Source organism: Pristiophorus japonicus, chromosome 9, assembly GCF_044704955.1.
Source record: "Pristiophorus japonicus isolate sPriJap1 chromosome 9, sPriJap1.hap1, whole genome shotgun sequence".
Lineage (NCBI taxonomy): Eukaryota > Metazoa > Chordata > Chondrichthyes > Pristiophoridae > Pristiophorus > Pristiophorus japonicus.
The window spans coordinates 17,624,305-17,696,393 of record NC_091985.1 but is presented as its reverse complement, the minus strand read 5'-3'; the positions used below and the strand labels follow the sequence as shown (position 1 = coordinate 17,696,393).

General features: G+C 47.6%; 1 protein-coding gene across 1 annotated transcript; it reads right to left on the bottom strand.

Moving 5' to 3' along the window:
• Positions 1-15,350: 15,350 nt before the first annotated feature.
• cited2 (Cbp/p300-interacting transactivator, with Glu/Asp-rich carboxy-terminal domain, 2) lies at positions 15,351-63,315 on the bottom strand. The gene is made up of 4 exons (XM_070889094.1): positions 63,025-63,315; positions 60,711-62,863; positions 55,659-55,746; positions 15,351-15,411 (listed from the first exon to the last, which is right to left on the bottom strand). Exon 2 carries the CDS (start codon positions 62,840-62,842, stop codon positions 62,093-62,095), a length of 750 nt encoding a protein of 249 aa, XP_070745195.1. The 5' UTR covers positions 62,843-62,863; positions 63,025-63,315; the 3' UTR covers positions 15,351-15,411; positions 55,659-55,746; positions 60,711-62,092.
• Positions 63,316-72,089: the final 8,774 nt, after the last annotated feature.

Below are 72,089 nucleotides of genomic sequence, written 5' to 3'. Positions count from 1 at the left end.
AGCGAAGGTTCACCAGACTGATTCCCGGGATGGCGGGACTGACCTATCAAGAAAGACTGGATCAACTGGGCTTGTATTCACTGGAGTTCAGAAGAATGAGAGGGGACCTCATAGAAACATTTAAAATTCTGACGGGGTTAGACAGGTTAGATGCAGGAAGAATGTTCCCAATGTTGGGGAAGTCCAGAACCAGGGGACACAGTCTAAGGATAAGGGTTAAGCCATTTAGGACCGAGATGAGGAGGAATTTCTTCACCCAGGGAGTGGTGAACCTGTGGAATTCTCTACCACAGAAAGTTGTTGAGGCCAATTCACTAAATATATTCAAAAAGGAGTTAGATGGAGTCCTTACTACTAGGGGAATCAAGGGGTATGGTGAGAAAGCAGGAATGGGGTACTGAAGTTGCATGTCCAGCCATGAACTCATTGAATGGCGGTGCAGGCTGGAAGGGCTGAATGGCCTACTCCTGCACCTATTTTCTATGTTTCTATGTTTCTATGTCTTCACTAATCTTTTTCTCTTCACATATTTTCAGAAGCTTTTGCAGTCAGCTTTTATGTTCCCAGCAAGCTTCCTCTCGTACTCTATTTTCCCCCTCCTAATTAAACTCTTTGTCCTCCTCTGCTGAATTCTAAATTTCTCCCAGTCCTCAGGTTTGCTGCTTTTTCTGGCCAATTTATATGCCTCTTCCTTGGATCTAACACTATCCTTAATTTCCCTTGTTAGCCATGGTTGAGCTATCTTCCCTGTTTTATTTTTACTCCAGACAGGGATGTACAATTGCTGAAGTTCATCCAAGTGATCTTTAAATGTTTGCCATTGCCTATCCACCGTAAAAACAGATTATCTGGCCATTATCACATTGCTGTTTGTGGGAGCTTGCTGTGCCAGATTGGCTGCTGCGTTTTCCTACATTGCAATGCTTCAAAAGTACTTCAATGGCTGTAAAGCACTTTGGGACATTGAGGTCGTGAAAGGCGTTATATAAATGCAAGTCTTTCTTTAATAAACTGCAGATAAAGTATGGAGGTGCCTGACACCTCCCCTGCAATCTCCCTCCATGCATTATGTACATGATGTCCCCCAGGTCTCCCCACGTCAGGAAACAGTATTCTTCTTCTGTCCTTCACACCGTCCATCAGTGTCTCCAGCTCCATATCAGTGAACCTGTTGGCTCTCCTTACAACCCTTACACCAGCCATCCTTCCAAACTCCTTCCCCCCTCAGGGCCTTGTTGCCTTTAAAAAGGCCAGGGAGCAAGTGGCTCATTAGAAACCCTTACCTGCAAGCTGAATTTCTCAGTGGTGATAACACTCAAACTAAGATAGCCACACCGCTGAAAAATCCAATTTGGAAGGGTTCATTAGCGCTGGAACCCATTTGTTCACTTTTGGAGTTGAATATGGGGAGGCCCAGCCATGAAAAAATTTTGGTGCTAATGGCCCCAAAAGGTGTGGGGAGCACCAGCTTTCCAGAGATACTGAATTTCGGGCCCATTATCTTGTGCAGTAACCTTTTATGTGGCACCTTATCGAATGCTTTCTGGAAATCCAAATACACCACATCCACTGGTTCCCCTTTATCCACCCTGCTCGTTACATTCTCAAAGAACTCCAGCAAATTTGTCAGACATGATTTCCCTTTCATAAAACCATGCTGGCTCTGCTTGACTGTATTATGATTTTCTAAATGTCCTGCTATTACTTCCTTAATAATGGACTCCAGCATTTTCCCAATGACAGATGTTAGGCTAACTGGTCTATAGTTTCCTGCTTTCTGTCTCCCTCCTTTCTTAAATAGAGGGGTTACATTTGCAGTTTTCCAATCCGCTGGGACCTCTCCAGAATTCAGGGAATTTTGGCAGATGACAACCAATGCATCTACTATCTCTGCAGCCTCTATTTTTAAGACCCGAGAATGCAGGCCATCAAGTCCAGGGAACTTGTCCACCTTTAGTCCCATTAGTTTGCCTAGTACTTTATCTCTCGTGATAGTGATTGTTTTCAGCTCCCCCCCCACCCCCACAATAGCTCCTTGATTATCAATTATTGGGATGTTTTTAGTGTCTTCTACCGTGAAGACTGATACAAAATATTTGTTCAAAGTCTCTGGCATTTCTTTGTTTCCCATTATTAATTCTTCAGTCCCATCCTCTAAGGAACCAACGTTTACTTTAGCTACTAATTTCCTTTTTATATACCTGTAGAAGCTCCTACTGTCTGTTTTTATATTTCTTGCTAGTTTACTCTCATATGCTATCTTCTCTGACTTTATAATTTATTTAGTCATCCTTTTCTGGTTTCTAAAAATTTCCCAATCCTCTAGCCTTCCACTGTCCTTCGCAACATTGTATGCCTTTGTTTTCAATTTGATACCACCCTTTACTTCCTTAGTTAGCCACGAATGGTTCATCCTTCTCTTCGCATCTTTATTTCTCACTGGAATAAATCTTTGCTGAGAGTTATGAAATATCTCTTTAAATGTTTGCCACTGCTTTACTACAGTCTTACCCTGTAATATATTTTCCCAGTCCACTTTAACCAACTCTGCCTTCATACCTTTGTAATTACCTTTATTTAAGTTCAGGACACTAGTTTGAGACCTAGCTTTCCCACCCCTATTTGAAATTCTACCATGTTATGATCACTCTTTCCAAGAGGATCCTTCACTACAAGATCATTAATTAATCCAGACTCGTTATATATTACCAGATCTAAAATAGTCTGCTCTCTGGTTGGTCCCACAAAGTATTGTTCCAAGAAACCATCCCGCATACACTCTATGAACTCTTCCTCAAGGTTACCATTGCCAATTTGATTTGTCCAATCAATATGAAGATTAAAATCGCCCATATTTTTTGCTGTACCTTTCTTACAAGCCTCCATTATTTCTTGATTTATACTCTGTGCCAGAGTTGCTACTGTTTGGGGGCCTGTAGACTACTCCCACCAGTGACTTATTTCCCTTATTATTTCTTATCTCCACCCAAACTGATTCTACATCTTGATCTTCTGAGCCAATATCATTTCTTACTACTGCACTAATCTCATCCTTTATTAACAGAGCTACCCCACCTCCTTTTCCTTTCTGCCAATCCTTCCGAAATGGCAAATACCCCTGAATATTTAGTTCCCAGCCTTGGTCACCTTGCAACCATGTCTCCGTAATGCCAATCAGATCATACCTATTTATTTCTATTTGTGCCGTCAACTCATCTATCTTGTTACGAATGCTTCATGCGTTCAGATAAAGAGCATTTAATTTTGTCTTTTGTTTATACGCTCTGTCCCTTCCTGTCACACTCTGGGTTATCATTACCCCTATCGCTACCCTGCACTATTGCCTTCTCCTTTCTCTTTGACCTTTTTAAATTTCCGCTCACTGGATCTCTCACCCCCATGATTTAGTTTAAAGACCTAGTTATTCGATTCACCGGGACACTGGTCCCAGCACGGTTTAAGTGAAGTCTGTCCCGACGGAACAGATTCCTTGACTGGTGCCAGTGCCCCATGAATCGGAATCCATTTCTCCCACACCAATCTTTGAGCCATGCGTTCATCTCTCTGATCTTATTTACCCTATACCAAGTTGCTCGTGGCTCAGGTAGTAATCCAGAGATTATTACCTTTGTGGTTCGGCTTTTTAATTTAGTCCCTAGCTGCCCATACTCCCTCAGCAGGACCTCTTTCTTTGTTCTACCTATGTCATTAGTACCTACGAGGACCATGACAACTGGATATTACCCCTCCCATTCCAAGTTCCTCTTCAGCCCAGAGGAGATGTCCTTAACCCTGGTACCGGGCAGGCAACATAGCCTTTGGGACTCACGCTCTCGGCTGCAGTGAACAGTATCTATTGACTAGTGGGGCGCTGCAGGGCTCAGTGCTGGGGCCCCAGCTATTTACAATATTCATCAATGATTTAGATGAAGGAATTGAGTGCAGATGACACTAAGCTGGGTGGCGGTGTGAGCTGTGAGGAGGATGCTAAGAGGCTGCAGGGAGACTTGGACAGGTTAGGTGAGTGGGTAAATGCATGGCAGATGCAGTATAATGGGATAAATGTGAGGTTATCCACTTTGGTGGCAAAAACACGAAGGCAGAATATTATCTGAATGGCAGCAGATTAGGAAAAGGGGAGGTGCAACGAGACTTGGGTGTCATGGTACATCAGTCATTGAAAGTTGGCATGCAGGTACAGCAGGCGGTGAAGAAGGCAAATGGTATGTTGGCCTTCATAGCTAGGGGATTTGAGTATTGGAGCAGGGAGGTCTTACTGCAATTGTACAGGGCTTTGGTGAGGCCTCACCTGGAATATTGTATCCAGTTTTGGTTTCCTAATCTGAGGAAGGACATTCTTGCTATTGATGGAGTGCAGCGAAGGTTCACCAGACTGATTCCCGGGATGGCAGGATTGGCATATGAGGAGAGTCTGGATCGACTGGGCCTGTATTCACTGGAGTTTAGAAGGATGAGAGGGGATCTCATAGAAACATATAAAATTCTGACGGGACTGGACAGGTTAGACGCAGAAAGAATGTTCCCGATGTTGGGGAAGTCCAGAACCAGGGGTCACAGTCTAAAGATAAGGGGTAAGCCATTTAGGACTGAGATGAGGAGAAACTTCTTCAATCAGAAAGTGGTGAACCTGTGGAATTCTCTACTGCAGAGATTTGTTGATGCCAGTTCATTGGATATATTCAAGAGGGAGTTAGATATGGCCCTTACGGCTAAAGGGATCAAGGGGTATGGAGAGAAAGCAGGAAAGGGGTACTGAGGTGAATGATCAGCCATGATCTTATTGAATGGTGGTGCAGGCTCGAAGGGCCGAATGGCCTATTCCTGCAGCTATTTTCTATGTTTCTAATGATACTGTCCCCGAACACTACAACATTACGTTTTACTCCCCCCACTTTGAATGGTCCCCTGTACCACAGTGCTGTGGCCGGTTTGCTCATCCTCCCTGCAATCCCTGCTCTCGTCCACACAGGGAGTAAGAACCTCAAACCTGTTGGACAACAGCAAGGGCCGAGGCTCCTCTATCACTACCTCCTGGGTCCCCATACCTGCCTCACTCGTAGTCACACCGTCCTGTCCCTGACCATGGGCCAAATTTGAATTAATTAACCTAAGGGGTGTGACTGCCTCCTGGAACGCAGCGTCCAGGTAACTCTCACCCTCCCTGATGTGCCGCAGTGTTTGAAGCTCGGACTCCAGCTCATCAAAACGGAACCGAAGTTCCTCGAGCTACAGATGTGGTCGCCGTGGACCTCAATGGTGTCCACCAGCTCCCACAGGCAACAAGCAGTAACACATCGCCTCATTCTACAAAATAGTGCCATGGGATCTTTTACATCCACCTGATAGAGCAGGCGGGGCCTCGGTTTAACGTCTCATCCGAAAGATGGGACCTACCAACAGTGCAGCACTCCCTCAGCCTATTTTCTTGTGCTCAAGTCCCTGGAGTGGGACATGAACCCACAACCTTCTGACTCAGAAACGAGTGTGCTGCCCACTAAGCCACGGCTTATGGCTAAATAGCTACGATTTGCATTTAAGGATAGTTTGAAATCCAAACTCTCTCCCCCACAAGATAGTGGAAGCTGGGGATCAATTGGCACTTTGAAGACTGATAGATAGATTGTTGTTGGGTAAGGGTATCAAGGGATGTATAGAAAAGGGGGGTAAATGGAGTTGAGATACAGATCAGCCATGATCTAATTGAATGGCGGAATAGTCTCGAGGGGCTGGAGGTCCTCCTCCTGTTCCTGTGATATTGGTAACAAGGCCAGTTGCAGCCTATCACCTTCAGGATAAGCTCAGACTGGGGCAACCTGAAGGAGCAGCCAGGTCGAGGGATGGAGTGTGGAGAGCAGACATGGGCTTTTTAAAGGGATGGCACTGGTTTTCCCAATTGGAGGAAATTCCATGCCAGTCAGCCAGGGCTCAGTTGGTAGCACACTCCAGGGACTTGAGCGCAAATTCTAGGCTGATACTGCCAGTGCATAGGAACAGGAGGAGGCCATTGAGCCTCTTGAGCCTGCTCCGCCATTCAATGAGATCGTGGCTGATCTGCAACATAACTCCATCTACCCGCCTTTGGCCCCATAATCCCTTAATACCATTGGTTAACATAAATCTATCGATCTCTGATTTAAAATTAACAATTGACCTAGCATCATTCGCCATTTGCGAAAGAGAGTTACAAACATCTACCATCCTTTGTGTCTAGAAGTGTTTCCTAATTTCACTCCTGAAAGGTCTGGCTCTAATTTTTAGACTATGCCCCCGAGTCCTAGACTCCCCAACCAACGGGAATAGTTTCTCTCTATCTACCCTATCTGTTCCCCTTAATATCTTGAAAATTTCAATCAAATCACCCTTTAACCTTCTAAATTCTAGGGAATACAACCCTAGTTTGTGTAATCTCTCCTCGCAACTTAACCCTTGGAGTCCGGGTAACATTCTGGTAAACCTCCACTGCACTCCCTCCAAGGCCAATATAACCTTCCCAAGGTGTGGTGCCTAGAACTGCTCACAGTGCTCCAGGTGTGGTCTAACCAGGGCTTTGTACAGCTGCAGCATAACTTCTACCCCCTGTATTCTAGTCCTCTAGATATAAAGGCCAGCATTCCATTACCTTTTTTGATTATTTTCTGTACCTGTTCAGGACATTTTAATGATCTATGTACCTGGACTCCCAGGTCTCATTGGGCCTCCATTGTTTCATTTAGAAGATACCCTGCTCTATTCTTTTTAGGTCCAAAGTGGATGACCTGACATTTGCCCACATTGAAATCCATTTGCCACAGTTTTGCCCATTCATTTAATCTATCAATATCCCTTTGTAATTTTAAGCTTTCATCTCCACTGCCTACAATACCAACTATCTTTGTGTCATTGGCAAATTTGGATATATGACTTTCTATCCCACCATCAAGTCGTTAATAAATACTGTGAATAGTCGAGGCCCCAACACAGATCCCTGTGGGACACCACAAGTTACATCCTGCCAATTAGAGTACCTGCCCATTATCCCTACTCTCTGTCTCCTGCCACTCAGCCAATTTCCTAACCAGGTCAATAATTTGACTTCAAATCCATTAGCTTCAACCTTAGTAACAGTCTCTTATGTGGGACATTATCAAATGCCATCTAGAAGTTCATATAAATAACATCCATAAACATTCCCCCGTTCACACTTTAGTCACCTTCTCAAAAAGTTCAATCAGGTTTGTCAGGCATGACCTACCTTACAAATCCATGCTGGCTCTCTCTGATCAACTGAACATTTTCGAGGTTTTCAGTCACCCTATCCTTAATTACAGACTCCAGCAACTTCTCGACAACAGATGTTCGACTAACTGGTCTATAATTCCCTGGTTTCCTTCTCTCACTATTCTTAAATAATGAGTGACATGCTTAATTTTTCAATCTAAAGGGATGGTTCCTGAATCGAGGGAACTTTGGAAGATTATAGTTAGAGCATCTGCAATGTCCTCACCTACTTCCTTTAAAACCCTGTTCTTTCAGATGAGACATTAAACTGCGAACCTTTCTGGCTCTCAGGTAGATGTAAAAGATCCCGCGGCACTATTTGAAGAAGAGCAGGGGAGTTATCCCCGGTGTACTAGCCAATATCTATCCCTCAACCAACATCACTAAAACAGATTATCTGGTCAGTTATTTCATTGCTGTTTATGGGAGCTTGCTGTGTGCAAATTGGCTGCCCGCGTTTCCTACATTACAACAGTGACTACACTCCAAAAGTACTTCATTGGCTGTAAAGTGCCTTGGGAAGCCCTGAAGTCGTGTTTGGCCGTGAAGAGGAAAGCTGTAGACCGCAGGAAGATATCGATGAACTGGTCAGGTGGGCAGAACAGTGCCAAATGGAATTCAATCCGGAAAAGTGTGAGGTAATGCATTTGGGGAGGGGCAACAAGGCAATGGAATACACAATAAATGGGAGGATACAGAGAGGTGTGGAGGAACAAAGGGACCTTGGAGTATATGTCCACAGATCCTTAAAGGTAATAGGACAGGTCGATAAGGTAGTTAAAAAGACATATGAAATGCTTTCCTTTATTAGCTGAGGCATAGAATACAAGAACAGGGAGGTTATGCTTGAATTGTATAAAACACTAGTTAGGCCACAGATTGAGTACTGTGGCAGTTGTAGACACCACATTACAGGAAAGATGTGATTGCACTGGAGAGGATGCAGAGGAGATTTACAAGGATGTTGACAGTGTGGTGTATGTAGCACACAAATCACTGACTCCACACGGTCTGGTGTTGATATAACTGCTGTGACCTTAATCCTTTATTGTGTAACTCCAGAGTGCCTCTCAGGTGTGGTGGGCATCCTTTTATACTCTGTCTTGCAGGTACTTTCAGGTCTCCCACCACAGCGCCCTCTGTGGCGCATCATTGTACTTATACGTTTAATGTACCTGGACAATACATAACATCTCACTCTCTCCCAGTTCCAGAAGCCATTGCCGGTGACCTCGGCCTTGTTCGTCCTGGTTGATCTGTGAGTGTGAGTCCATGACCATCCACTTCTCTCTTCTCCCCCATGTGGAGGACCCGGTGCACACATGTGGTATTTACATGGTGGATAAAGCATACGAGCATAACTGCCAACAGAAAGCAGGTATACATAGACGGTACACTTGTATGGTACATATAATATGTGGAACAGATGTTATGTCAAAAGGTTGCAGGTACACTGGACAGTTATTTAATCCCAGCTCCTCTGGGTGAGGTATGGTGGTGGTATACCTCACCATTTGCTCGAGGTAATGGGCTGCGCTGAGACAGGGTATCGCAACTGGTGCGTTGCCTCTGTTCTCATGAAGTCGTCGCCTTAGCAGCTGCTGTACCATTGCATGAATCACCTAAATCGAAAATCGCATTAGCCCATTGGTCATGTTAGTCACAGATCCATATCCCTTTTACTTGAACCTTGTGGTATTAACTCTTTTCGTAATTCATATCCATAATTTTAAACACAGTAACCATTCAGCATTAAAATATTAACTCTTATCATAAATCGTAATTTATATCCATTATTTTAAACACAGTAACCTTTCAGTATTGAAATATTAATTCTTATCATAAATCCGTCATCCTACATTCACATAGCTCATTTAGACTCGCTCTTGCCTTACTAAAGTCTTTTTGTGGGGACCGTCAACGGTGTAAGGCCCTTTTAAGACTCCTGGGTGCATTTCCCTTTTAAGACGCCATCTTGTGGTTCCCACGAGGCTTCCCTTGGGCGCCGCCATTTTAGGTGCTCTGCTGGCCTTTGTCTTCAGAGCTCCGTTGCCACGTTCTGCAGTTTTGTCCGTGGTGGGCGCTATCCTGTGGACAGTGCCTGCCGGGTTCGAGACTGTGTGGATCATTTGCTTGGTGCTGCAAGTCAAGGTCATGTATGCCCGGCTGATGGTGATGGCTTTTGTCAGGGTGACTGTGGGTTCCGTGGCTAGCAGCTTGTGAAGGAGGCCCTCGTGGCCAATCCCCATAACAAAAACGTCCCGCAACGCCTCGTCGAGGTGTGCCCCAAAATCACACGGCGCCGCGAGTCTCCTGAGGCCGGCAGCATATTTGGTGACATCCTGGCCCTCAGGTCTGCAGTGATGGTAGAATTTGTATCTGGCCATGAGGATGCTCTCCTTCGGTTTCAACTGGTCACGAATGAGTTCAATCAGCTCCTCGTATGACTTGTCCCTGGCGCTCCCGGGTGCCAGCAAATCCCTGACGAGACAGTAAACCTCATCGCCACAACTGGAGAGCAATATCGCCTTACGCTTCTCTCTCAGTGCGTCCGTGTCCTCCGTCAGTTCGTTTGCTGTGAAGTAGTACTTGAGCCTTTCCGTAAAGGTCTCCCAATCATTGCCCACGGTAAAATCCTTTAGCGAGCCCAGAGTAGCCATGGTTGCGTGGAGTTCGTCCGCTTCCTTGTCGCCAATGTGATGTATGTAGCACACAAATCACTGACTCCACACGGTCTGATGTAAGTCTAACTGCTGTGACCTTCGTCCTTTATTGTGTAACTCCAGAGTGCCTCCCAGGTGTGGTGGGCAGCCTTTTATACTCTGTCTTGCAGGTACTTTCAGGTCTCCCACCACAGCGCCCTCTGTGGCGCACCATTGTACTTATACATTTAATGTACCTGGACAATACATAACAGACAGGACTGGAAAACTTTAGTGATGAAGAAAGGTTGAATAGGCAGGGTTTGTTTTCCTTGGAACAGAGGAGGCCGAGGGGAGACCTTATTGAGGTGCATAAAATTATGAGGGGCCTGGATAGAGTGGATAGGAAGGACCTGTTTCCCTTGGCAGAGGAGTCAATAACCAGGGGGCATAGATTTAAAGTAATTGGTGGAAGGATTAGAGGGGAGATGAGGAACCATTTCTTCACACAGAGGGTGGTGGGGGTCTGGAACTCACTGCCAGAAACCCTCACCACATTTAAAAGGTACTTGGATGTGCACTTAAAGAGCCGTAACCTACAGGGCTATGGACCTATTGCTGGAAGGTGAGATTAGGCTGGATAGCTCTTTTTCGACCCACACGGACACGATGGGCCGAATGGCCTCCTTCTGGTCTTGTAATTTTCTATGATTCTATGAAAGCCACTGTATAAATGCAAGTTCTTTGTTAACATCAGACTATATTGAGGAGCTGACTGTACTGGTGGATTGATGGGTATCTTCAAAATATAAATGCCTCTTTATTCCAGCTGCACGTGTGGAAATCATGCGCATGCAGTGTAAGGCAATATGACCAGAAAACAGTCTCAATATTAATCGGGGCATATACCATAGATTCTGTGTTGCTCCCGTATTGGTTGCAGTACCACATCTCTTCACTAGATGGCACAAACGCCACACAATAGGAAACCTGTCCACCAATTACAGTGGAGAAGTTCTTAATCTTTCCTGACAGGGCCTTGTCTCCCAGAGAAGTTACCAGGAAGAACCTGTCAGTGAAATCAGGGCCAAGAAGAAACATACTTAAAGGTGAACTAAACCTCATTATAGAAAAAGATGAGTAGATAGAGAAAAAAAACGACTCCCTCTGGCAAGTGAGTCAATAACCAGAGGTCAGAGATTCAAAATCATCGGCCAAAGATCTAGAGTGGAGAGGAGGAGAAATGTTTTCACTCAGAGAGTTGTGGGGGTCTGGAATGCTCCACCTGAAAAGCTGATTCCAATAATTCATTTTAAAAGGTTGTTGGACGGGTACCCGAGGATGAGGAACTTGCAGGGTTACGGACAAAAATTGGGGATGTGGGATTGAGCACGGCTGCTCTTTCAAAGGGCCAGCACAGGCATGCTGGGCCGAATGGCCTCCTCCTGAGGCGCAAGTTTCTGTGATTCTCAGCAGTTTCTGAAATCGCTAGGTTTTTTTCTAGCCACGGGGATATGGAGCCAAGGCAGGTGGATGGAGTTAGGGTACAGATCAGTCACGATCTCATGGAATGGTGGATGAGGCTCCCTGGGAATCGGTCCCGCACCTAGTCAACTGATTGGTTGCTGCGGCCCTTTATCGCCTTAACAGGGCTCCGGGGTTGGTGAACTCTGATTGGATATCTCAGATCGGCGCATCATAATCAATTAGCCAGTTTGATTGGTTGACTTCCGGCTGATTGGGGAGCTCTGTGGTACCAGGTTAAGTTGGTTAATTTTCTCCAATTGAATATTGGGAAGATCAAAGCCGTTTTCGGTCCCCACCACAACTGTGTTCCCTTGCCACCGACTCCGTCCCTCTTCCTACCATCTGTCTGAGGCTGAACCAGACTGTTTGCAACCTAGGTGTAATACTTGACCCTGAAATAAGCTTTCAACCACATATCCGCAGCATAATTAAGCCCGCCTCTGCCCCTGCCTCAGTTCATCCACTACTGAAGCCCTCATCCATACCCTTGTTACCTCTAGACTTGACTATTCCAGTGCATTCCTGGCTGGCCTCCCGCTTTCTACCCTACGTAAACTAGAGGTGATCAAAAACTCGGCAGCCCGTGTCCTAACTCGCACCAAGACCCGCTCACCCATCACCCCTGTGCTCGCTGACCTACATTGGCTCCCGGTTAAGCAATGCCTCGATTTCAAAATTCTCATCCTTGTTTTCAAATCCCTCCATGACCTCTCCCCTCCCTATCTCTGTAATCTCCTTCAGCCCTGCAACCCCTCGAGATATCTGTGCTCCTCAAATTCTGCCCTCTTGAGCATCCCTGATTATAATCGCTCAACTATTGGTGGCCGTGCCTTCTGTTGCCTCGGCCCTGAGCTCTGGAATGCCCTGCCTAAACCTCTCTGCCTCTCTTTCCTCCCTTAAGACGTGCCTTAAAACCTACCTCTTTGACCAAGCTTTTGGTCACCTCCACTAATTTCTACTTCTGTGGCTCGGTCAAATTTTTGACTTATAACACTCCTGTTAAACACCTGCAGACATTTTACTACGTTAAAGGCGCTACATAAATACAAGTTGTTGTTGTTGAAGTTGTTACAAGGTATTAAGCTGCCTCGCTTGTGATTAACTCCAGTCACTGGCATGTGGAGTTCGGAGTGGAGCTAATGTCTGGTAAAATAATCCCCTCAGTGTTCCCTGTTGGGCCATTTGCTAAATGCACTGAGCGTCATGCATTCTATTACGGACTGAAAACATTGCAGAAAGCAGGAGACTTTGCAGAGAGAGGCTTTAACATTTAGCCACCTTTACTGATTTTCCTGCTCTTACGGCAGACAATGTCTGAATGTCTGTCTAACCAGGAACCAGACTGCACTGGCTATGTAAGCAGCCTAAAGGAAGCCGTGTCACACTCAGGCAACAACACTTGATGTCTGCCAATCTTGGGGACTTTGAGGGCTAACTTATGAGGTTGCATAAATCTGGCTTGTACTCCTTTAAAAAGACTTGGATTTATATAGCGCCTTTCACGACCACCGGACGTCTCAAAGCCCTTTACAGCCAAGGAAGAACTTTTGGAGTGTAGTCACAGTTGTAAATTGGAAAAATGCAGCAGTCTTTTGTGCACAGCAAGCTCCCACAAACAGCAGTGTGATAATGACCAGATCATCTGTTTTGTTATGTAGATTGAGGGATAAATATTGGCCAGGCCACTGGGGATAACTCCCCTCGCTCTTCTTCGAAATAGTGCCGTGGGATCTTTTACGTCTAGCTGAGAGAGCAGACGGGGCCTCAGCATAATGTCTCATCCGAAAGACGGCACCTCCGACAGTGCAGCACTCCTTGAGCACTGCACTGGGAGTGTCAGTCTAGATTTTTGTGCTCTAGTCCCTGGAGTGGGACTTGAACCCACAACCTTCTGACTCAAAGGTGAGTGTGTGCTACAACAAAACCGGGTTGCATAAATCTGGCTTGTACTCCCTTGAGTTTAGAAAGTTGAGGGCTGATCTGACCGAGGTGCTTAAAATATCATAAGGATTCGACAGGGTAGATAGGGAGAAACCATTTCCTCTGCTTGGTGGGGGGGGGGGGGGGGGGTGAGTGGGGAATGACGTACACGAGAGGACATAATCTTAAAATTAGAGCCAGGCCTTTCAGCAATGAAATCAGGAGGCCCGTTTTCCAACAGAGACTAATAGAAATCTGGAACGTTTCCCCCCAAAAGCCTGCGGATGCTGGGAGTCAATTGGAGCTTTCAAAACTGCTAGATAGTTGATGGGTGAGTGTATCAAGGGATACGGAACAAAGGCAGGCTATTGGAGTTCAGGTGCAGGACAGCCGTGGTCTAACTGAATGGTGGAACAGGCTTGAGGGGCCGAATGGCCCACTCCTGCTCTAGACGTTCCGCTCCGTTAAAATTAAAGACTGGCGCTGAAGCCACAAGTAAAGCAGACCCAAGTTATGCAACATCTGAAAGGACCTTGAATCCCCCTGGTGCTGTAAGCAAATGGCAAAGTGTGTCTGTAATTACGGGAAATAGTTTAAATATTAAATTCAACCCTCTGCTGGCTCGAGGGGTTGGAAACGGCTCAGGTTAATACCAGTTCAGAAATGCTTAATGTGTTTGTGTGACATTCACCTGCCGTCCGTCTGTTCAATGACAGCACTAACCTGTTTACATTGGCCCCTCTGTGAGAGCAGTGGGCAGAAGACTATCAACTATGTTAGTTGAACGTAAAATCAAGCACCTCCTTTAGGCACCAGAAGCGACAAATTTCAAATGAAACTTTTACGGTAACTTATATCAAATTAAAATTTGGTTGCCGGGGGTAATAATGCACTCCAGTCCCTCTGGTGCCCACCTCTCGTGGAAGGCCGCGAGCGTACCGGTGGACACCGCGTGCTCCATCTCCAGGGACACCCTGGCTCGGATGTAACCGCGGAAGAGAGGCAGGCAGTCGTGCTGAACGACCCCCTCGACCGCCTGCTGCCTGGACCGGCTGATGGCACCCTTGGCCGTGTCCAGGAGCAGTCCTACGAGGAGGCCCTCGGACCTACCCGCTCCCCTCCGCACAGGGTGCCCAAAGATCAGGAGTGTGGGACTGAAGTGCAACCAGAAATTGAGAAGCAGCACCTTCAAGTATTGGAACAGGGGCTGCAACCTCAAACATTCAGCATAACATGGAACACGGACTCCTCCGGAACGCAGAAATTGCAGGCGGCCTGGGAGCCCGTGAACCGACTTAAAAACCGATTGCACGGGACTGCTCCGTGCAACACCCAACAGGCCAAGTCCCCAATAAATAGAGGGAGGACTCCCGCGTAGAGAGGGCAGAAGGCTATCATCCAGAATCCTGAAGTGTTCCTCTACTATTCTTGCATTATAACGCTAGCATAGTGGTTATGTTACTAAACTTGTAACCCTCAGGCCTGGACTAATGATTGTAGACATGAGTTCAAATCCCACCACGGCAGCTGGGGAATGTTAATTCAGTTTATTAAATAAATCTGGAATACAAAGTTAATGTCTGTAATGGTGACCATGAAACTACTGGATTGTCATTAAAAATCCATCTGGTTCACTAATGTTCTTTAGGAAAGGAAATCTGCCGTCCTTACCTGGTCTGGCCTACATGTGACTCCAGACCCACAACAATGTGGTTGACTCTGAAATGGCCTAGAGAACCACTCAAAGGTGGCTCATTGCAAGGCCAATTAAGGATGGACAATAAATGCTGGCCTTGCCAGCAACGTCCACATCCTGTGAGCAATTTTGTTTTTAAAGTCATTTCTGAGCTAATCATTTCTCTTATTTCTCATCCTGTCCCGAAGACTGAGACTTTCGGTTCCACACTCCATGGTATCTTGCTGAATTACGGTACGCTTTGACTCAAGTGGATCGCTTGGATCTAACAGGATTTGATTCATGATCTCGCCGGTTATATGGAGTTTGTACGGTGCTAGTTTCCACGTTCACATTGCAGGATTGGTCCTGAATATCCGAAAAAGAAAGAAGGAACTTGCATTTATATAGCACATTTCACGACTTCAGGAAGTTCCAAAGCACTTACAGCCAATGAAGCACTTTTGAGATGAAGTGTTGTAATGTAGGGGCCTTTGTTCTAGCTCCCATGTTCCAGGTCCCATGTTCCATGTCCCATGTTCCAGGTCCCATGATCTAGCTCCCATGTTCCAGGTCCCATGTTCTAGCTCCCATGTTCCAGGTCCCATGTTCATGTCCCATGTTCCAGGTCCCATGATCTAGCTCCCATGTTCCAGGTCCCATGTTCTAGCTCCCATGTTCCAGGTCCCATGTTCCATGTCCCATGTTCTAGATCCCGTGTTCTTGGTCTCATGTTCCAGATCCCATGTTCTAGATCCCATGTTCAAGATCCCATGGTTTGGATCCCATGTTCTTGATCTCCTGTTCTAGATCCCATGTTCTAGGACCCCTGTTCTGAGAACCTAGTCCTCCGTTCTCTATTCCTGGCTGTCTGCTGTTCAAACTACTCGTCAGTGTGAAAGAGGAGACTAATTCTTGTAATACCAGATTTACTGATCACACAAATTAAAAGGCACGTCAAGAGATTTTCAAATAAATTTTGAGATAACAGGAGGTGCGAAGGGTTTAGAATTTCTCTCGGATACAGACACGGGCTCCTAGTGGAACACACGGTGCGATTCTCTCTCTCTCTCTGGACAAGGTGTCGATCCTGGACTCAGTGGTCCAGTGAAGAACAGAGACATTTTCCACACAATATATAAAGGTGACAATCCATTATAAATCTGATCTCTTTCGGGAGCCGCTTGCGAATAGATGTAAACTACTTCAGCAGAGTAATGTCAGGGCAGTCAGCTGAGCAGGTTTTATTGTGCAGAATCCACAACTGACAATCCATCAACACTGAGAACAGCCACAACCAAACACTGCACTGTCCCATTTATGTCGCTCACAGTCCGCTGTGTGATTTACCAAACCCAGCTCCCAACGTACATTCATCTAGACCTATCTCTCCCTGACAGATGATGCTATTCCAACGCTCTCCAGGCTGGCCTCCGACCTTCCACCCACCGTAAACTTCAGCTCCTCCGGAACTCTGCTACCCGCATCCTAACTCGCACCAAGTCCTGCTCGCCCATCACCCCTGTGCTCGCTGACCTACATTGGCTCCCGGTCTGGCAACACCTTGAACTTAAAATTCCCATCCTCATGCTTAAACCCGCCCATGGCTTCGCCCCTCCCTATCTGTGTAGCCTGCTCCAACCCTACAACTTCCCGAGATCTCTGCGCTCCTCCAATTCTGGCCTCTTGCACATCCCCTATTTCCTTCGCTCTACCATCGGTGGCCGTGCCTTCATCCATCACAGCCCTAAGATCTGGAACTCCCTCCCTAAACCTCTCTGCCTCTCTCTCCTCCTTTAAGACGCTCCTTAAAACCTACCTCTTTGACCAAGCTTTTGATCAGCTATCCTAATATCTCCTATATGGCTCGGTGTCAACATTTGTGTGATATCACTCCTGTGGAGCGCCTTGGGACGTTTTATTACTTTAAAGGCACTATATCAATGCAAGTTGTTGTTGTTGGTCTATAACGAGGTTGATCCATCTGAAAAATACAAGGACCAGCGTTGGCTGTAAGGTGCCCGGGCCGCGCACTGCTCCAGCGATCCCACGTAAAAACCGAGCCGTATTTTGCATGGCCAGCGCAGGCACTTTAAGGGGCCTTGCAGAGCCCCAAAAAATTACAGGGAAAATAGCTGAGGACTGAGAAGGCGAACTCGGCCAGGGGATCAACAGAGTGAGCTTCGCAGAGGTACAGCCACAGCTGGTTTGGGGCTTCTGAGAATCATAGAATCATAGAAATTTACAGCACGGAAGGAGGCCATTTCAGCCCATCATGTCCACGTCGGCCGACCAACAACTACCCAGCCTAATCCCACTTTCCAGCTCTTGGTCCATAGCCCTGTAGGTCACGGCACTTCAGGTGCACATCCAAGTACTTTTTAAATGCTATGAGTGTTTCGGCCTCTATCACCCTTTCAGGCAGTGAGTTCCAGACCCCTACAACCCTCTGTGTGAAGAAGTTTCCCCTCAAATCCCCTCTAAACCTCCTACCAATTACTTTAAATTTATGCCTCCTAGTTATTGACCTTTCTGCTAAGGAAATAGGTCCTTCCTAGCCACTATATCTAGGTCCCTCATCATTCTGTACACCTCGATTTAGTCTCCCCTCAGCCTCCTCTGTTCCAAAGAAAACAAACCCAACCTATCCAATCTTTCCTCATAGCTAAAATTCTCCAGTCCTGGCAACATCCTTGTAAATCTCCTTTGTACCCTCTCCCAGTGCAATCACATCTTTCCTGTAATGTGGTGACCAGAACTGCACACAGTACTGCAGCTGTGGCCTAACTAGTGTTTTATACAGTTCAAGCATAACCTCCCTGCAATCTGCTAATAAAGCCAAGTATTCCATATGCCTTCTTAACCACCTTATTTACCTGTCCTGCTACCTTCAGGGATCTGTGGTCCTGCACTCCAAGGTTCCTCTGTTCTTCTACATTTCTCAGTATCCTACCATTTAATGTGTATTCCCTTACCTCATTAGACCTCCCCAAATGCATTACTTCACACTTCTCCAGATTGATTTCCATTTTCTGCCCACCTGACCAGTCCATTGATACCTTCCTGCAGCCTGCAGCTTTCTTCCTCACTGTCAATCACACGGCCAATTTTTGTATCATCTGCAAACTGCTTAATCATGCACTCTACATTGAAATCTAAATCATTGATATACTTCCCCTCAAAGGACACAAAAAATCTGCAAAGGGATATAGACAGGCTAAGTGAGTGGCAGATGGAGTATAATGTGAGAAAATATGACATTATTCACTTTGGCAGGAATAATAGAAAAGCAAATTATAATTTAAATGGAGAAAAATTGCAAAGTGCTGCAGTACAGAGGGACCTGGGGGTCCTTGTACATGAAAAACACAAAGTTAGTATGCAGATACATCAAGTAATCAGGAAGACAAATGGAATGTTGGCCTTTATTGCAAGGGGGATGGAGTATAAAAGCAGAGAAGTCCTGCTACAACTGTACACACCTAGTGTACTGCGAACAGTTTTGGTCTCCATATTTTAGGAAGGATTTACTTGCATTGGAGGCTGTTCAGAGAAGGTTCACTAGGTTGATTCTGGAGATGAAGGGATTGACTTATGAGGATAGGTTGAGTCGGTTGGGCCTATACACATTGGAGTTCAGAAGAATGAGAGGTGATCTTATTGAAACTTATAAGATAATAAGGGGGCTCGACAAGGTGGATGAAGAGAGGATATTTCCACTCATAGGGGAAACTAGAACAAGGGGACATAGTCTTAGAATAAGGGACCGCCCATTTAAAATTGAGTGATGAGGAGAAATTTCTTCTCTCAGAGGATTGTAAATCTATAGAATTCTCTGCCCCAGAGAGCTGTGGAAACTGGGTCATTGAATATGAACAGATTCATATTGGAGATGAACAGATTTTTGAGCGATAAAGGAATAAAGGGTTATGGGGAGCGGGCAGGGAAGTGGAGCTGAGTCCATGATCAGATCAGCCTTGATCTTATTAAATGGTGGAGCAGGCTCGAGGGGCCAAATGGCCTACTCCTGCTCCTATTTCTTATGTTCTTATGTACCACAAAAAGCAGGGGACCGAGTATTGTGCCCTGTGGAACCCCACTGGAAAAATCCTTCCAGTCACAAAAACACCCATCAACCATTACCCTTTGCTTCCTGCCTCTGAGCCAATTTGGATTCCATGGGCTTCTACTTTTTTGACCAACCTGCTATGTAGGACTTTATCAAAAGCTTTGCTAAAATCCATATACACTACATCAAACACATTACCCTTAGCGACTCTCCTTGTTACCTCGTCAAAAAATTCAATTAAGTTAGTCAGACATGACCTTCCCTTAATGAATCCATGCTGACTGTTCTTGATTAATCCATGCATTTCCAAATGAAGATTTATCCTGTCCCTCAGAATTTCTACCAATAATTTTCCCAGCACCGAGGTTAGACTGACTGGCCTGTAATTACTCGGTCTATCCCTTTCTCCCTTTTTAAACAAAGGTACAACGTTAGCAGTCCTCCAGTCCTCTGGCACTCCACCTGTAGCCAGAGAGGATTAGAAAATTATGGTCAGAGCCTCTGCTATTTCCTCCCATGCCTAAAGCCTGATTCAGGTGTGGGTAAAGGACATAATAACATTAAGAGCAGGAGTAGGCCATTCGGCCCCTCGAACCTGCTCCACCATTCAATGAGAGCATGGCTGATCTTCTACCTCAACTCCACTTTCATAGAAACATAGAAACATAGAAAATAGGTGCAGGAGCAGGCCATTCAGCCCTTCTAGCCTGCACCGCCATTCAATGAGTTCATGGCTGAACATGAAACTTCAGTACCCCCTTCCTGCTTTCTCGCCATACCCCTTGATCCCCCGAGTAATAAGGACTTCATCTAACTCCCTTTTGAATATATTTAGTGAATTGGCCTCAACTACTTTCTGTGGTAGAGAATTCCACAGGTTCACCACTCTCTGGGTGAAGAAGTTTCTCCTCATCTCGGTCCTAAATGGCTTACCCCTTATCCTTAGACTGTGACCCCTGGTTCTGGACTTCCCCAACATTGGGAACATTCTTCCTGCATCTAACCTGTCTAAACCCATCAGAATTTTAAATGTTTATATGAGGTCCCCTCTCATTCTTCTGAACTCCAGTGAATACAAGCCCAGTTGATCCAGTCTTTCTTGATAGGTCAGTCCCACCATCCCGGGAATCAGTCTGGTGAATCTTCGCTGCACTCCTTCAATAGCAAGAATGTCCTTCCTCAGGTTAGGAAACCAAAACTGTACACAATACTCCAGGTGTGGCCTCACCAAGGCCCTGTACATCTGTAGCAACACCTCCCTGCCCCTGTACTCAAATCCCCTCGCTATGAAGGCCAACATGCCATTTGCTTTCTTAACCGCCTGCTGCACCTGCATGCCAACCTTCAATGACTGATGTACCATGACACCCAGGTCTCGTTGCACCTTCCCTTTTCCTAATCTGCCACCATTCAGATAATAGTCTGTCTCTCTGTTTTTACCACCAAAGTGGATAACGTCACATTTATCCACATTATACTTCATCTGCCATGCATTTGCCCACTCACCTAACCTATCCAAGTCACTCTGCAGCCTAATAGCATCCTCCTCGCAGCTCACACTGCCACCCGCAAATTTGGAGATACTACATTTAATCCCCTCGTCTAAATCATTAATGTACAATGTAAACAGCTGGGGCCCCAGCACAGAACCTTGCGGTACCCCACTAGTCACTGCCTGCCATTCTGAAAAGTACCCATTTACTCCTACTCTTTGCTTCCTGTCTGACAACCAGTTCTCAATCCACGTCAGCACACTTCCCCCAATCCCATGTGCTTTAACTTTGCACATTAATCTCTTGTGTGGGACCTTGTCGAAAGCCTTCTGCAAGTCCAAATATACCACATCAACTGGTTCTCCTTTGTCCACTTTACTGGAAACATCCTCAAAAAATTCCTGCACCTTCCCCATATCCCTTGATTCCTTTAATATCCAAAAATCTATCGATCTCTGTCTTGAATATGTTCAACGACTGAGCATCCACAGCTCTCCGGGATAGAGAATTCCAAAGGTTCACCACCCTCTGAGGGAAGAAATTTCTCCTCATCTCAGTCCTAAATGGCCGACCCCTTATTCTGAGATTGTGACCCCTGGTTCTAGACTCTCCGGCCAGGGGAAACATCCTCCCTGCATCTACCCCGTCAAGCCCTGTCAGAATGTATCCTTATCCAATATGGCGAGCATTGCACATCCGGCCGTAAAGTGTGTGCGCTCCCTGCCCGCCATTTTGGGCACTTAGGAGGCCCGCGCAGCGTCTGAAAAATGAACGCTGCCCCACCCAATTTCTAGGGAAAGATTTCATTCGAGGGAGCGCCACCAGTAATGGAAAGTGAGAGCGTGTTGCAGCAACCGCAGCAGATGAACAGACGAACAATAGGGTCAATGTACTGCGCACTGTGGGAGCTGCCTCAGCACAGAACGGATGCTTCTATCACTAACATGGAGGAGAGTGTTACAGAGAGGGTACTTTATACTGAGAGGGCGCCGCAAGTCTTTTGCCTTCTCCCTCATAAGCTGCGGCAACCAGACAGAGTGTTCCAGTATGCAGCGGGTCCGCCCCATGAGGGACGCTTCTACTCCTCTCCCCACCCCCCCGTGCCTTCAACTCTTGCTGGAGTTTGGGGTCCATGGTCAATGCAAGTCCTCCGCTGCCTCCCCCCAAGTCATGTGTCTGGTCGTGTGAGTGCCAGAAGGCTGGTAGTCGGTCGGGGCCAATAACATAGAAACATAGAAACATAGAAAATAGGTGCAGGACTAGGCCATTCGGCCCTTCTAGCCTGCACCGCCATTCAATGAGTTCATGGCTGAACATTCAACTTCAGTACCCCATTCCTGCTTTCTCCCATACCCCTTGATCCCCCGAGCAGTAAGGACCTCATCTAACTCCTTTTTGAATATATTTAGTGAATTGGCCTCAACAACTTTCTGTGGTAGAGAATTCCACAGGTTCACCACTCTCTGGGTGAAGAAGTTCCTCCGCATCTCGGTCCTAAATGGCTTACCCCTTATCCTTAGACTGTGACCCCTGGTTCTGGACTTCCCCAACATTGGGAACATTCTTCCTGCATCTAACCTGTCTAACCCCGTCAGAATTTTATATGTTTCTATGAGGTCCCCTCTCATTCTTCTGAACTCCAGTGAATACAAGCCCAGTTGATCCAGTCTTTCTTGATAGGTCAGTCCCGCCATGCCGGGAATCAGTCTGGTGAACCTTCGCTGCACTCCCTCAATAGCAAGAATGTCCTTCCTCAGGTTAGGAGACCAAAACTGTACACAATACTCCAGGTGTGGCCTCACCAATGCCCTGTACAACTGTAGCAACACCTCCCTGCCCCTGTACTCAAATCCCCTTGCTATGAAGGCCAACATGCCATTTGCTTTCTTAACCGCCTGCTGCACCTGCATGCCAACCTTCAATGACTGATGTACCATGACACCCAGGTCTCTTTGCACCTCCCCTTTTCCTAATCTGTCACCATTCAGATAATAGTCTGTCTCTCTGTTTTTACCACCAAAGTGGATAACCTCACATTTATCCACATTATACTTCAATAACAAACCAACTGGAGCATGTACTCACCTGAAAAGGTGTGGGAGGGCAAACAGTGATAAAAGAGAGAAAGGCTTGCATTTATATAGCGCCTTTCACGACCACCAGACGGCCCAAAGCGCTTCACAGCCAATGAAATACTTTTGGAGTGACGTCGCTGTTGTAATGTGGGAAACGCGGCAACCAACTTGCGCACAGCAAGCTCCCACAAACAGCACCGCGATGATGACCAGATAATCTGTTTTTTTTAGTGATGTTGATTGGGGGATAAATATTGGCCAGGACACTGGGGGATAACTCCCCTGCTCTTCTTTGAAATTAGTGATTACACTACAGAAAAGACTTCATTAGCTGTAAAGAGACGTCCTGAGGTCGTGAAAGGCGCTATATAAATGCAAATCTTTCTTTGGTGTAGTGTTGATTGTGTTTCTTACACCGGAGGATGATATTCTGTTAAAGGCGCTGCATAAATGCAAGTTGTTGTTGTTGTTGAGCGTAGGATCATGGCACAAGGCGACACTTATTCAACAGCAGTACCACAACTGACATAATTGCTGATTCCCCCAATCTGTGCGCTCAGTGGGGGCAGGAAGCAGAAATATGCAGATTTCGGATCGAATGGGCTGCTTTCAGCACTATAATTACAGCAACTGCAGTCCATCGAGAAAGAACAAAGAACTTGCATTTATATAGCGCCTTTCGGGACCTCAGGACATCCCAGAGTGCTTCCCAGCCAATGAAGTCCTTTCGAAGTGTAGTCACTGTTGTAATGTAGGAAACGTGGCAGCCAATTTGCGCACAGCAAGCTCCCACAAACAGCAATGTGTCAATGACCAGATAATCTGTTTGAGGGATGTTGGATGAGGGAAAAATATTGGTCACCTTTGAAATAGTGGCCACGGGATCTTTTACGGCCACCCGAGAGGGAGGACGGGGTCTCGGTTTAACGTTTCACCTGAAAGACGGCACCTCCAACAGTGCGGCACTCCCTCAGCACTGCACTGGAGTGTCCAGCCTGGACTTTTGTGCTCAAAGTCTCCGGGGCGGGACTCGAACCCACCGCCTTGCAGACTCAGCACCGAGAGTGCTGCCCACTGAGTCGAGGGCCACCCCTCGATTTGTCGGACAAGCAAAGGGCAGGAGAGGGAACTCCCGAAGGCCGTGACGTGGACACGGACGGCAGGGAGGGCACGTTGGCACGGTGGGCGGGCGGGCCGAGGCGATGGCCCGCTCAAACCCCTCCCTCCCCCTCCGCCCTGCTCGTGGTCTCCCGCATCCAGAGCCGAAAGACAAAACAAAGGAGAATTCATGAGCGGCGGACGCCTGTGCTTTGTGTCCTTGATCCACTCAGTTTAGCACAGAGTGGGTCTCCTCTGGGATTTATTACATATTCCTGGATCCGTTTGCCGGAGAATTTATGCATGGCATCGTGTCAAGAAGTCCATCAAAATGGAGACAGTTGCACAAAAGTGGGAAGCCAAATACGCTCGGCAGCTTTTGTTATTAAAGAGACAGTGTCGCCGGGAGAACGTTATGTTTCTGAGGTGACCACATTGGGACGGTGCCATGTGGGGAGTTCAGCGGGGGTGGTGGGGGGCGGCGGTTGCAGTCTGGTATGGATCGAAGGAGGGGGGAGGAGGCAGAGTGATGCCATCTGTCAAGCATCTTGTTCCTTCCTCGCCCCTGCCCAGAATCTTGGATACCAGTACAATAAACAATGTTGGTTTACGAGCCAGTCTGCATTGAATCTTCTACCGAATACTGGAACCAAATAACCAGCCTTGGCTCCAGCGGGGGTTTGTTTTGGCGCCAGGACTTTGAGAGCGAGAGAGAGCTGATGAATTGGCCCCAAGTCCGCGGGCTCCTCCTGACCCTTGCTGAGGCCACTCTGCAAGTCTGACTTCAGTTCGTTCAATGATAACAACAACAACTTATATTTAGACAGCACCCTTAACGTCGTAAAACATCCCAAGGCGCTTCACAGGAGCGTTATCAAAACAAAATTTGACACCCAGCCACATCAGGACAGGTTTGGTCCAAGAGGCAGGTTTCAAGGAGTATCTTAAAGGAGGAGAGAGAGGTAGAGAGGTGGAGAGGTTCAGGGAGGGATTTCCAGAGCTTATGGCCCAGGCAGCTGAAGGCACGGCCACCGATGGTAGGGTGATAAAAAATCGGAGATGCTCAGGAGGCCAGAATTGGAGGAGCGCAGAGATCTCATTTAACATGCTGAATCTTCTCTGCCTCGCTCTCTCTCTCTCGCTCTCTCTTGCTGTCTCTCCATTGGGTTGTCTCTTCCTGTGTGCCTCTCCACCTACCCTTTTCAGACAGACCCATTAATGTAATTGATTGACTCCTTGCACAGACAACCTCACTCAAATTCTGTCATCACAGCAACGTGGGTTATCGTTCTGACTTTTCCCCTCTTCCTAGATGAACAAGCTATGCGGATGTAAATGGCTCAGACTTGCTTGCGGCAGTAGCCAAGGGAGACTGTGTGGAGATGCTAGGCCCAAATATTTACACCCAATAGGCCTGGGGAAGTTGTGTGGAGGTGCTAGGCCCAAATATTTATACCCTACAGGCCATGGGGGCTGTGTGGAGATGCTAGGCGCAAATATTTGCACCCAACAGGCCTGGGGAAGTTGTGTGGAGGTGCTAGGCCCAAATATTTACACCTTACAGGCCAGGGGGGCTGTGTGAAGGTGCTTGGCCCCAATATTTACATCCTCATCATCATAGATGGTCCCTCGAACGAGGATGACTTGCTTCCACATGAGTTCACAGATGTTTCAATGAAGGACCCGATGTTCTAATCCTGAACTCCAATTGAAGGGTGGAAGATGCCTGTGCGTGGATTTTTTTAACGTGTGGTGACCGTTGCACACCAGCCACCACACGGGCTCGACAGAGCTCGGCCTTTATCTCCTGGCAAGGGTTGAACTAGGACGACTGGAAACCTGCTTTGCTGTACGGACCTAGTGCGCACACATATCGCAGTCTGGGCTGGCCCGTGCTGCCCCCTGGGCCCTCGGCTCTCTTGGCCCCGCACTCTTCTTTGAAATAGTGCCACGGGATATTTTACATCCACCTGAGAGGGAAGATGGGGTTGTGGTTTATCATCTCACCTGAGGGACAGCACGGCCTAATTTCTGTGCTCAATGCTCTGGAGTGAGTCTTGAACCAACAGCCATCTAACTCAGAGGCGAGAGTGCTGCCCAGTGAGTCTCGGCTGGCATGTGATTGCCTCAGATTACCGCACTTAGAAGCTGTGGCAGCAGTCAAGGAGCGTGCGAGTGATGGAGAGAAACTGCTTCCTCTGCTCGGGGAGTCCAGAACAAAGGGGGCGTAACCTTCAAAATCGACCCAAGCCATTCAGGAGTGAAATCAAGCAGCACTTTTTCACATGAAGGGTAGTGGGCACCCGGAACTCTCCCCCCCAAAAGGCCGTAGAGCTTTCGAGACTGGGATGGATAGATTCTTGTTGGGCAAGGGGATCGAGGGATATGGAGCAAAGGCAGCTAAATGGAATTGAGGGCCTGATCAGCCCTGGTCGAGGGGCTGAATGGCCTCCTCTTGTTCCTAAGCCGGGTTCTCCAAGGTGAAAAGAAAAAAAGGAAAGACCTGCATTTATATAGCGCCTTTCACCACCTCAGGACGTCTCAAAGTGCTTTACAGCCAATGAAGTACCAATGAAGTATAGGGACCGTTATAGTGTAGGAAACGCAGCAGCCAATTTGCGCACAGCAAGCTCCCACAAACAGTAATGTGATAACAATCAATGCCAACTAACAGAATAAACACAGTTGATTAGGATGTGAATAACAGCAGCAACAACAGAAGAATCCAAACCCTGCAGTCACTTGTGAACTCGCTGGTGTCTCAGTAGGTTGGATGGCCGAGTGAATCTCTCCCCACACACTGAGCAGGTGAACGACCTCTCCCCGGTGTGAACTCGCTGGTGTACCAGCAGTTTGGATGACTGAGTGAATCCCTTCTCACACACGGGGCAGGTGAACGACCTCTCCCCGGTGTGAACTCGCTCGTGTCTCAGCAGGTTGGATGGCCGAGTGAATCTCTCCCCACACACTGAGCAGGTGAACGACCTCTCCCCAGTGTGAACTCGCTGGTGTACCAGCAGTTGGGATGACTGAGTGAATCTCTCCCCACACACTGAGCAGGTGAACGACCTCTCCCCAGTGTGAACTCGCTGGTGTACCAGCAGTTGGGATGACTGAGTGAATCTCTCCCCACACACGGGGCAGGTGAACGACCTCTCCCCAGTGTGAACTCGCTGGTGTACCAGCAGTTGGGATGACTGAGTGAATCTCTCCCCACACACGGGGCAGGTGAACGGCCTCTCCCCGGTGTGACTGTGTCGATGAGTTTCCAGTTCAGCTGGGTAATAACCGTTCAACTAGGCTGGAGTTTAATATTTTGATATTTCAAATAACAGTGTTGATATTTGATGTTTCCAAGATAAGAGGAGACTAAGTGAAGTCCTGTTTCTGACTGATCCATTTTTGATCGGGGCGGAGGAGCAGTGCGAAATCGGGGCCCAGGAGCGTTGTGATTGGGGCTTAGGAGAGACGAGGGCCCAGGGCGAGCACAGGCCAGCCCACACTGCGATCTATGGATAGGATGTGTGCGCACTAGGTCCGTGCGGCAGAGCTTGGTCTCCAGTTGTCTTGGTTAACCCTTGCCACTGGATCAAGACCTAGCTCTGTCAAGCCCGCGTGATGGCTGGTGTGCAACGGCCACCTCACGTTAAAAGAATCCACGCACAGGTATCTTCCACCCTTCAACATGTAGTTCGGGACCGAGATTGTCAGGACCTTCATTGAAACACCTGTGAACTCATCCCTTTTTGGTGTGGAAGCGAGTCACCCTCGATACGAGGGACCGCCTAATACTAGATAACAAGCAGATCATCTGTTTCAGTGACGTTGGTTGAGGGATTAACTATTAGCTAGGACTCTTGCTATTAACTCCTTCTTCGAAATAGTGCCATGGGATCTTTTACATCCAGAGCAGACAGGGCCTCGGTTTAATCTGAAAGACGGCACCTCCGACAGTGCAGCACTCCCTCAGTACTGCACTGGGAGTGTCAGCCTAGATTTATGTGCTCAAGTCTCTGGAGTAGGACTTGAACCCACAACCTTCTGACTCAGAATCGAGTGTGCTACTCACTGAGCCATGGCTGACATAAAAATTGGTGCATTCACCAAATGAGCCATTGGGACAGCCTAATTTATAACTTAATTGTGAAAGAAAGATTTGGGGAACTACTTGCCCTCCTGATGCCTTCAGTTGGGACTGGATTGAAGCTCAGATACCACAGGTGCGAGGAGAATGTCCGGACCCAGCACACTGCAAGGCTGCCTGATTTTATATTCCTATATGCAAGCTTAGTGTGTTCATAATAACCCTACACTTCTTATTTCTAGATACGCTTATCTTGCTGTGCGACATGTGTTTTTTTGTTTTGTTATTCACAAGGGTCTCCGTGCTGTTTTATCTAATCCGAGTTACTTCAGAGTATAACCTGTTTATCTACATTACGTTTCCCACATTACTAGAGTAACTACACTCCAAAAAGTACTTCATTGGCTGTAAAGTGCTTTGAGGCGTCCGATGGTCGTGAAAGGCAAGTCTTTTGATCTATTTCCCAATTTCTTCTCCTGTGTTTGCTGACACCAGCTGGAGCCTGGTTCCCTGGGTGCCCCTCAGCCAAATGGCCCAGCCTATTATCGTGTGCGAGCTGAGGCACTGAAGCCTAGAAATTGGTTCACTTTGGCCTGTGATCCCTGCCACTGGAGTGGGTAGGCCTGAGGCCCAGCCGACACTGGGCTTCGGAATCTGTCTGAATCAAGGCTGCACATTTCTTTTTCTGCTTCTAAATGAAGACTAAATGGGCGGGGGGAGGGGAACGCGGGGAGGGGAGGTGGGGTGGGGTGCGGGGGGGGGGGGGGGGGGGAACGGGAGCAGGTGGTGAGCTCCAGCCATGCTAACTCCAAGGACACCGACAGAGAAAGTACCAAAAATACCATCGGTGTGGTAAGTGATGTTGCTAGTGCGGAGTGCGTGTGTCCAATTGACACCCACTCCTCCTCTCCACTGTTACACGTGGGCGCACAGAAGGGAAGATTAGTCGACTGACTGGTCAGACGCACTGGTGGTTTAAAAATAAGTTAATGAGACAATCGCACTGTGATAGGAAGTGTAGGGTGAGATAATGAGTGCCAATTGGACCAGCTAGGAATATCTTGACAACATGGGGTTTTCATAGAAACATAGAAACATAGAAAATAGGTGCAGGAGAAGGCCATTTGGCCCTTCGAGCCTGCACCGCCATTCAATAAGATCTTGGCTGATCATTCCCTCAGTACCCTTTTCCTGCTTTCTCTCCATACCCCTTGATCCCTTTAGCCGTAAGGGCCATATCTAAGTCCTTCTTAAATATATCCAACGAACTGGCCTCAACAATGCTCTGCGGCAGGGAATTCCACAGGTTCACAATTCTCTGAGTGAAGAAGTTTCTTCTCATCTCAGTCCTAAATGGCCTACCCCTTATCCTAAGACTGTGTACCCTGGTTCTGGACTTCCCGAACATCTTGCGTTGTTCTATCAACAACAACAACTTGTATTTATATAGCGCCTTTAACGTAGTGAAACGTCCCAAGGTGCTTCACAGGAGTGTTATGAAACAAGAAATTTGACACCGAGCCGCATAAGGAGAAATTAGGGCAGGTGACCAAAAGCTTGGTCAAAGAGGTAGGTTTTAAGGAGCGTCTTGAAAAAGGAAAGAGTGGTGGAGAGGCAGAGAGGTTTAGGCAGGGAGTTCCAGAGCTTGGGGCCTAGGCAACAGAAGGCATGGCCACCAATGGTTGAGCGATTTATAATCAGGGATGCTCAGGTGGGCAGAATTAGAGGAGCGCAGACATCTCGAGGGAGGTGTATGGGGCTGGAGGAGATTATAGTGATAGGGAGGGGCGAGGCCATGGAGGGTTTTGAAAACAAGGATGAGAATTTTGAAACTGAGGCGTTGCTTAACCGGGAGCCAATGTAGGTCAGCGAGCACAGGGGTAGTGGGTGAATGAGACTTGGTGTGAGTTAGGACATGGGCAGGCGAGATTTGGATCACCTGTAGTTTATGTAGCGTAGAATGTGGTTATCTATTGCTGTTAGGGTTCCTAACGGGATGAGAACAGTAACTCGATTGATGGAGGATTTGGCCAACTTTACATGCTGCAGCTCACTGCTAACCTGCAAACTCCCTCTTGCAGGCTGACGTACCTCATTCTGGCTCTAACCGGTTGCTTATTTGCAAAATCAATACAGCACTTATTGGTGTTAAACCCTGTAATTTCTTGTTTTCAAACTGGATCTGTCTTTCTGATTGAAAGCTTTTTTCCTTTACGTCAAAACACATATTAATGAGAAGGGAAAGATAACTTGATTTATAAAGGATTTGGCCAACTTCACAAATCGCGCCTCACTGCTCACCGACGGACCCCACCTTGCAGACTTTTATTTACTCGTTCTATGGATGTGGGCGTGGCTGGCAAAGCCGGCATTTATTGCCCATCCCTAATTGCCCTTGAGAAGATGGTGGTGACCTGCCTTCTTGAACCGCTGTTCTTTGCAGCAGTTTGGTACAACTGAGTGGCTTGCTGGGCCATTTCAGAGGGCAGTGAAGAGTCAAGCACATTGCTCATAGAATTAACAACAACAATAACAATAATAACTTGTATTTATATAGCACCTTTTATGTAGTGAAATGTCCCAAGGCGCTTCACAGGTGTATTATGAGGCAACAAATTTGACACCGAGCGGTATAAGTATAAATTAGCGCAGGTGACCAAAAGCTTAGTCAAAGATATAGGTTTTAAGGAGCATCTATCATAGAATCATAGAAATTTACAGCAGGGAGTGAGGCCATTTGGCCCATCGTGTCCGTGCCGGCCGACAAAGTATTATCCAACCTAATCCCGCTTTCCAGCCCTTGGTCCGTAGCCTTATGGGTTACAGTACTTCAAGTGCATATCCAAGTTGCTGTGGGTCTGGAGTCACATGTAGGCCAGACTGGGTAATGACAGCAGATTTCCTTCCCTAAAGGACATTAGTGAACCAGGTGGGTTTTTTACGACAATCCGGTAGTTTCACGGTCACCATTACTGACTCGGGCTTTTTATTCCAGATTTATTTATTAACTGAACCATTAAATTCTGCAGTCACCAACTCTGGGAGGACATATTCCTGGAGGTTTCATCAACTGACCCCGAACCTCCCCATCGCCTCCCCCCCCCACCCCCACCCCCACACCCTCTCTCCCCATCTCCAATATTGTTGTGACTAATAAACAAGAGTGTTTAAAAGAAAATCAAACATGAATGCCCTGTGATTTTTCTCCCAGAGTTGCTCGCTGGCAGTGTCCGGGAGATTAGTCTTCCATTCCTGGAGACTCCAAGCCAATCCTGGAGGGTTGGCAAAGGCCTACTGGAGCCCCCAGGGTGGGTGGTTAGTTTTAACTTAAGCCATCTTATTTACATGACACATACATCAATAAGGAATGCCATGAACACAGTTGCTGTTAGAACTTGTGTTATTTCTGGCATCAACAGCAATGTACAATTCCACGGAACAAACATGATGATCTGCTTTCTGCACTGTGGTTATCTGAGGCCTTACAGGGGTACGTGAGAAATTAAATAAATAGAAAATGTAAATACGGCACTACATCAAAAACAAATGGCATTTATACAGTGCTTTTAATGTAGTAAAGCACTTCACAGGAGTCTAATCCGACAACAATTGACACAGAGCCACATAAGGAGATATTAGGATCGGTGACCCAAAGCTTGGTCAAAGATGTAGGTTTTAAGGAGCTTCTTAAAAGAGGAGAGAGAGGTAGAGAGACGGAGAAGTTTAGGGAGGGAGTTCCAGAGCTTGGGGCCTCGACGACTGAAGGTACAACCACCAATGGCGGAGCAATTATAATCAGGGATGCTCAAGAGGTCAGAACTTGAGCAGCCAAGAGGTCTCGGTGGGTGGAGGTGATCACAGAGATAGGGAAGGGACAAGACCATGGAGGAGATTTGAACACAAGGATGAGAATGTCAAATTCGAGGCATTGCCGGACCGGGAGCCAACGTGGGTCAGCGAGCACAGGGGGTGATGGGTGAACGGGACTTGGTGCGAGTTAGAATACGGAAAGCTGAATTTTGGATGAAGGATGGAAGATGGGAGGCCAGCCAGGAGAGCAAAGGAATTGTCGATTCTGGAGGTAACAACGGCAATGTTATGGAGGTGGAAGTCGGTGGTCTTAGTGATGGAGAGGGGATGTTGGGTCAGAAGATAGTTATGGGAATGGAAAACATAATACAGAATATCATTTTAAAGTAGGACAAAGGAACAAAGATTATAGTACATTTAGAGTTGATATCAGGACATTCTTCACTCACACAGTGATCAGCAACAGAACGACTCCCAGATAGAATGTTGGGAAGGAAATCCCTGGAATCAATTAAGGAACAATTGGATGTTGCAATGGGATGAATGTAGGGTTGGCTGTGGATAGATTAACTGTGATGGACCAAATGGCCTTCCTCACTTGTAATTACCTTGCAATCAGTCCTAAATTTGCATTTCACTAGATTGAACCTAAGAAAGATTTGCATTTATATAGCGTCTTTCACATCCTCGGGACGTCCCAAATTGATTTACAGCCAATGAAGTACTTTTTGAAGTGTAGTTACTGTTGAAATGTAGGAAACGCGGCAGCCAATGTGCGCACAGCAAGCTCCCACAAACAGCAACATGATGATGACCAGATAACCTGTGTTTTGGTGATGTTGATTGAGGGATGAATATTGGCCCAGGATACCAGGGGGAAACTCCCTTGCTTTTCTTCAAAATAGCGCCGTGCAACGTTCCCTGTGAGCTGCGCTTTGTTCTGTGTGGCCTGTTTCTTTCAATGCGTGGTCCCTTTAAATTGCACGGTATTCCCACTGTTAAAGCAGGTGAGCGTCCTGTGTGCGACCTTGCAGATTACTGCGCGGCAGCTGCACACACGCTGCTTAGAGGGAACACTGGTGCCATGAGACCCTTTACGTTCTCCTGAGAGGGCAGATGGGGCTGCGGCTTAAAGCCTCATTCGAAAGATGGCATCTCTGATAGTGTAGCACGAGGAGCCAAGACTCGCAGAACTGCCCCTATGTGGGGAAAGTCCTGCACAGTGGAATAGGACGGCATCACTCAGAGTCGGAGCAGCTGAATCTGAAGTGAATTCACAGTCGGGGCACAGTCAAAATTCTTATCCTTGTTTCCAAATCCCTCCATGGCCTCGCCCCCTCCCTATCTCTGTAATCTGCTCCAGCCCCACAAACCCCCCCCCGAAATATCGGCGCTCCTCAAAATCTGCCCTCTTGAGCATCCCTGATTATTCTCACTCAACCATTGGTGGCCGTGCCTTCTGTGGCCTCGGTCTCAAGCTCTGGAACTCCCTGCCTAAACCTCTCTACCTCTCTTTCCTCGTTGAAGACGCTCCTTAAAAACCCCCCCCCCTCTTTGACCGAGCTTGAGGTCACCTGCCCTAATTTCTCCTTATGTGGCTCGGTGTCAAATTTCCATAATGCTCCTGTGAAGCATCCTGGGACGTTTCACTACAAAGGCGCTATATAAGTACAGGTTGTTGTTGTTGTTGGAGCAGGATCTGATGTCACAGCAGCGCAGGAGATGGAGAGTTTCCGGTAACATTGTGACAATGGAGGAGATCCCACACCCCCAACCTATCATTTACACAAAGAACTTACGAATTGCCTGTTGCGTTCAGGTTATAAGTTAATTCATTGCTCTTCTTTCATCACGTGTTGATGGATTCCTTCCAGGTTCAAGTTAGAAGGAAATAAACAGTGCAGAGACTGTTGTTATTTCGGCCAACATTCCACCAGCAATGTGACGGTGATGTTGGGGATGTTGGCCGGGATCCTGATCACCTTTGAATTGCATCAGGACATCCTTCACATGTGCTGTACCTGATGGTGGAGCCTGAGATTATCGTCTCCTCACAAATACTGCCCTCATGCGAAATTCACCATTCTCCAGTGCGGCAACTGGAGTCTGCTTTTTCTCTCTTTCATTTCTCTCTCTCTTTCGCTTCCTATGTTCTTCCCCTCTGCCTCTCCTTCCTATCTTTCTTTCTCTCGCTCTCTCTTTGCCTCTCCTTCCTATCTCCCTTTCTCGTTCCCTTTGCCTCTCCAGCCTGGCCTTCTCGAGCCCACGTCCTTCTAACCCAGAGATGAGAGCGGTGCCACGTGAGCCAAGCTGACACAGTTAGCTGATTTGTTTCGGGCTAGGGTATCAAGTGATGTGGCGCAAAGGTGGGCAAATGGAGCTGAGGTACAGATTGGCTTTAAGTTCCATTGTGAGAGGAGCATGTGGTCTCTGCTCGTGATTCACTGCGGCAAAGCTTCAAGTACGACTGAGATGAGGAGAAATTTCTTCACTCGGAGGGTGGTGAATCTTTGGAATTCTCTGCCCCAGAGGACTGTGGATGTTCAGTTATTGAGAACATTCATGACCGAGATTGCTACTTTTTGGGAATCAAGGGATAACAGGATAGGGAAGTTGAGTTGGTGTAGAAGATCAGCCATGATCTTACTGAATGGCAGAGCAGGCTCGGGGCGGGGGGGGACGTATGGCCGACTCCTGCTCCTAATTCTTGTCTTCTTAACTAACAGGTTGTCATGTATGTACCTGCTGTTTGCAGCCACCAGATGGTGTCATTGTTGGAGGCCAAATGGTGCTGCTCTGGTATAAAAGGCCAGCCATTTTTTGAGTCAGGCACTTTGGGCCGTAATAAAGCAGAAGCAAGGTTGTACCTTGTTCAGTTAAACAGTACTCAGTTTGTACCTTTATTGCATACATAACATTTGGCGACGAGAATACACGAATCTTTGTTTGCAAAATGAGCACGATTGGATTTTTAGAGCGACTCATGGAGGGAGAAGATTGGGCAGACTTTGTGAGCCGTTTGAACCAGTACTTCGTGGCCAACAAAATGAAGGGGGTCGACGATGCAGATCGGTGCCGGGCCGTGTTCCTCACTGTGTGCGGTTCAAAGATCTACGGTCTGATAAAGAATCTACTCATGCCTAGTGATCCAACAGAGAAAACGTGCGAGGAATTGTGTACATTGGTACGGGAGCACGTCAAACCAGATGATTGGAATCATCATCTCGAGATACAGGTTTTATACACACGTTCGATCAGAGGACCAGAGCGCAGCGGAATACGTTGCCGACCTGAGACGTCTAGCGGGACCGTGCAAGTTCGGGAGGGTGTTGGCAGACATGCTGCGGGACGTCTTTGTTATCGGTATCAACCGCGGGGTGACCCTGCGCAAACTTCTGGCGGTGGTGGAGTTGCATTTAAAAAGGGCCATCCAGATCGCTCGCTCATGCATGACGATGGACAGGAGCTTAAAGCAAATATCGGTGAAGAACCGAACCTCGGCAAGTACTGTAAATGCAATTGATTCGGCGTTTGGCAGAGCGGCACATGGCAGGGCCTATCCGGCTGCGTTCGCGAAATCTGTGGCTGCCCACAAAGTCCGCCAGCGGGAATGTATCTGACTTTTCCGTGTTGGCGTTGTGGGGGAAATCACCGGCACCAGCAGTGACGATTTAAGCAATATAGTTGCAAAGGCTGTCTGAGTGTGGGGCATCTCCAGCGCAAGTGTCCGCAGATGAGCAAGCGAGCTGTGACACACCACGTGGAGGATGAGAGTCAGACTAGCGTGGATCCGGATATGCAATCCGAGATGTCAGAGGAGGAAGTGTATGGACTGTACTCTTTCATAACCAAGAGTAAACCAATTTTGATTAACGTGAAGTTTAACAGGATACTGGTATCGATGGAACTGGACACAGGGGCGAGTCAATCGATCATGAACGAGAAGGCATTTAATAAGCCGTGGGATACTAAGACTGTGAGGCCCAGGCTGAGCCCTGTTAACACCAAGCTGTGCACGTACACCAAAGAACTGATAAAGGTGATTGGCAGTGCACAAATCAATGTGTCGTATAACGGTGCGGTTCACGAGTTACAGCTGTGGATTGTTCCAGGCAATGGTCCAACACTACTCGGCAGGAGCTGGTTGGAGAAAATCAGATGCGACTGGAACGATATAAAGGCGTTGTCGTCGGAGGAAGATACATGTGCCCAAGTATTGAGCAAGTTCCCCTCACTGTTCGAACTGGGTATCGGTAACTTCACGGGAGCCGAGGTGCAGATCCACATGGACTCAGATGCAAGACCTGTCCATCATAAAGCTCGGGCAGTGCCGTATATGATGAGGGAGAGGGTGGAAATCGAACTGGACAGACATCAGCGTGAAGGGATCATATCTATTAAGTTCAGAATAACTCCACAAGACTGTGTTGTAAGCTCAAACCATTGTGACCTTGGTCTCTTTAATGTAACTCCAAAGTGAGGAAGCAGCATGGTAGATTGCCTTTTATACCTGCTTGCCCAGTGTGCACAGGTGACCCTTAGGTCTCCCACAGGTGTGCCCCCTGCTGGCAAGTCTTACACATTGGTGAGGTTTACATACATAACATCACTCCCCCCCCCCCCAAATTTTATGTACGAGTTATTTATAGGTTGAGGCGATCTGGTGCTCTGCGTTCCTGGGTTGATCGCCTGAGTTGAAGTCCTGGCATGGGTGAGTTGGTCGGACCATTGCTGCATGATCGGACTGTCGGGTATGGTGGGTTCATCCTCGTGGTTGATAGCGAGGTCGATTGCTGGTTGGGTGTGTGTTGGTGGATCATAGATAGTAAAGTCTTCTTCAAACTGTTCTTGGTTGTCAGTGAATCGCAGTTTGGTCTGATCCAAGTGCTTTCTGCATGTTTGCCATTCAACAGTTTAACAACAAACACTCTATTCCCCTCCTTGGCTAAAACAGTGCCAGCAATCCATTTGGAACCATGACAGTAATTGAGAACAGACACAGGATCATTAACCTCAATGAAACGCGATACAGCCGCGCGATCGTGGTACGCGTTATGTCGGTGACGCCGGGTTTCTACATGATCATTGACATCCAGTTGGACTAAGGAGAGCCTGGTTTTGAGTGCTCTCTTCATTAATAATTCTGCAGGGGGAACCCCGGTGAGCGATGGGGGCGCGTCCGGTAGCTGAGCAGGACCCGAGATAACCGGGTCTGCAAGGAGCAGTCTGTTACGCGTTTCAAGCTCTGCTTGATGGTTTGGACTGCCCGTTCCGCTTGATCATTGGACGCGGGCTTAACATGGACCTGACATGCTTAATGCCATTGCGGGTCATGAACTCGTTGAATTCCGAGCTGGTGAAACACGGTCCATTGTCACTAACAGGGACTTCGGGCAAACCATGGGTGGCGAACATGGCCCGGAGACTTTCAATAGTGGTAGTGGACGTACACGATGACATTATTATACATTCAATCCATTTGGACTACTGCTACTAGAAACATCTTTCCTAGAAAAGGGCCAGCAAAATCTACGTGGACCCTGGACCACGGTTTGGAGGGCCATGACCACAGGCTCAGTGGTCAACTGTGAGCAAGTGAAATATTGGTGTATGCATGACTCCAATTTGGAGTCAATGCCGGGCCACCAAACGTGCGATATCTTCATCATGACTATGCCTGGTTGGGTACTGTGCAGGTCGTGTATAAACGTTTCCCTGCCTTTTTTTGGCAAAACCACGCGATTCCCCCATAGGAGACAATCCGAATGGATGGACAATTCATCCTTACGTCAGTGGAACGGCTTAATTTCATCTTGTATTTCCCCGGGAACTACCGACCAGCTCCCATTAAAGATGCAGTTTTTTTACTAGTGATAGCACAGGCTCTCGGCTGGTCCAGGTCCTGATCTGGCGAGCCATGACGGGTGACCCCTCGCTCTCAAAAAACATCCATTACCAGAAGCAAGTCTGCGGGTTGCGCCATTTCCACCTCGGTGGTGGGCAATGGTAGCCGACTGAGGGCATCAGCCCAGTTCTCCGTGCCTGGTCTGTGGCGGATTACATTGTCATACACAGACAATGTTAGTGCCCATCTTTGGATGCGGGATGAAGCATTGGTGCTGATACCTTTGCTTTCTGAGAGCAATGAAGTAAACTGTTTGTGGTCGGTTTCGAGCTCGAACCGGAGACCAAATAGGTATTTGTGCATTTTCTTAACCCTTCTTTCTTGACCATACTATAGGCTCTTTCAGCCTTGGATAAACTTCTGGTGCATATGCAACCAGTTGCAGTTTGCCTGACACATTTGCTTGCTGTAACACACAACTGACCCTGTACGACGACGCATCACAATCTAGTACTAAACGTTTACATGGGTCACACAATACAAGTAACTTGTTAGAGTATAGCAGGTTTCTGGCCTTATTAAAGGTTGTCTCTTGAGAATTACCCCAAACCCAGTCGTCACCCTTGCGTAGCAATAAATGCAAGGGTTCCAGCACAGTGCTCAACCCCAGTAGAAAGTTACCAAAATAGTTGAGGAGTCCCAGGAACAAACGCCGCTCCGTCACATTCTGTGGTCTGGGTGCATTCTTGATGGCCTCCATCTTGGAGTCCATGGATCTGATGCCGTCTGCTGCAATCTTTCTCCCTAGAAATTCGACCTCTGGCACCAGGAAAACAGGGACTCAGTGTTTCAGCCTGAGTCCCACTCTGTCCAGTCGCTTTAGAACCTCTTCCAGGTTGTGCAAGTGTTCGGTGGTATTGCGACCAGTAATCAAGATGTCGTCTTGGAACACCACAGTGCCTGGAACTGTTCCTCTGGAAGATGGCCGCAGCCAAGTGAATCCCAAAAGGGCATCTGTGGTACACGAACAGTCCTTTGTGCATGTTGATGCACGTCAATTTCTTTGACGGTTCAACCAGCTCCTGTGTTATGCAAGCAGAGGTTAGATCCAGCTTGGTGAACGACTTTCCCCCTGCCAGCATTGCAAATAGGTCCTCCGCTTTAGATAGTGGGTACTGGTCCTGTAACAAGACTCGGTTGATCGTTATCTTGTAGTCTCCGCAGATTCGGACCGTCCCATCGCTCTTTAGCACCACACAATTGGACCGGCTCACGCGTTGAACTCGACTGGCAATATGATTCTCTCTTGTCGAAGTCTGTCCATCTCGATCTCGACTTTCTCTCGCATCATATATGGGACTGCTCGGCCTTGTGATGAATGGGCTGTGCCCCAGGAACAAGATGGATCTGCACCTTTGGTGCCTGTGAAGTTGCCGATGCCTGGCTCAAATAACGCCGGGAATTTGTTTAGCACCTGGGCGCACGAGGCGTCATCCACCGAAGACAGTACTTTGATGTCGTTCCAGTTCCATCGGATCTTTCCTAGCCAGCTTCTGCCGAACAGCATTGGGCCATCGCCTGGTACAATCCATTGTGGTAAATCATGCACCATTCCGTCATATGATACTTTCACTGCCGCACTGCTGATAACAGGTATGAGTACTTTGATGTACGTGCACAGCGTTGTGTGAATCGGGCTCAGTTTTGGCCTCTGTGCCTTGTTGCCTCACAGTTTCTCAAAAGCCTTCTGGCTCATGACTCGCCCCCGTGTCCAATTCCATGGAGACTGGAATGCTGTTAAGTTTAACTTTTAACATTATCGAAGGGCTTTTGGTGGTGAAGGTGTGTACCCCATACACTTCCTCTTCAACCTCAGGTTGAGTAGCCTCTCCTGCTATTCAGCGTGATCCTCGCTGGATCGGTCGCTCTCTGCTGACTCTGCCACATGGTGAGTCAGAGGTCGTTTGCACATTCGCTGGAGGTGCCCCATTGTTCCACAGCCTTTGCACACAGTGCTTGAATCGACATTGATGGGCTCTATGACTGCCCCCGCAGCATCAACTCTGGCCTCTGTAGTTGTGTAGGCCCTGCCATATACAGTTCTGCCTGCTGAAAACATTATTTTATGCACAGTACTTGCCGGTGAGCTTCGATGCTGTGAAGATATCTGTTTCGTGTTGTCGCTCATAGATATGAAAACCTGGGCTATCGTGATGGCCTTACTCAGATCTAGGGATTCGGCAGACAGCAGTTTGTGAAGAATGAACTCGTGGCCAACTCCAAGCACGAAAAAGTCCCGCAACATTTCCCCCAAAGATCTGGCAAATTTTCACTGCCCCGCAAGGCGTCCTAGGTCGGCAACAAAGCTCGCCATGTTCTGGCCCTCGGAGCAATGGTGCGTGTAAAAGCGATATCTGGCCATTAGGATGTTCTCCTTCGGCTTGAGTTGTTCCCGAACCAGTGGGCGCAGCTCTGTGTAAGTCTTGTCCATTGGTTTGACCGGTGCCAGCAGATTTTTGATGAGGCTATATATCGAAGACCCACATACGGTGAGGAGCATCGCCCTGCGCTTGACCGCCATGTCAGCCTTGTCCAGTTCATTGGCCACGAAGTACTGGTCGAGACGCTCAACGAAGGCTTCCCAATCATCACCCTCAACAAATCTCAAGAATACCAATGGCAGCCATTACCACGTGAAAGTTTGGAATCTGTAACTCGTCGCCAATTATTATGTTCAGAATAACTCCACAAGACTGTGTTGTAAACTGAAACCATTGTGACCTTGGTCTCTTTAATGTAACTCCAAAGTGAGAAAGCAGCATGGTGGATTGTCTTTTATACCTGCTTGCCCAGGGTGCACAGGTGACCCTTAGGTCTCCCACAGGTGTGCCCCCTGGTGGCAAGTCTTACACATTGGTGAGGTTTGCCTCTATAACAATATCACCGGTCGAATTTAATGAATGGGCCAGCCCCATTGTTCCTGTGCTGAAAAGTGATGGCACAGTCAGAATCTGTGTAGACTACAAGGCTACGATCAACAGGTTTTCGAAAACAAGATCAGTACCTGTTCCCGAAGGCTGATGACTTGTTTGCGATGCTAGCCAGAGAGAAGTCGTTCACAAAACTGGACTTGACGTTGACCTATATGACGCAGGAGTTGATCGAGATGTCGAAGAGACTTACGTGCGTTAACACGCACAAAGGGCGGTTTATTTACCACAGGTGCCCGTTTGGAATTCGTTCGGCTGCAGCGATATTCCAGAGGAATATGGAAAGTCTACTGAAATCCGTTCCCAGAACCGTCGTGTTCCAAGATGACATCCTGATCACCGGTCGTGACTTCAAGGAACATCTGAACAACCTGGAGGTTCTACTGCGTTTGGACAGAGTGGGACTCAGACTTAAACGCTCGAAGTATGTCTTCATGGCACCGGAGGTTGAATTCCTTGGGAGGAAAATCGCCGCTGATGGCATCAGACCTACTGATGTGAAAACCAAAGCCATCAAGAATGCACCCAAGCCGCAGAACATGACGGAGATTTCTGTTAATGATCCTGTATAGGTGTTGAATTATGGATCGCTGGTACAGTCATGGCCAAGGAGGGCAACAGAGTATTTGTTATTAAGCTCATGAATGGGCAAACTTGCAGGAAACACATGGATCAGACAAAGCTGAGGCACACAGACGAGCCAGAGCAGTCGGACGAAGAAACCGTCGATGACCAACCAAACTACCAGCAGCCTTCAGTGGACGCAAGGGTTATCAGTGAACCCGGAATTCCCATCACGGACTTGTTCAATAAAAGTGGACTTGCAATTCTTGACATGGTCACTGCCACCCCCAACGTCAGCCATCCAGCCACCAGCTACAACAGGCTTCGCACATTCATCCAAGGCTGGAATCAAACTGAGACGGTCAACCAGGGAGCATAAAGCACCAGACCATCTCAACCTGTGAAAGACTGTGATTAAGATCTCAGAGGAGGGTATTGTCATGTATGTACATGCTGCTTGTAGCCACCAGATGGTGTCATTGTTGGAGGCTACTGAGCAGCACATGCATGGTGCTGCTCTGGTATAAAAGGCCAGCCATTTTGAGAGTCAGGCACTTTGGGCTGTAATAAAGCAGAAGCAAAGTTGTACCTTGTTCAGTTAAACAGTACTCAGTTTGTACCTTTATTGTATACATAACAGGTTCACACATAATGAATGGTCATCTACACAGGTAATGGAGGGCTGTTGGTGCTCCAGGAATTATACCCCAGCAACAGTCAGCATCCTCAGAGAAGAGGGAGAAATATATTTACCAGTGGGAGTATCAGAACTGCACGAGGAACCCTGGATGAATCTTCCCTCCCCTGCACAGGGGCGTGGAGAATGCAGCATCCTCTCACTGCCCTAAGGAGGAGCCTGTGGCCTATCGGGATTGGATTTGGGCTTATCCATTGCACTGCCGAGGGAACTCTGGGGTTAAACCGCTCTTTTCCAAAGCTGGACCTCTCTACGTTCTTGCCATCACTGCAGCCTAGCCTTCAAAATACTGGGAAAACAGTAGAAATGAGAGGAGAGGAGAGAGGGGGACAGTGTGGGAGAGACATAGAGTATGAGAGAGAGAGGGGTAGGAAGGAGAGGCAAAGAGAAAGAGAGATAGGAATGAGAGGTAAAGAGAAAGGGAGAGAAAGAAGGATAGGAAGGAGAGGCAGAGGGGAAGAACATAGGCAAAGAGAGGGAGAGAGAAATGGAAGGGAGAAAAACAACAACAAGGTGAGAAGCAGGGAGATGAGAGAGAATGAGGAAAAAAGACATGAAAAAGAGGGGAAGAGGAAATCAGCAGGAAAGAGGAGGAGATGGGAACAGAGTTAGGGAAAGAGAAAAAAAGAGAAAATGACGGGGTAGGAAAGGGAAAGAGCACAAAAGAGAGATCATGAGGGGGAGAGAGTGAGAGATAGAGCGAGGAAGGAAGAGGAGGAACGAATGGTAGGTAACTGATAAGAGCTGAGAAAGAGTGGGAGACCTGTTTTGCCTTTGGCTGTGAGGTTGGGGATTTATGGGTTTTGGACTGTGTACTGAATGTGCGACTGCATTGTACAAGAGCAGTGGTTTGTGAAGTTTTGCAGAACGAGTGTTGCCAAGTATCTGAAGTGGGGGAGGGGAGCTGACTTGAGCCCCCAGTTGGTCATCAAACTGTAACTTGACACTGCACAGAAAGCACTTGCCTTTCCCAGAGTTGCTGCATGTTAAAGGGACACAGAAAACACCACAAGATAGTATCACAGCACCAGTGCACATAGATGCCCCGTTTTCTTTTACAGCTGAGGGGGGTGATGAGATGGCAAATAACTTTAAGCCTCGGCCCAAGAGAGAATGCTTCTTTTTGTTTGTGAAGGAAGCGAGAGAATGAGTCTTGGAACTTTGAAACACTAGAGGCAGAATTTTGGTACCGTGCATTATGTTCATAACAGAGTCTGTTTCTTCTCCTCCCTCATCCCATCCCGTGCCGCACAAGATTCCAGAGTTTAACTTTAGTTAAGAATTTCCCATCCCAATAGGACAGTGCAATCAGTTAGAACTCTGTCCTTTCGTCTCTGGGACCAGCACCTGAATCTAAGCCCCTACCCCCAATCTCCCACCCCCACCCTGCCAAACGCTAAGGGCAGGGTGGGGGATAGGGGTGGGGTATCCGAGGTGGTCGTCAAACTCGGGAGAACGGATTTCCGGCCGGGTTTAATTTGTATGAGGAGCCTCTATTTCCCACCTGCAGCCAGCCAGATTGAGAGGCTGGGCAGGTAGGCCTGTGGCACTAGGCCGTAGAGATAAGGGAGGGCGGGATCGTGTGTGGGGGGGGGGGGGGGGGGGGGGGTGGCGGGGATCCAAAGAGCATCTGGGATCGGGGGAGCAGTACGGGATGGGTGGGGCAGGAAGACGGTCGGGGACCAGTGAAGCAGCAAAGGCAGGCTGGGGGGGGGGGGGGCGGGCAGTATTGGGGGGTGCGGGAAGAAGCTTCCGAGTGGCCAAGGCATTTCGGGAAAACACAGACAAGATCAACTGCTTTGCCTTCTCGCCCAACGGGGAGACGCCCATCTCCAGCAGCAACGGTGACTCCATCGTCCTGTACGACTGCCAGGCGGGGGAATCCAGAGAGGACACTGTACAGTAAGAAGTCTGAGGTAGACCTGATCAGGTACACACGTGCAGCATGCACTGTGGCTTACAGCTCCAACAAAATCGATGGTACTATGCAGAACTTGTCACTTCACGATGACAAGCACATTAGATACTTAGGTACTTCCATGGTCACAGCAAGAGAGTCGGAGCGTTATGTATGTCTCCTGTGAATGACACCTTAACACAAATGCAAAATACTGCTGGACTCTGAAATAAAAAAAAACAGAAAATGCTGGAAATCTCAGTGGGTCAGGCAGCATCTGTGGAAAGAGAAAGAGTTAACGTTTCAGGTCGGTGACCCATTGGTCAGAACTGGCGAATGTTCGAAATGAACAGATTCTGAAGGAGCACTGAAAGGGGGAGGGGAAGAATGGACAAAAGGGAAGGTCTGTGATAGGGTGGGAGACAGGAGAGATTAGAGAGACAGAAGGGATGATGGGCCGACCAGAGATGATAATGGCCCAAGTTAGAAAAAGATGAGTCGAGATAGGGTGTGAATGGCGGAATTATTACCAGCTGGCATGGGAAACGGAGAGGGAAAAATACATAAGATGGGTGGGGCGGGGTTAAAAAAAAAAGAGGGAAGGGAGCAAATATGGGCAGAGGTTATGGTCTGACACCTTAATGTCCAGTTCATTGGATAAAACCATCAGACTGCGGGAGCTCAGATCACCCAGCTGCCAGGGCTTAAGGACCGTGGGGGATGTGGGTGGAGAGGAGGGGCGGGGTCCGAAGAAGATTGCGGGCCAGCCAGAAAACAGGGCGGAGCGCAGGATCGGATCCCAAGGATCATGGACTGGAGGAACACGGGCGTTGAGGTCACGGGCTGGGGATTGGAGGCCTGTGTGGGGCAGGGTATAGGGGAGGGTAGGAGGTCTCATGGGAGGGTAGGCCTGCTGAGAAGGGGGGTTGGGGGGAAATCGGCGTCCTGGTGTGTGGATCCACGATCGTAGGGGGTAGGGAGGGGGAAAAGTGCGGAGAGTTAGACAGGGACCTTGGATTCAGGAGGTAGGTGTAAAGGCAGTTAACTCCAGCGGCCCTCGCCTTGTTTTAGCTGCCGGGTTTGACGATGTGTGCAAAAACCGTCCAGCTAAAGTTAAAGACAAAATGGAAGTTAAAGCAGAGGCTTCCAGCTTCATTATAATATGTAAATAGATGACCCGCCTCCTGGGAGTGGATTGGCTGCCCACCCCCCGACTCGACTCCGTTAAAACCGGAAGTGAAGGCGGGTTCAGGTCGGGATTCGATTTTTAACTCTAACTGCCCCACTCCCCCCCCGCAAACCCACCCACTTCTTTAGGTTAAAATTTCCCTTAAAATTTAACTTAAAAATCTTTAATCAAAACCAGAATTGAGATCAACCAACTAAGGGTCACAGTCTCAGGATAAGGGGTCGGCCATTGAGGACTGAGATGAGGAGAAATTTCTTCACTCAGAGGGTGGTGAACCTTTGGAATTCTCTACCCCAAAGGGCTGTGGGCACTCAGTCTATGACTATATTCAAGGCAGAGATCGGTAGATTTTTGGACTCTGAGAATCAAGGGATATGGGGATCGGGTGGGAAGGCTTTGGGTCGCCGCAAAAAGGTGGCAGCTCTGGGGTCCTGCACTAAGATGGCGGCTCTAGGGTCCTGCACTAAGATGGCGGCTCTAGGGTCCTGCACTAAAATGGCGGCTCTAGGGTCCTGCACTAAAATGGCAGCTCTGGGGTCCTGCACTAAGATGGCAGCTCTGGGGTCCTGCACTAAGATGGCAGCTCTGGGGTCCTGCACTAAGATGGCAGCTCTGGGGTCCTGCACTAAGATGGCAGCTCTGGGGTCCTGCACTAAGATGGCAGCTCTGGGGTCCTGCACTAAGATGGCAGCTCTGGGGTCCTGCACTAAGATGGCAGCTCTGGGGTCCTGCACTAAGATGGCAGCTCTGGGGTCCTGCACTAAGATGGCAGCTCTGGGGTCCTGCACTAAGATGGCAGCTCTGGGGTCCTGCACTAAGATGGCAGCTCTGGGGTCCTGCACTAAGATGGCAGCTCTGGGGTCCTGCACTAAGATGGCAGCTCTGGGGTCCTGCACTAAGATGGCAGCTCTGGGGTCCTGCACTAAGATGGCAGCTCTGGGGTCCTGCACTAAGATGGCAGCTCTGGGGTCCTGCACTAAGATGGCAGCTCTGGGGTCCTGCACTAAGATGGCAGCTCTGGGGTCCTGCACTAAGATGGCAGCTCTGGGGTCCTGCACTAAGATGGCAGCTCTGGGGTCCTGCACTAAGATGGCAGCTCTGGGGTCCTGCACCAAGATGGCGGAGCAGGCTCGAAGGTCCAAATGGCCTACTCCTGCTCCTAATTCTTATGTTCAAAAGGAACATGAAAATCAAGTGATTTCTTTAGCTGATGGCCGACCCATTATGCCTGGGTGTTAAACTAAAAATCTACCCCTAGATTTCTTTCTCTCGACCTCACTCTTTGGCTTCACCTTGCTAGTAATCATTCCATGTAATTAGGTGAAAAACCTTATATATTTTTTTTTAAATCTATGAAGAGTCCAATACGATGTTGAACTATATAACCAAATCAGAGGAGCCCGACTCTGTGGCTAGAAGACGGAAGCTGTAATAAATAATATCCTGACCAGCCCACACCGTGAATACAGCATTCAAAGCTGGTCACCCAAATACGCGGGAAATGTCCCAAGACCAGGAACCAGCCAGGAGACTGATCCCTAATGTCAGAGACTGGAAATACAAATGGCAGCAAATCAAGCGAAATAAATAAAAACAGAGTGAGGGAAATCTGGCCATTGCCTATCAGAGAGTTGCTATTAGTTACTGGTGGACTCAATGTTCCATCCACCTCTGGAATCCCCCCGCGAATCACTTTCCTGCATTTGGCCCCCCCGCCCTCAGCTCCCCTCTCTGTCTCCCCTCCCTTGGTCCCCCTCCCTCGGTCCCAGTCCCCCCTCCGTCCCAGTCCCCCCTTCCTTGATTCCCCTCCCTCGGTCCCAGTCCCCCTTCCCTCGGTTCCCCCTTGCTTGGTCCCCCTCCCTTGGTTCCCCACCCTCGGCCCCCCTCAATCCCCCCTCCCTTGGTTCCCCACCCTCTGTCCTCCCCCACCCTCGGCCCCCCTCCCCCCTCAATTCCCCCTCCCTCGGTCCCCCCACCCTTGGTCCCCGGCTCACAGGTGGCATCTGGTTCTTGGAATTTCTAGCGCAACAGCTGCCAGTGTGGATCCACGAGGAAAGATTCTCAACAACACCAAAACATTTGTAAGACCAGCACCAAAACATTTTCAGGTGTCGTGATTGGATGTCATATGTTCAGATCATCACATGATCAAACATAGAAACATAGAAACATAGAAAATAGGTGCAGGAGTAGGCCATTCAGCCCTTCTAGCCTGCACCGCCATTCAATGAGTTCATGGCTGGACATGAAACTTCAGTACCCCCTTCCTGCTTTCTCGCCATACCCCTTGATGCCCCTAGTAGTAAGGACTTCATCTAACTCCCTTTTGAATATATTTAGTAAATTGGTCTCAACAACTTTCTGTGGCAGAGAATTTCACAGGTTCACCACTCTCTGGGTGAAGAAGTCTCTCCTCATCTCGGTCCTAAATGGCTTACCCCTTATCCTTAGACTGTGACCCCTGGTTCTGGACTTTCCCAACATTGGGAACATTCTTCCTGCATCTAACCTGTCTCAACCCGTCAGAATTTTAAACGTTTCTATGAGGTCCCCTCTCATTCTTCTGAACTCCAGTGAATACAAGCCCAGTTGATCCAGTCTTTGATAGGTCAGTCCCACCATCCCGGGAATCAGTCTGGTGAATAAGAATGTCCTTCCTCAAGTTAGGAGACCAAAATTGTACACAATACTCCAGGTGTGGCCTCACCAAGGCCCTGTACAACTGTAGCAACACCTCCCTGCCCCTGTACTCAAATCCCCTCGCTATGCAGGCCAACATGCCATTTGCTTTCTTAACCGCCTGCTGTACCTGCATGCCAACCTTCAATGACTGATGTACCATGACACCCAGGTCTTGTTACACCTTCCCTTTTCCTAATCTGTCACCATTCAGATAATAGTCTGTCTCTCTGTTTTTACCACCAAAGTGGATAACCTCACATTTATCCACATTATATTTCATCTGCCATGCATTTGCCCACTCACCTAACCTATCCAAGTCACTCTGCAGCCTCATAGCATCCTCCTCGCAGTTCACACTGCCACCCAACTTAGTGTCATCCCCAAATTTGGAGATACTACATTTAATCCCCTCGTCTAAATCATTAATGTACAATGTAAACAGCTGGGGCCCCAGCACAGAACCTTGCAGTACCCCACTAGTCACTGCCTGCCATTCTGAAAAGTACCCATTTACTCCTACTCTTTGCTTCCTGTCTGACAACCAGTTCTCAATCCACGTCAACACACTACCCCCAATCCCATGTGCTTTAACTTTGCACATTAATCTCGTGTGGGACCTTGTCGAAAGCCTTCTGAAAGTCCAAATATACCACATCAACTGGTTCTCCTTTGTCCACTTTACTGGAAACATCCTCAAAAAATTCCAGAAGATTTGTCAAACATGATTTCCTCTTCACAAATCCATGCTGACTTGGACCCATCATGTCACCATTTTCCAAATGCGCCGCTATGACATCCTTAATAATTGATTCCATCACTTTACCCACTACTGAGGTCAGGCTGACCGGTCTATAATTCCCTGTTTTCTCTCTCCCTCTTTTTTGAAAAAAAAAGTGGGGTTACATTGGCTACCCTCCACTCGATAGGAACTGATCCAGAGTCAATGGAATGTTGGAAAATGACTGTCAACGCATCCGCTATTTCCAAGGCCACCTCCTTAAGTACTCTGGGATGCAGTCCATCAGGCCCTGGGGATTTATCGGCCTTCAATCCCATCAATTTCCCCAACACAATTTCCTGACTAATAAAGATTTCCCTCAGTTCCTCCTCCTGACCCCTTTTATATCCGGAAGGTTGTTTGTGTCTTCCTTAGTGACTACTGAACCAAAGTACTTGTTCAATTGGTCTGCCATTTCTTTGTTCCCCGTTACGACTTCCCCTGATTCTGACTGCAGGGGACCTACAGGAATGCCTCCAACCAGATTTGCCACAACCTTAATTTAAATAAAAACATAGGAACATAAGAAATAGGAGCAGGAGTAGGCCATATGACCCCTCGAGCCTGTTCTACCATTCAGTAAGATCATGGCTGATCTGATCATGGATTCAGCTCCACTTCCCCGCCCACTCCCACTCCCCATAACCCCTTATCGTTTAAGAAACTGTCTATTTCTGTCTTAAATTTATTCAATGTCTCAGCTTCCACAGCTCTCAGAAGAAATTTCTCCTCATTTCAGTTTTAAATGGGCGGCCCCTTATTCTAAGATTATGCCCTCTATTTCTAGTCTCCCCTATCAGTGGAAACATCCTCTCTGCATCCACCTTGTCAAGCCCCCTCATAATCTTACACGTTTCGATAAGATCACCCCTCATTCTTCTGAATTCCAATGAGTAGAGGCCCAACCTACTCAACCCCCTCATTTCCGGAATCAACCTTGTGAACCTTCTCTGAACTGCCTCCAAAGCAAGTATATCCTTTCATAAATATGGAAACCAAAACTGTACGCAGCATTCCAGGTGTGGCCTCACCAATATCCTGAAGTAGTAAGACTTCCCTGCTTTTATACTCCATCCCCTTTGCAATAAAGGCCAAGATACCATTGGCCTTCCTGATCACTTGTTGTACCTGCATACTAACCTTTTGTGTTTCATGCACAAGCACCCCCAGGTCCCGCTGTACTGCAGCACTTTGCAATCTTTCTCCATTTAAATAATAACTTGCTCTTTGATTTTTTTTTTCTGCCAAAGTGCATGACCTCACACTTTCCAACATTATACTCCATCTGCCAAATTTTTGCCCACTCACTTAGCCTGTCTATGTCCTTTTGCAGGTGAGAAATTAAGCTGAGGCCCCATTGGCCTGTTCAGGTGGACTTGAAAGATTCCATGGTGCATTTTCAAAGAGGAGATGGGAATGCTCACAATGTCTTGGCCAACATTCATCCCTGAACCGCTAGCACCAGAAACAGATCACTCCGTGTTTGTGCCACCTGACTCTGCTCAATTTGGCTGCTGTTTGCCGACAAAACAACAAAAATAACGTGGTCGCTGTGAAGCATCTTGGGACATCCATCCTGAAAAGCGCTATATTTAAATTTTGCCTGTAATTTCTCCCAGGCACTCTATCTGTCTAGTTATCTATCTCTATGTCGATAGATATTGCATGGAGCATGGTTATTATACTCTAGGTGTCACACTTTGCTGTAGATGCAGAAAAATCTTAAGAAAAATGTCCTGGAGCCTGAAATTTCCACAGGGTTTAGTGACCTCTAATTGACCCGAGGAATTTGCACACTGCGACAACGAACTGGATTTCCACAGAGGCGTTGCACAGACCATGGACCACACGCCACCCAGGAGCAACACCACAGACCATTTACCCATTCTATATATAAAACTAGCTCAAACCCTTCATTAGATTTTCTCCAGAGTTTTGTGACGGTTTAGTTATTGCTCAATGCCACGGGAAAGGGGGGGGGGGGGGGGGGAAAAGGTTTAGCAAACAAATTCTTGTCAGTGTCACCTTCCTTTGACAACAACAACTTGTATTTATATAGCACCTTTAACGTAGTGAAACGTCCCAAGGTGCTTCACAGGAGTGTTATGAGTTAAAATATTTGACGCCGAGCCACACAAGTAGAAATTTGCGCAGGTGACCAAAAGCATGGTCAAAGAGGTAGGTTTTAAGGAGCATCTTGAAGGAGGAAAGAGAGGCAGAGGGGTTTAGGCAGGGAATTTCAGAGCTTGGGGCCTTGCCAACAGAAGGCACGGCCACCAATGGTTGAGCAATTATAATCCGGGATGTTCAAGAGGGCAGAATTAGAGGAGCGCAGGCATCTCGGGAATGGTTGTGAGGCTGAAGGAGATTACAGAGATATGGAGGGGCGAGGCCATGGAGGGATTTGAAAGCAAGGATGAGAATTTTGAAATTGAGTCATTGCTTAACCAGAAGCCAATGTAGGTCAGCGAGCACAGGGGTGATGGGTAAACAGAAATTGGAGTTCTTTTGGCCAATACAGTCCATTCAGATGCAATCAAACCATTGCTCTCTCATGTAGACATCAACAGGAAGATCTATCCCACCTGTAATGGTGCCATCCTTGGCTCAGTGGGTAGCTCTCTCGCTGTGAGTCAGAAGGTTGTGGGTTCAAGTCCTATTACAGAGACTTCAGCACAAAACCTAGGCTGAAACCAGTACAGTGCTGAGGGAGTGCTGCACTGTCGGAGGTGCCGTCTTTCGAATGAGATGGATGTAAAAGATCCCACAGCACTATTTGGAAAAAAAGCTGGGAAATTATCCCCAGTGTCCTGGCCAATATTTATCCCTCAAATCAACATAACAAAAAACAGATGATCTGGTCATTATCACATTGCTGTTTGTGAGAGCTTGCTGTGCACAAATCAGCTGCCACATATCCCACATTACAACAGTGACTATACTCCAAACGTACTTCATTGGCTGCAAACTGCTTTGGGATGTTTTGAGGTCATGAAAAGTGCTATATAAAATTCAAGTCTTTCTTTCAATCCAACACCGTCCCTCACCCCAGCATTGTACAGTGCAGTAATATTGTAACTCTGCCATATCTATAGTATACATCGCAGCACTCAGTGAATGAAAAGCTCACAGCACTATGCTGTGAGTCACAGGACAGTCATGGGAGTCTGCTGTCCCCGCAGTTACTGATCGACTCTGCTGCTGCATGTTACTGAAACCAAAGGCTCATTGTACGTGGTGACTAGGTGCGATTCAGAGCTCTATCATTGCACTGTTGAGGCAGGCTGATAAACTGCTCCAGCTTTATTGTCGTGGCTCGTGACATCAACTCCTCCGACCTTGTAAACACACTGGGGTAAAATTCAACTCTGCTGGGTGGAGGCGGGGAGGGGGGGTTGCTAAACGGGTGGTAGATAGACCACCCGCTATAAACCCCCCGTCCCCCACACAGTCTCTGTTCCATTGATTTCAATCTCACCCTCCCTCCCAGTCTCAAAAGACACACCCATACATAGGCTTCAGAACCATCTGCCACTGCCGTGTCACAGTCCTAAACTACCCACGAGTCGTTCGCTCAGAAATCTGGAAGGACAATTCTAAAATAAAAACAGAAAAGGCTGGAAACACTCAGCAGGTGAGGCAGTATCTGTGGCGAGAGAAAGAGAGTTAACGTTTCAGGTCGCTGACCCTTCGTCAGAATTCGGCAATTGTAAACCAGGCAAAGTAACTGCAATTCAAGGTGGCATCAGTCAATGGGTCTGAGCCCTTTTCAAAAATAAACGCGGCAGCCAAATTGCACACGGCAAGCTCCCACAAACAGAAATGTGATAATGATAACAGATAACCTGTTTGAGTGGAGTTGATTGGGGGCTAAATATTGGCCAGGAAACTGAGGATAACTCCCCTGCTCTTCTCTGAAATAGTGCCATGGGATGTGAGCGTCGCTAGCAAGGCCGGCATTTATTGCCCATCCCCAACGGCCCTGGAGGAGGTGGTGAGCTGCCGCTTCAGAGGGCAGCTAAGAGTCAATGGGTCAGGAGTCACATATAGACCAAACCGGGTAAGGACGGCAGGCTTCCTTCCCCAAAGGACATTGGTGGACCAGATGGGTTTTTACAACAATTCAATAGTTTCATGGTCACCATTACGGACACTGGATTTTGATTCCAGATTTTTTGAATTAACTGAATTTAAATTCCCCAGCTGCCGTGATGGGATTCAAACTCATGTCTCACGGGTCATTAGTCCAGGCCCCTGGATTACGAGCCCAGTGACATAACCACTATGGTACCGTACCCACTTTTGGAGGGATATATTTAAAATGTTATAGAAGCACTGGCGGAAGTGCAAAAAAATATTTTAAAAAAGGTAATAAAGGGTTATGGGGAGTGGGCGGGGAAGTGGAGCCGAGTCCATGATCGGATTAAATGGCAGAGCAGGCTCGAGGGGCCGTATGGCCTACTCCTGCTCCTATTTCTTGTGTGCTTATGATACCAGAACTGAGACCATCAGGTAAGACTGAACAAGCTGGAGCTCTTCTCTGTAGAGAAGCGGTGAGCTGAGAGAGGGTGTTTTGTTTGGGAGGGGGGGTGGGGGGGGGGGTGGCGCAGTTATTCCAACACTAAGCTGCACTGCCTCCAGTGGGGCTGGCCTCCCCCAACGCGTGTCCCACCCACACCTCTGCGCGTGGGTGGGATCCACGACGGAAAGGCCGGTGAGCGTCCCGCACAGGGCCATGCAGGTGACCCCTGCGGCTTAGCCGGAACATTGCTCCTGAATGCGGAAATAACACACTCGCCTTTGAGGAGGTGGGTGGGTGAAGCACCGGGTTTTCCTCCCGGCATTCCTTTGTTCTGTTTCTAATCCCCATAAATCAGGCTTTTCCATCGGTGCAGATGGGTAGGTTCAATCGCGGCTGGTGTTGTGTTTGTTTTCTCAGCGGGGGTCTGACCGGTGCAGACCGGGGAAGGTTCCAAGTCCGCGCTGAACTGTCGGATCTCAAGCACAACTGCGGGGGGTGGGGGTGGGGGCATTAAAACAGAGCTCATGGCACGGGTGAGGGAAGGGTGATGGGGGGGGGGGGGCACGAGGGGGAGGGTTAGGGTAGGGAAAAAAGGCAACATTGGTTACTGTTTCAGTTAACTACTTGGTAACCTCTTCCGGTAAGTGGATGAGAGAGGGTGAGAGCGAGAGTATGAGTGTGGATGCCACTCGAGTACAGCATTTGAAGCTACGATATCCCTCCACAGTTCTGTCAAGACATTCACTGCATGATCAATGACCATTTGGTTGGGGTGACAGAGGGCCACCGTTACCTAGGTAACCGTACTCCGGCCTAAGTCAGAGTCTTTGGGCACTGAGGGAGCGCTGCACTGTTGGAGGTGCCGTCTTTCGGATGAGACATTAAACAGAGGTCCCGTCTGCTCTCTCAGGTGAACATAAAAGATCCCATGGCACTATTTCGAAGAAGAGCAGGGGAGTTATCCCCGGTGTCCTGGCCAATTTTTAGCCCCCAATCACAGATTATATGTTACTGTTATCGCATTGCTGTTTGTGGAAGCTTGCTGTGCGCAAATTGTCAGCCGCATTTCCTACATTACAACAGTGACTACATGTCAAAAGTACAAAAATGGCTGTAAAGTGCTTTGGGATGTCTTGAGGTCATGAAAGGCACTATATAAATTCAAGTCTTTCTTTCTTGAAAGGTGAGAGCATTATTTCTGAGTTAAGAGTTGAGGTAACTGTGCCCTCCAAACTCAGAATACAGTCTCAATGCAAAAGAAATTCACTTTGGCTGTAAATAACCCCAAAGAGTTGTTGGAACAGAAATCTGTGTGGGCAATTCTACACCAGGCAAAGTAACAAGAATTCAAGGTGGAAACAATCAGCATGCTTTTTGGAGGGATATATGAAAAATGATCTCAGCACTGGAGAAAGTGTAATAAATATTTACAAGGATGATACCAGAATTGAGAGGTCACAACTATCAGGGAAGACTGAACATGCTGGGGCCCTTTTCTGTAGAAATTATGAAGGGGTTAGATAGGGGCCATCAATATAAGATAGTCACTAAGAAACCCAATAGCACTGTCCACACTCGACCAGCTCCACATTGGGGGGCCACATTGTACGGATGCATGACACAAGACTCCCGAAGCAAGCACTTTACTCAGAACTTCTACATGGCAAGCGAGCCCCAGGTGGGTAGAGGAAATGCTTCAAGGACACCCTCAAAGCCTCCTTGATAAAGTGCAACATCCCTGGCCAAAGACCGCCCTAAGTGGAGGAAGAGCATCCAGGAGGGCGCTGAGCACCTCAAGTCTCGTCGCCGAGAGCATGCAGAAAACAAGCGCAGGCAGCGGAAGGAGCGTGCGGCAAACCAGTCCCACCCTCCCTTTCCTTCGACTGTCTGTCCCACCTGTGACAGAGACTGTAATTCCCATATTGGACTGTTCAGTCACCCAAGAACTCACTTTTAGAGTGGAAGCAAGTCTTCCTCGATTTCGAGGGACTGCCTATGATGATGAATGGCCTGTGGCTGAGCCATACATTCAATGTCCTTTCCTTTGTAGCTGGATGAATGAGCTGGTCCCTTTACTCTACATCAGGTCCTGAATCTCCTCAGCTTTTTCTCTTGAATGCTTCAGCAGTCAGCATTCACTCTAGGTGGCAGTCTATACCCCGAGGAGAGGTCAGTTGATCCAAAAAAGGTGCCCTTGTATAGTGCCGGCAGTGCTGGGATCCCCGATCACGGGCCTTACACAAGACATGGAATTACTTGGTATTTACCGCACAACCTTCAAAAGTTTAGTTACATCACCACAGAATCTCTTCATAGCCCAGCTCGATGCAACGTTCTCAGATGAGGAAGAAATTGGGAGGGATTTTTTTTTGTTTTAATAAACAATAAGGCTTGGTTTATAGAACAGACAGTGCAGTAAGATTTGATCAGAGAGTCAGGCTTGCCAGTTTAAGATCAGACACTTGGCCAAGTCTCCATTGTCAGTGACCTGCTCCAGTAATGTCCACCCAGGACATTATGTTATGCGTACAAGAGGGGAGAACAAGTCATTATGCGTGTATACTTTTAACACAAAGAAGACTGCCAAGTCAAGACGGCAACTTCAACTTGGCAGTGAACGTATTTGTGAAATTTGGTTTATCAGATCTGCATAGTCAACAAAAAAAAAAAAAAATCCTCCAACGTTAACAATCAGAGTAAGATCTGATTTTCCCCCCCCCCCAAAAAAAAGGAGGCAATTGCTAGAGCCTGACTGCAGGGTCTCTGGGGGGAGATGGTCCCTGTGAACATTGACCCCAACAAGAAATGCTTCTCTCACAGTACCTTTCACCCAATCGACACAGCCACAAGACTGAGGCAGACCCGATCCACGACTCCTGGTTACAGGATCCTAAAAACCATGATCAGAGCCCTGGAATAACACGGAGAAATATTAGGGTATGACTGTGTATGGAGCCCCACCCATCCCCAACACAAATCGTCCTTAAGAGTTGGCTGGAGGCACAAATGAGGCCAACGCTACCTCCCGCCGTCTCCGTGCATCATGTGACGTGGCTCTCATTGTGTTCGCCTCAGGTGTGTTCGCCTCAGGTGCCTCCATCCCTCCCTAGCTCTGTAACCGCCTCCAGCCTTACAACCCGCCCGAGATCTCGGTAACCTCCTCCAATTCTGGCCTCTTGCGCATCCTCGATTTCCATCGTTCCACCAAGCTCTGGAATTCCCTCCCTAACCAAACCTCTCCGCCTCTCTCCCCCCCACCCTTAAAACCTACCTCTTTGACCAAGCTTTTGTTCACCTGTCCTAATATCTCCTTACGTGGCTCGGTGTTGAATTGTGTCTGATTTAATAAGAACACAAAAAAAAAAATAGGAGCAGGAGCAGGCCATACGGCCACGCGAGCCTGCTCCACCATTTAATCCGATCGTGGCCGATCTGATCATGGACTCAGCTCCACTTCCCCGCCCTGTGCTCCTGTGAAACGCCTTGGGGATGTTTTTACTACGTTAAAGGTGCTATATAAATCCCAAGTTTTGTTGTTGAAGGGCCAAGAGAACCTAGTCAGGATTCAAACCCCCCTGCCCCCACCCGTCCAACAATTGGTAAAATAGATCAAAGGACAATGAGGTGGGGTGGGGGGGTGATTTTTACTTTGGCTGTTAAGTGTAAAACAGGCAATATTAGATCAGCATCCCGTTATGCATCTCTCCCGCTTTTCATCTTCATTGAAATCCAAATTACCCCCCCGAGGGGTCTGTTTTTGCATGCTGATGGATTGAACTCTTGGTTTAACATTAATGGAATTCCACATCACCCATTCACGGCCTATTAATGGCCTGCTCGTTACCACTGTGTCAGTAAACAGGGTTGAATTCTAGCAGCTGTATATAAAGCTGGCCAGGATCAGGCTACAACACTTGCTCAGGGTTCAAGTGGCTCCAAGACTCTAGCCATGCAGCCGTCAACTGGGCCAGTTCTGATTACAGCCTAGCAACACACACACACACATTAACCAACCATCTCTCTCTCTCTCTCTCTCTCTCTCTCTTCCCCCACCCCCACAACATACACAGGGTGGGGGCTGTAACCTGCAGCAGTATCAGGATTTATTTCCACTGTAGCTCAAACCAGATGGCACAATAGAATCTGAGTTCACTATGTGCTATCGGTACACCGGGGGGGGGGGGGGGGGGGGGGAAAGGGGAGAGGGGCAGAGGAAAAATGCAGTAAAAGTTCGCCAAAAATAGGATAAAAAGCATTCCCGTGGATCTCTGCTTGCGCACACTTAGCGAGGCTGGAACATTTGAGGACAGGAGTTTGCCTTTGGCTTAATGGTTAGCATTCCCACCTGCTGAGCCAGAAAGGGGGCACTCCCACCTCCCAGGTCAGAAGATGCAGTTTTCCAAGCCCACTCCCGACAGCTCCGTCAAGTGGAGCTCTGGCGCTGAAGTCTGGGCTGACATCCAGCAGGATACTCGAGCCTGGCAGGCATGGGCAGTCGTCCCTCCCCACCCCCCCATCAGGTGGGTTGTGGCGGCCCAGAACCAATGCTTTCCTGGAAGCTGCACTTTGTTGCGCGCGACGCAGTTTCATTTAACGCGTGGCCCCTTTAATTTTACGCACCCAGCTGTATATGCGTAGAGGCAACTTTGCCCATAACACCGCATCCCCCCCACCCCGTCCCGCCAGGAATGCTTGCCATTATTAGCCGAGGCATAGAATACAAGAGCAGGGGATTTATGCTTGAATTCTATAAAACACTGGTTAGGCCACAGATGGGAGTACTGCGTGCAGTTCTGGTCACCACATTACAGGAAGGATGTGATTGCACTCGAGGGGTTACAGAGGAGATTTACGAGGACGTTGCCTGGATTGGAGAATTTTAGCTATGAGGAAAGATTGGATAGGCTGGGGTTGTTTTCTTTGGAACAGAGGAGGCTGAGGAGAGACCTTATTGGGGGTGTATAAAATGATGAGGGGCCTGGATAGAGTGGATAGAAAGGACCCGTTTCCCTTAGCATCATCATAGGCAGTCCCTCGGAATCGATGAAGACTTGCTTCCACTCTTAGAATGAGTCCTTAGGTGGCTGAACAGTCCAAAACGAGAGCCACAGGTGGGACTGTCATTGAGGGTGGGACAGGTTTGCCGCGTGTTCCTTCCGCTGCCTGCGCTTGATTTCTGCATGCTCTCGGCGATGAGACTCGAGGTGCTCAGCGCCCTCCCGGATGCTCTTCCTCCACTCAGGGCAGTCTTTAGCCAGGGACTCCCAGATGTCGGTGGGGATGCCGCAATTTATCAGGGAGGCTTCGAGGGTGTCCTTGTAACGTTTCGCCTTGGCTCGTTTGCCATGAAAGAGTTCAGAGTAGTGCGCTTGTTTTGGGAGTCGCGTGTCTGGCATGCAGACAATGTGGCCTGCCCAGCGGAGCTGATCAAGTGTGGTCAGTGCTTCAATGCTGGCCTGAGCAGAGGGGTCATCAACTTGGGGGCATAGATTTTAAGCAGTTGGTAGAAGGTTTACAGGGGAATTTTTTTTGCGCCAGCGGGTTGTGGGGGTCTGGAACACACTGCCTGAAAGGGAGTTCAGAAGGATGAGGGGTGATCTTATAGAAACATTTAAAATAATCAAAGGGATAGACAAGATAGAGGCAGAGAGGTTGTTTCCACTGGTCGGGGATACTAGAACTAGGGGGCACAGCCTCAAAATACAGGGGAGCCAATTTAAAACCGAGTTGAGAAGGAATTTCTTCTCCCAGAGGGTTGTGAATCTGTGGAATTCTCTACCCAAGAAAGCAGTTGAGGCTAGCTCATTGAATGTATTCAAGTCACAGATAGATAGATTTTTAACCAATAAGGGAATTAAGGGTTATGGGGAGCGGGCGGGTAAGTGGAGCTGAGTCCACGGCCAGATCAGCCATGATCTTGTTGAATGGCGGAGCAGGCTCGAGGGGCTAGATGGCCTACTCCTGTTCCTAATTCTTATGTTCTTATGGTCTTATGTGGCAGAATCCCTCATATTTAAAACGTACTTGGATGTGCATTTTAAGTGTCGTAACCTACAGGTCTACGGACCTAGAGCTGGAAAGTGGGATTAGATTGGATAGCTCTTGGTCAGCTGGCGCAGGCATGATGGGTCGAATGGCCTCCTGCCGTGCTGTAAATTTATACCATTACCACCCTGTCGACGGGTCTGAAGATGGTTACGGCTGGGAAGTCGTGTTACCGCCGCAGACTGCAAATCCACACACTGCTCCATAGGGAGACAGGGAAGATAGAAAGGCAGCAACATGGTCCCAGGGATTGGATGGTATTGATAACCTATTTGAGCATCGTTCAGCTCACACAGCCCGACATGCCATTCCCCGTTAACTGCTTGAGACAGTCACTGGATCTAATGCAGCAGCCCTGGGCAAGTCTGAAACATAGAAAATAGGTGCAGGAGTAGGCCATTCGGCTCTTTGAGCCTGCACCACCATTCAATATGATCATGGATGATCATGCAACTTCAGTACCCCACTCTTGCTTTCTCTCCATACCCCTTGATCCCTTTAGCCGTGAGGGCCACATCTAACTCCCTTCTGAATATATCTAATGAACTGGCCCCAACAACTGAAGGAAGACGCTGAAGGCACCTACCACAGTGCCTCATCAGGTCAGCTCTGCACTGAAAACCCTTCGACAGGTCTTTCAACATCACACATGCACGGGAGGGGGGATACCCCCACATTTCTGGGATGAATATTCCTTTCACCCAGCGAGAGTACAAGGAAGAATCCAGGCAGGCTTGGTTCACATACCAGAATTTGAAAAGAATACAAAATTCGGCAATGAATACTTTCCATTTAAACAAAAAAACTCTTCTAATTAGTATCCCGAACTTCCCCTTTATACGGTAGAGCGGGTGCATCTGCTTTCCCCAGGCTACGTCAACAGTCCTAACCCCACCTACATAAAGCATCTCCACACTTCAGAAGTCACAAGGTAGCGAGAGAAGTTGCACGGAGACATTAAATCCACAAACCCTCGCTCCAAACAGCGCAATCTGAACAGCGACTCCGTGTTCTGCCCAGACAACTTTTAAAACTACCCATGCACACACAGAACTGCTCGACATTCAAACTCATTTCAGTGAGCAAGATGGATACACACAGAGCGAGAGAGACACACAGACAGACACACAGAGCGAGAGAGAGACACAGAGCGAGAGAGACATGCACAGAGAGCGAGAGAGACAAGGAGACGCACAGAGAACGAGACACACACAGACAGGAGAAAGCAACACACACACACAGGCAGTACTGAAGATAGTGACAAAAGCACACATACCTCTAAAAGAGACACACAGATGGAGAGACAGAAATGTACAAAAAAAACAGAACATACAAAGACAGAGACACGGACACCGAGAACACACAAAGGCAGACTTTTGGAGAGCTACACATGGAGATAAACAGTGCACACACACACACACGGAGACACAGCCAGAATCAAAAGACACCAATACAGATAGGTAGAGACAGAGACATGCACAAACACAAAACAGACAGAAACAGCCACACACAGAGGCAAGGATTACAGCAAGTCTTCCTGTTTCTCAGATTGTTCTGTTACCAGTTCGAGCTCTCCCCCACCCCCGAGCATGTTAATAAGGCCACGTGGAGAGCTTTAACCCTAAAGCCATTCAAAGGAAGAATGGCATCTCAAGATGAAGAGGTGGCAGTGAACGGTGCCTGTGCAGCACAAGAGTGTCCTTTCTCCAACAGCCGCTCGCTCGCTGGGAGAACTGAAGCTGGACATTCAATTTATCGCCATGTGCTCGTCACCTCCCAATTGTTAAAAGTTACCAAAAAAATAAACTTTCAACAAAAAAAAACACACACCTAGAAAATGGTTCAGTCGAAACGCCTGGTTTATAATCTGGATTCTGTTGTACATGTCCGATGCAATTCTCTTTTATATATAGTGTCCCTCCCTCCCAGAGCCACAACTCCCCTCCCCCACCTCCTCGACTACAAGAAAAGTTGCTCAATAATTCGGTGCAGGAACCCGTCTACTTCAGGCTATGTTGTCAACCAGCGTTAAAACAGGAATTGTGACAAAAGGACTGGACCATTGAGTTACTGCAATCTCCGGGGGGGGGGGGGGGGGGTCTTTATTTATAACCTTCTCAAAATAAACGAAGCGTAGAATAATAAATTAACAAAACACAACACAAATTCCGCAGCAATATTTAAGTTCGTAAAAAAATACTGTCCATGTTTTTCTCCCGCCCCCACCCTCCCACCCCCTAAATGGCTTCAATACAGAATATCATGTAAACTATAAATCAGCATTGTAGTGACAAAAACAACATTTTAAAATAAAATCCAATCATCTTTTGAGAAATGTTTTTGTCGCACATACATACACACACGCCATACATACAAACACACGTGTACGCATTCCAGCCTGCACTGCCCAAACATTCGTGTAACAGGAGGAGGAGGGGAGGAAGTGATGGAAATCTAGTCAGGCCAAGAGGAATGTTAAGTCTTTTGTGTGAAAGACTATTGTCATTGGTTTTAAATTACAGTACTTTAAAAAAAAACAGGCTCCTTAACTGCAAGTTTTAACAAAATGATTCATACGCTGCCATACCGCACATCACTCATTTGTCTTCTTTTAAAAAGATAGGCCAATCAATGTTGTTTCTGGACATGTGTGTTGGGAGTCTTGAACAATACAAAAATTGTTGAACACACTTAACTGTCCTCACGAAGCTTTCTAGTCAAAACCACTTTGTTTCCTCCCTCCCTCCCTCCCTCTCCCCTTACAACCTCCCTCATTCCCAAATCAGCCTACTTTGTATCCAGAAATAACAAAAAAAAAACTAAAATCCACGCTTTTTGTTGAAAAACGACAGACTTTGCTTCACAAAACCACCTTGTTTTGTGGGCGGGGTGAGATCACATTTTCAAAGGGGGGGGCAGGGAGGGAGTGGTGACTACCAGTGTTTTAAAACGATTGGTTTTCTTTAAAATGGAGAGAAATAGATAACAGACTATTTAAAAAAAAACACAAGTTGCATTTAGAACGGTTACACGGTGTGGTGAATGGGTTATCAAACTGAATGAAAAAAGTCACCACCAACAATCAGCTGATGAATGGCTTTTTTTTTTAAAAAAGCAAAGGATGTTTTTCTCTCTCTCTCGTTGATGCAAAGAATAATTTTTTTTTTTAAACACAGATCACTTCAATAGCTGGAAGTCTTTTTTTTGTCGTCTCAACAGCTCACTCGGCTCGGCTGCTGTTTGCAAACAAACTCGGTGACAAAGTCGAACTCGTTCTGTCCCAGCCACAGTTCGGGGAGTTCCTTGATCCGATCCAAGCCCAGCTCGATCACCAAGGACATCAAGACCTCCTCGTCGATGAAGTCTGTGTCTATAACGTTGGGGGGCAGTATTGCTGCAGACATGTGGTGGCTGGCTGGCATGGAGGGGCTGTGATGCTTTATTTCCCTGTATTGCTGCTGCTGCTGCTGCTGCTGGCTCAATGCACTGCCAGGGTGCAGCTCGGTCATGCTGTAGTGCTGCTGGTGGCCGTAATATTGGTTGGTCAGCTTTTGCAAGTGCATGCTGGCTGCGAGCTGGGCAGCCGGGCTGTTGCCGGTGACTGCTGGCCCCATGTACTGCGGATGGGGCGGATGAGAGTGATGTTGCTGCTGCTGGGGATGGGGATGCTGTTGTTGCTGCTGCTGCTGCTGTTGCCCAGATGTGTACCTGATGTTGGGAGCCATGCTGCCCAGATGAGCAGCCGCGGGCTGCCTGCTGGCCATCGCATGTCTCATGCTGGACGAGTTCACGCTGGCGGACCCCGGGTAATGCAGCAAGGAGCTGGCGGCTGGGTGCTCGCTCATCAGGCCGCTGTAAGGGTGCTGGTGCTGGGGGTAAGGGCTCATGCCCATCCGGCGGACGTGCAGCCCGTTGCCCCCTTCGGTGAAGCGTCCGTGGCTCATCATCATGCGCTCGGCCATCGCTGCCCTCCTTTCTCTGCACTAAAAACAAGGGGGGAAAAGTCAGAAAAAATAAAAATGCAACATCAGAAAAATTCAGCAAACTGCACAAAAGAACAACCCACAAAATACAACCCAGAACCACATTTCCTGCATTTGCAACTTTACCCAGGGCATTTAAAAAAAATACATTTGTAACTTACCCGTGGATTGTTTTTTTTTTGCAAAAGAAACCCAACAAAAAAAATACTTTTTTTTCCTCCTCTTTTTGCTGTCGCTCTCAAAACACTGATTTGCACTAAGCAGCAGATATTAAAGAATGATTCTGTTGCCCTCTCTCGTTGCACCTTCACTCACTGCACTGTATTTGTGTGTGAGTGGAGAGAGAGAGAGAGAGAGTATCCTCGAACGCACTCTTCCTTGTCCCTCTATTCCGGCTTCTAGCTGAGCCGAGCTCAAGCGCTCAGGCCCCGCTAACTCGCAAGGATTAAGCAACAAAAGATGTTCACTCGGCTGCCTCGACCAGTCTTAATATAGGGCTCCCAGGGCCGGGCGCAACACCCGTCACGGACTCTCCCTGGAATGTGGATCCGGAGCGTCAACGGAAGTCACCTCGAATACCAGGCGGCAGCACCGTCCACTTTTAAACTCATTTGCAAATAAGGAGATTAAAAAGAATGTTATATATATATATAATATAAAATGCAAAATTTAATTCAGTAAATAATGCAATCTAAATATAATGAATAACCCAAAATGCAAACAGCAGACATTCTTTATGCATATAATATAGCGCAGGCAGCGGAAGGAGCATGCAACAAACCAGACTCCCCACCCACCCTTTCCTTCAACCACTGTCTGTCCCACCTGCGACAGAGAGTGTAATTCCCATATTGGACTGTTCAGTCACCTGAGAACCCACTTTTAGAGTGGAAGCAATTTCTTGCTCGATTTCGAGGGACTGCCGATGATGATGATAATATTATAACAGATTCAAAATCATTGGGAAAGAGGTCTAGAGGGGAGATGAAGAGACATTTTTTCACTCAGAGTTGTCGGGGTTTGAAAAGGTGTTGGAAGCCGATTCCATAAATAATCTTAAAAGGGAGTTGTACAGGTGCTTGAGGATGAGGAATTTACAGAGTTACGGACAAAACGTGGGGATGTGGGACGGAGCACGGCTGCTCCTTCAAAGAGCCGCATTGAAATGATGGGCCGAATGGCCTCCTTCTGTGCTATAAGTTTCTATGGTTCTATATATATATAAAGTATCATTTTTAGTATCTGTAACATGTACCCACGTATTCATTTTTATATATTTTTTTAAATGTTGAGCTAATTGTCTATATACGTTTAAAATCGATCTGTATTTCTAAGTCATTGCTATCCTTAATGATTACAGAGGATTACATAGGATATACAGCACAGAAACAGGCCATTCGGCCCAACCAGTCCATTCCGTCATTTATTCTTCACTTCAGCCTCCTCATCTAAATCTATCAGCAGATTAATCATTCTCCATCTCCGTCCTAGGAATATAGGAAGCCATTCAGCACCTTGCGTCTGTTCCATCATTCAATGAGATCATGGCTGATCTGTGATCTAACTCCATATTCCCGCCTTTGGGCCAGACTCCTTAATACCTTTGGTTAACAAATGTTTCCAATCTTTCCCTCCTCTTTTCCTTAAAGCATTGACTCTTGCAGGTTTATCGTTGTATGAATATATGACTCCCTAACCCCTCTCCAAATGGCCTTTTTTCAGGTGTGATATTCGAATGTGGAGAGCATCACAGTCAACATATCTCCCCGCCCCCCACCCCAGTCCTTCAGCCCAACCCATTCTCACCTGATAGGCACACACCCACACTGTCCAGCAGGGGTCACTGGATAATAAACAAAAACAGGGCACATGACTGAATTTCTCACCACCCCCCCCACCCCATCCCTCTTCCATCTATGGGAGCTGAGGACAATTATACAGCTCCAACTAACTCAATGTAAGCGAGCCCTGAACCTGCGACCTTACTAGGAGACAGAAATTCAGATCTTTAAATGGCTATCATTGTTATGAGCTTCAGTCTTCGTTACTCTTACATTTTTTTTAAGAATTAAGTAACATCCTTGTAGTGTATTATGCTCCATCTTTTTTGTTTGTGGGACAATATGACAAAATATTATATATATATATATATATATATATATGTGTGTGTGTGCATTTAAAAAAAAACATACATACAATTGTACAGGACATTGATGAGGCCACACCTGAAGTACTGTCTGGCCTCCTTACCTAAGGAAAGACATACTTGCCTTAGAGGGAGTGCAACAAAGGTTCACTAGACTGATTCATGGGATGAGAGGATTGCCCAATGAGGTGAGATTGAGTAGACTAGGTTTATATTCCCTACAGTTTAGAAGAATGAGAGGTGATCTAATTGAAACATATAAAATTCTTAAGGGGCTTGACAGGGTAGATTCAGGGAGGATGTTTCCCCTGGCTGGGGAGTCTAGAACCAGAAGTCACAGTCTCAGAATAAAAGGAGTCGGCTATTTAGGACTGAGATGAGGAGGAATTTCTTCACTCAGAGGGTGGTGAATCTTTGGAATTCTCTACCCCAGAGGGCTGTGGATGCTCAGTCGTTGAGTACATTCAAGACAGAGGTTGATAAATTTTTGGGAACTGAGGGCATTAAGGGATATGAGGATCGGTTGGGAAGGTGGAGTTGGGTAGAAGATCAGCCATGATCTTGCTGAGTGGCGGAGCAGGTTCGAGGGGCTAATTGGCCCACTCCTGCTCCTATTTTTTATGTTCTTAAGCTCTTATATGCAGCACAGAAAACAGGTTTATACTTAATATTGGCCTATCCTTCCTATTTATAATCAATAAGTTGGCCTACTGGCTATTCTGAGCAATTTACATTTTTATTCCAGGTTTTCTCAACATTTGCAATGATCTCGTTTTAACTCATTACAGATAATTTTAATAAAAACTCTGATAAACGAATCATTTTGAGTGGGAATATAATGCTCCCAGCCAAATCTCAGCAGCGATAGATAGCAAGCCATATAGTACTTTGCTGCTTCCATGGTATTTAATATATATATATTTTTTGAATTTGCAACACTGACTGTTGCAAATTAATTACTCACTCTTATTGAATACAATAGCACGGAATCTTAAAGGGGACATGTACTGCCCTGAATTATTGCCTCCTCTCGCCTTGTAGATGAGAAAAGGTTCATCCTCAGCACCATTTCACCTTAAGACATGACTATAGGACACGACTTTGTAGGTACAAAAACAAAATACTATAAATCTGAAATACAAACAGAAAATGCTGGAAGCACTCAGCGGGTCAGGCAGCATCTGTGGAGAGAGAAACAGAGTTAGAGTTTCAGGTCGATGACCTTTCGTCACAATAGGTATTAGTTAGAGATTCAACAGTCTTTCAGCAAGTACAAAGGCAGGGAAAGGGGAAGGAGAGGAAAGGTCTGTGATAGGGTGGAGGAATGATTAAATGACAAAAGGGATGATGGTACAAGGTGAAAGCGGGCGTTAATGCGATAGGTAAAGAAACAAGTAGAGACACGTAGAGGAGGTGTAAATGGCAAAGGTGGAACCATCACCTGCACTTCAAATAAAAACAGAAATGATGTAAATACACAGCAGGTCAGGCAGCATCTGAGGAGAGAGAAATAGTGTTAACCATTCTATCTCGACTTTAGACTCTAACTCTGTTTCTCTCTCCACAGATGCTGTCTGACCTGCTGAGTATTTCCAGCACTTTCTGTTTTCATTTCAGATTTACAGCATCTGCAGTATTTTGTTTTTGCATTTCCAGCACCGAAAAAATGGAGCAGCGGTTATGATCGGAAGTTATTGAAATCCATGTAGAGGCTATAAAGTCAATAATCGAAAGATAAGGTGCTGTTCCTCGAGATTATGTTGTGCTTCTTTGGAACAGTATAAGAAGCCGAGGACAGAGACGTCAGAGTGGGAGGGGATGGAGAATTAAAATGACAGGCGACCGGAAGCTCAGGGTCAGGTATATGGACTGAATGGAGGTGTTCTGCAAAGCAAATGCAGTTACAACGATGTCTCCGCAAGATCCTACAAATCCCCTGGGAGGACAGACGCACCAACATTAGCGTCCTCGACCAGGCCAACATCCCCAGCATTGAAGCACTGACTGCACTTGATCAGCTCCGCTGGGCAGGCCACATTGTCCGCATGCCAGACACAAGACTCCCAAAGCAAGCGCTCTACTCGGAACTCATCCACGGCAAACGAGCCAAAGGTGGGCAGAGGAAAAGTTACAAGGACACCCTCAAAGCCTCCCTGATAAAGTGGAACATCCCCACCGACACCTGGGAGTCCCTGGCCAAAGAGCGCCCTAAGTGGAGGAAGTGTATCCGGGAGGGCGCTGAGCACCTCGAGTCTCATCGCTGAGAGCATGCAGAAATCAAGCGCAGGCAGCGGAAGGAGTGTGCGGCCAACCAGTCCCACCCACCCTTTCCTTCAACCACTGTCTGTCCCACCTGTGATAGGGACTGTGGCTCTCGTATTGGACTGTTCAGCCACCTAAGGACTCATTTTAAGAGTGGAAGCAAGTCTTCCTCGATTCGGAGGGACTGCCTATGACTGCCTGACTGACTGATTGTAGTTACAAACTGATCGAAAACAAGTGTAGTACTGATAGCAGGAAGAAATGGAGAGCTTTGGGAACCATAGGTTCAAAGGCAACATAGGTTCCTTCCAAGCATTGCTGCACCCACCACATGTCATGTCTCAAATTTTTCATATATCCTGGCCCAAACTCTTATTTGTTGACCTTGGTGTCATATTTGACCCTGAAATGAGTTTCTGAACGCATATCCGCAGAATAACTAAGAGCGCCTATTTCCACTTCCGTAACATCGCCCGTCTCAGCCCCTGCCTCAGCTCATCCGCTGCTGAAACCCCCATCCATGCCTTTGTTACCTCTAAACTTGACTATACCAACACGCTCCTCGCTGGCCTCCCACATTCTACCCTACATAAACTAGAGGTAATGCAAAACTCAGCTGCCCGTGTCCTAACTCGCACCAAGTCCCGCTCACCCATCACCCCTGTGCTCGCTGACCTACATTGGCTCCCGGTTAAGCAGCGCCTCAATTTTAAAATTCTCATCCTTGTTTTCAAACCCCCACTGGCCTCGACCCCTCCCTATCACTGTAATCTCCTCCAGCCCCACAAACCCCTGAGATATTTGCGCTCCTCAAATTCTGCCCTTCCTGATTTTAATCGCACCACCATTGGTGGCCGAGCCTTCAGCTGCCTAGGCCCTAAGTTCTGGAACTCCCTCCCTAAACCTCTCCGCCTCTCTATCCTCCTTTAAGATGCTCCTTAAAACCTACCTCTTTGACCGCGCTTTTGGTCATCTGCCCTAATATCTCATGTGGCTCGGTGTCACATTTTTTATCTTATAACGCTCCTGTGAAGCGACGTGGGACGTTAAAGGTGCTATATAAATACAAGTTGCTGTTGTTGTTGAAAGAAATCTATCTAATTTGCATTTGAATGAATCAACACTTTCTGCTTCCACCGTCTCCCTGGGGAGCCTGTTCCATAGAATGACTACTCGCTTACTGAAAGAGTGTTTCCAATGTAATAGGGAGTCAATAGATTTCTATGGAAGAATGAGTTAGATGGGCTGAATGGCCTCCTTCATCTGTTGCTGCCTTTGTGATCTGAAGGCTCTTTCATATTTGCGCTTCAGGTTCCAGGACTTGCTTTTTGGAGATTAACCCCCACCCACCACTTATGAGCTGATCACCCGAGCCTCTCGTGCAAGATTTGGCCGAGTATTATTATTATTCATTCATGGGATTGAGTGCTTTGCTCATACAGTGTATAGAATTCCGATGGACTGGCTCCTTCCTGGAACTAACATGGACAACCCCTTTCCCATCATATAGCAATCGCATGGACCAAACCCTTTCCCATTTATGTTGAATTCAAATATACGCAAACTCATTCCGGTTGTATAAAATTACTCCTTCCCTGCTTGTCCCCTTCTGTACTGCCTGCCCACCCTGATCACCTTGAAGAAAGTGAACCAGGTAGTTCTGCCCGCTGCCCCCATTTCAGCCCCCCTCTTTCCTGAATGCTGACTCTCGCTGGAGTATGGTTCCAAAGGTGCCAACACCCCTCCGATATCCTGTGCAAGTGGCCATTCTTCACAAGTATGCCCAGGCAGTGAGTGCTATTCAGCTACATCAGGTGTCACTGCCGAGCCCAATCCTCTATTCTTCTGCTGTGACACACAAGCGCTGTATGACAAGAATGGGTAGCATTCAACGTCCGAGACCGTGGTGCATTTTCCTCTACCCCCGAGGGCGCTAAGGCTTATGTTAATGTCTCCTAGCTGTTAAGATTATCAACCCAGCACAAACTGGGAGTTGAACTTACCCAGAGCTCTGCCACCTCCATCCTAGCTCACACAATACCCTGTTTCACTCCAGTCCTGGATACATTTCAGTGACTGATACCTCAGCAACTCAGAATTATTATCCTTGCTGAAAACTTGCTACTCTGCAACCTCCTCCAACCCTATATCTATGCTCCTGCCTTCCTCACTTCCAGATCTGGATTACCGTTCATTCCTCAACCCCTCCACCCCCACCACAGCACTCAACTCCACAAGAGGCCAGAGTTGGAGGAGCGCAGTTATCTCGGAGGGCTGTGGGGCTGGAGGAGGTTTCAGAGATAGGGAGGGGCGAGGCCATGGAGGGATTTGAACACCAAGAAGAGAATCTTAAAGTCGAGGCGTTGCTTTACCGGGAACCACTGTCATCATCATCATCATAGGCAGTCCCTCGGAATCCTTAGGTGGCTGTACAGTCCAATACGAGAACCACAGTCCCTGTCACAGGTGGGACAGACAGTGGTTGAAGGAAAGGGTGGGTGGGACTGGTTTGCCGCTCTTTCCGCTGCCTTCGCTTGATTTCTGCATGCTCTCGGCGATGAGACTCGAGGTGCACAGTGCCCTCCCGGATGCACTTCCTCTACTTAGGGCGGTCTTTGGCCAGGGACTCCCAGGTGTCAGTGGGGATGTTGCATTTTATCAGGGAGGCTTTGAGGGTGTCCTTGTAACTTTTCCTCTGCCCACCTTTGGCTCGTTTGCCGTGAAGGAGTTCCGAGTAGAGCGCTTTGGCATACGGACAATGTGGCCCGCCCAGCGTAGTTGATCGAGTTTGGTCAGTGCTTCGCTGTAGGTCAGCGAGCACAGGATGAACAGGACTTGGGGCACAGGCAGCACAGTTCTGGATGAGTTTAAGTTTATGGAGGGTGGTAGATGGGAGGCCAGCCAGGAAAGCAGTGGAATAGTTGAGTCTGGAGGTAACAAGGTCATAAGCACAATCTCATTGCGAACAGGATATCAGACCTGTCGAGTCTCATTTATTTTCACTGATGTCATTCTTTTGATGGGGTAGGGAATGCATCCTATTTCAGTGCGTCTCACTGGTAAGGAAGTAAAAAAAGCAATGGCTGCTCTCCTCATTCCAAAGTGTTTGCAGCCTTTGCCACGGTGAAGACAATAACTCCAGCTTCATTCATTGCAATGGGTGCGCAGTCTGCTATAAAAGGTAAACTGCTGCTCTATTCTATTGAATGGGTCTGTAATCTACGTCACAACTCAAAGACAAACAATCCCCAGCTCTATTCATTCTGAGGAGTTTGCAATCTACGTCATTATTAAAAAAAAGTGACTGCAGCACTATTTATATCAATGGGTTTCCTATCTTTGGCACTGTATTTTTACATAATAAACGTTCTTGATAACAAGTCCTTTCTACTGTTCGTCAATGTTCCCTTGCTGTCCTCCTCCTCTACTGAAGGCGTTGATTCCTTGCTGGGCTACAGTTTCACTGGCAGTGGGGGCCATCTGGTATGGCCATTATACGTGTGTGAACCTTGACAGTGAACTTACACATGCATACACCCACACTCGGTGTCAGCTGTGGCTCAGTGGGTAGCACCCTCGCCTCTGAGTCAGAAAATTGTGGGTTTAAGTCCCACTCCAGAGACTCAAGCGCATAAATCCAGACTGACACTCCAGTGCAGTATTGAGGGAGTGCTGCACTGTCGGAGGTGCCATCTTTCAGATGAGGTGCTAAACCAAAGTCCCGTTTGCTCTCTCAGGTGGATGTAAAAGATCTCATGGCACTATTTTGAAGAACAACAGGGGAGTTCTCCCTGGTGTCCTGGCCAATATTTATCCTTCAATCAACATCACTGAAAACACATTATCTGGTTATTATCTCATTGCTGTTTGTGGGAGCTTGCTGTGCACAAATTGGCTGCTGTGATTCCTACATTACAACAGTGACTACACTTCATTGGTTGGGACGTCCTAAGGTCGTGAAAGGCAAGTCCTTTTTTCAATTCTGCTTGTTGTTTCCCATATATACATGTGTGGTTGAACATAAGAACCTAAGAAATAGGAGCAGGAGTAGGCCATTTGGCCCCTCAAACCTGCTCCGCCATTCAATGAGATCATGGCTGATCTGATCATGGACTCAGCTCCCCATAACCCTTTACTCCTAGCGCTCAAAAATCTGTCTATCTCCGCCTTAAATATATTCAATGACCCAGCCTCCACAGCTCTCTGGGGCAGAGAATTCCATAGATTTACAACCCTCTGAAAGAAGAAATTTCTCCTTATCTCAGTTTTAAATGGATGATCCCTTATTCTGAGACTATGTCCCTAGTTTTAGTTTCCCCAATGAGTGGAAATATGCTCTCTGCATCCACTTTGTACAGCCCCCTCATTATCTTATAAGTTTCAATAAGATCACTTCTCATTCTTCTGAACTCCAATGTGCATAGGCCCAATCTACTCAACCTATCCTCATCAGTGAACCTCCTCATCTCCGGAATCAACCTAGTGAATCTTGACTCTGGTGATAAGCTCTTTCACCGCTAGGCCAAGTGTTATATATGCAGACTATAAATATACTCTCTGTGTAGTCACTGCGTGGTTGCATAAGATGGAGACTTGTTTACCTGATGTACTGTCAATAAGGTTTACACTGTGTATATACATGCTGGCACCACTAGAGGGTGCAATTGGTGGAGACCGGGTCTTCCTGCCCTGGTGGTAGGGGCTGTATAAAAGGGGAGCCACCATGCTTGTGCCTCACTCTGGAGTTACGAATAAAGGACCAAGGTCACTGCAGTTTGAGTACAACACATTGCCTTGTGGAGTCATTCATAGGTACAT

Coding starts and splice junctions, on each gene's coding strand:
- cited2 (XM_070889094.1), bottom strand. CDS start 62,842: ATGGCCGAGCGCATGATGATGAGCCACGGACGCTTCACCGAAGGGGGC.